The 72,089-nt window shown below is 40.4% G+C and overlaps 3 protein-coding genes across 6 annotated transcripts; 1 reads left to right on the top strand and 2 right to left on the bottom strand.

The window, feature by feature from the left end:
* Positions 1-9,462: 9,462 nt before the first annotated feature.
* On the bottom strand, positions 9,463-34,644 carry kpna3 (karyopherin alpha 3 (importin alpha 4)). Its single transcript, XM_084083638.1, has 17 exons — positions 34,495-34,644; positions 29,313-29,357; positions 25,320-25,409; positions 22,820-22,849; positions 22,648-22,700; positions 22,307-22,402; positions 17,780-17,865; positions 17,106-17,192; positions 16,844-17,013; positions 16,470-16,514; positions 15,781-15,912; positions 15,536-15,664; positions 14,768-14,872; positions 13,741-13,812; positions 12,666-12,828; positions 12,166-12,260; positions 9,463-12,059 (listed from the first exon to the last, which is right to left on the bottom strand). Exons 1-17 carry the CDS (start codon positions 34,561-34,563, stop codon positions 11,961-11,963), a joined length of 1,566 nt encoding a protein of 521 aa, XP_083939764.1. The 5' UTR covers positions 34,564-34,644; the 3' UTR covers positions 9,463-11,960.
* Positions 34,645-35,987: 1,343 nt separating this feature from the next.
* Positions 35,988-43,187, bottom strand: spryd7b (SPRY domain containing 7b). The gene is made up of 5 exons (XM_084083657.1): positions 43,046-43,187; positions 42,228-42,344; positions 41,452-41,618; positions 39,475-39,577; positions 35,988-37,542 (listed from the first exon to the last, which is right to left on the bottom strand). Exons 1-5 carry the CDS (start codon positions 43,149-43,151, stop codon positions 37,445-37,447), a joined length of 591 nt encoding a protein of 196 aa, XP_083939783.1. The 5' UTR covers positions 43,152-43,187; the 3' UTR covers positions 35,988-37,444.
* Positions 43,188-44,038: 851 nt separating this feature from the next.
* Positions 44,039-46,251, top strand: trim13 (tripartite motif containing 13). Of its 4 annotated transcripts, none has more exons than XM_084083644.1 (2): positions 44,039-44,097; positions 44,831-46,251. In XM_084083644.1, the coding sequence occupies exon 2, from the start codon at positions 44,839-44,841 to the stop codon at positions 46,075-46,077; it is 1,239 nt and encodes a 412-aa protein (XP_083939770.1). In that variant the 5' UTR covers positions 44,039-44,097; positions 44,831-44,838; the 3' UTR covers positions 46,078-46,251. The 4 variants fall into 4 exon arrangements, with proteins under 4 accessions (XP_083939770.1, XP_083939772.1, XP_083939773.1 ...); XM_084083646.1 differs by lacking the exon at positions 44,039-44,097 and adding an exon at positions 44,156-44,215; XM_084083647.1 differs by lacking the exon at positions 44,039-44,097 and adding an exon at positions 44,237-44,348.
* The last annotated feature ends 25,838 nt before the right edge of the window (positions 46,252-72,089 follow it).

Consider the following 72,089-nt stretch of genomic DNA (forward strand, 5'->3'; position numbering starts at 1 on the left):
AAAAAATTGTTCCCCCAAAAACCTGTTAGGAGTACGTTTCAGGCAATTTAAAGTTGATTGGTAGTGACTTTTTTTTTGGTCCCTAACATTCATCGAGCTCTGGACTTAGTAATTTTTTTCCCGTTTCGGTAGTGACAGTGGTGTCACTACCGAAACGAAAAAAAAATTGTTCCCCCAAAAACCTGTTAGGAGTACGTTTCAGGCAATTTAAAGTTGATTGGTAGTGACTTTTTTTTTGGTCCCTAACATTCATCGAGCTCTGGACTTAGTAATTTTTTTTTCGTTTCGGTAGTGACACTACCGAAACGAAAAAAAAAAATGTTCCCCCAAAAACCTGTTAGGAGTACGTTTCAGGCAATTTAAAGTTGATTGGTAGTGACTTTTTTTTTGGTCCCTAACATTCATCGAGCTCTGGACTTAGTAATTTTTTTTCCGTTTCGGTAGTGACACAATGGTGTCACTACCGAAACGGAAAAAAAATTGTTCCCCCAAAAACCTGTTAGGAGTACGTTTCAGGCAATTTAAAGTTGATTGGTAGAGACTTTTTTTTTGGTCCCTAACATTCATCGAGCTCTGGACTTAGTAATATTTTTTCCGTTTCGGTTGTGACACAATGGTGTCACTACCGAAAGGAAAACAAAATTGTTCCCCCAAAAACCTGTTAGGAGTACGTTTCAGGCAATTTAAAGTTGATTGGTAGTGACTTTTTTTTTGGTCCCTAACATTCATCGAGCTCTGGACTTAGTAATTTTTTTTCCGTTTCGGTAGTGACACTACCGAAACGAAAAAAAAATTGTTCCCCCAAAAACCTGTTAGGAGTACGTTTCAGGCAATTTAAAGTTGATTGGTAGTGACTTTTTTTTTGGTCCCTAACATTCATCGAGCTCTGGACTTAGTCATTTTTTTTCCGTTTCGGTAGTGACACTACCGAAACGAAAAAAAAAATGTTCCCCCAAAAACCTGTTAGGAGTACATTTCAGGCAATTTAAAGTTGATTGGTAGTGACTTTTTTTTTGGTCCCTAACATTCATCGAGCTCTGGACTTAGTAATTTTTTTTCCGTTTCGGTAGTGACACAATGGTGTCACCACCGAAACGAGAAAAAAAATGGTTCCCCCAAAAACCTGTTAGGAGTACGTTTCAGGCAATTTAAAGTTGATTGGTAGAGACTTTTTTTTTGGTCCCTAACATTCATCGAGCTCTGGACTTAGTTATTTTTTTTCCGTTTCGGTAGTGACACAATGGTGTCACTACCGAAACGAAAAAAAAATTGTTCCCCCAAAAACCTGTTAGGAGTACGTTTCAGGCAATTTAAAGTTGATTGGTAGTGACTTTTTTTTTGGTCCCTAACATTCATCGAGCTCTGGACTTAGTAAATTTAAAAGTACAAACTTTGGCAGGCTATCAGTCTTATATACTTACACCTAGAAACCCCATTCAAACTTTAAAATGTTCATCTTACTGTGAACAATGTTTGCCTGAAAACAAATCTTTGAAATGTTTCATAGGTTTAGAAATGTACTCCTCTAAATGTTTTGGCACCTCAAACAACGTTTTCACCTAGAAACTCCATTCACACTATTTATAATTCATCTTACTGTGGACACAAATGCTTGAACTTTTTACTTTGAAATGTTTTGTAGTTTTTGAGACATTTAACTTTAAGCGTCTAATGCATTGTCAATGGCAATGGATATAGAGCACCGAAGTGTGACGTCACTGCCAATAGAGGGCCAGTAGAGGGCCCAAGACTCAAGACCCAAAAGAGTCTTGAGTCCAACGCATTAGATCCAAGTAGACATCAAATTTTTCTTTTGGGCCTTAAGTCCCAAGACTCAAGGCCCAAAAGAGAAATTTGATGTCTACTTGGATCTAATGCGTTCGACTCAAGAATCTTTTGGGTCTTGAGTCTTGGGACTCATGTTAAGCAAATGATGCGTAAGACATTCGTAAAGAGTATGTAAACCATTTGTGGTGTTAGGGACCAAAAAAGTCACTACAAAGTACTACCAATCAACTCTAAATTGCCTGAAACGTACTCCTAACAGGTTTTTGGGGGGACGATTTTGGCCTCCACACTTAGTGATTATTTCGGATTTAACTTTCGTTTCGGTGGTGACCAACTTTCGTTTCGGTAGTTTGATTACAAAATGTAAGTTGTGTAAAAAATAATCTGACTATACTAAGTTGTTATTTGTTTGTTTAAGTCAGGCTATACTCTACTCAGAGTCATAAGTTTACAAAATGTACTAAAGTACAGTGAACGTCTGTGCGGTTTGTCTTCATCACTGAAAATAACGTACATGTAAACTGATAATACCCATTTGGTTTGACATCCTGACTTGCTGCTGTAGCTGAGGCTTGAACCTGTTACCTGCGGCTCACTAGTCAGTGACTCTATCCATTCACCTACAGCTGTTTCCTTGGAATCTGCGGTTCTGAAACGTTTTGTTGTCAACCCCCCAAATTGACAAGTATTTGGGCAGTGGACCCCAATGTGAAAAGATGTAGTGTCAGGGCCCCCCATGAAAAAGATTTATATTTATGCTGTAACACATTTTTTTTTAAAAGTTATTTATCTTGTTTGTTGTTCAAGTCAAAGCACCAGGAAGGCTGTACTTGTCAGTCATCTGTTTGCTCAATGGGTTGAGACGCAGTATTCATGATCCAGAGGCCATGAGTTCAAATCCCATTGATGTCTTTCCTATGATTCTTTCCTTTGCAGACTGGCTTCCAGAAGATCAACTGAAAACTACCAGGAAGGCTATATTTGTCATCCAACTGTTAGCTCAATGGGTTGAGACGCAGTATACATGATCCAGAGGCCATGAGTTCAAATCCCATTGATGGCTTTCCTATGATTCTTTCCTTTGCAGACTGGCTTCCAGAAGATCAAGTGACTACCAGGAAGGCTGTACTTGTCAGCCATCTGTTAGCTCAATGGTTTGAGACGCAGTATTCATGATCCAGAGGCCATGAGTTCGAATCCCATTGATGTCTTTCCTATGATTCTTTCCTTTGCAGACTGGCTTCCAGAAGATCAACTGAAAACTACCAGGAAGGCTGTACTTGTCAGCCATCTGTTAGCTCAATGGGTTGAGACGCAGTATTCAAGATCCAGAGGCCATGAGTTCAAATCCCATTAATGTCTTTCCTATGATTCTTTCCTTTGCAGACTGGCTTCCAGAAGATCAACTGAAAACTACCAGGAAGGCTGTACTTGTCAGCCATCTGTTAACTCAATGGGTTGAGACGCAGTATACATGATCCAGAGGCCATGAGTTCAAATCCACTGGTGTCTTTACTGTGATGCTTCCCTTTGCAGACTAACTTCTAGAAAAACAAGTTAAAACCATCCGAAAACCTGTAACTCTCAGCCAACAGCATAGCTCAACTGGTAGAGCGTCTGTCCAATAACATGAATTGACTTGACTTGAGTGGGTTCGATTCCCACTCGAGTCAAGTGTCCCCGGTAACTTGGGGCAACGGATAAATTGACTGATATCCTTAGTGATGCTTCCCTTTGCAGACTAACTTCTAGAAAAACAAGTTAAAACCACCAGGAAACCTGTAACTCTCAGTCAACAGCATAGCTCAACTGGTAGAGCGTCTGTCCAATAACATGACTTGACTTGACTTGAGTGGGTTCAATTCCCACTCGAGTCAAGTGTCCCCGGTAACTTGGGGCAACGGATAAATTGACTGATATCCTTAGTGATGCTTCCCTTTGCAGACTAACTTCTAGAAAAACAAGTTAAAACCACCAGGAAACCTGTAACTCTCAGCCTACAGCATAGCTCAACTGGTAGAGCGTCTGTCCAATAACATGACTTGACTTGAGTGGGTTCGATTCCCACTTGAGTCAAGTGTCCCCGGTATCTTGGGGCAACTGATAAATTGACTGATATATCCTTAGTGATGCTTCCCTTTGCAGACTAACTTCTAGAAAACAAGTTAAAACCACCAGGAAACCTGTAACTCTCAGCCAACAGCATAGCTCGACTGGTAGAGCGTCTGTCCAATAACATGACTTGACTTGAGTGGGTTCGATTCCCACTCGAGTCAAGTGTCCCAGGTAACTTGGGGCAACGGATAAATTGACTGATATCCGTAGAATAACTTGTAGGAGTGTGCTGGTTCAAATCCAGTACAACCCAGGACCGAGCGGTCCCAAGTTACCGGGGACACTTGCCTCGAGTGGGAATCGAACCCACTCAAGTCAAGTCAAGTCATGTTATTGGACAGACGCTCTACCAGTTGAGCTAAGCTGTTGACTGAGAGTTACAGGTTTCCTGGTGGTTTTAACTTGTTTTTCTAGAAGTTATTCTGCAAAGGGAAGCATCACGAAGAATATCAGTCAATTTATCCGTTGCCCCAAGTTACCGGGGACACATGACTCGGAGTGGGAATCGAACCCACTCAAGTCAGGTCAAGTCATGTTATTGGACAGACGCTCTACCAGTTGAGCTAAGCTGTTGGCTGAGAGTTACAGGTTTCCTGGTGGTCTTAAATATGTTTTTCTAGAAGTTAGTCTGCAAAGGGAAGCATCACTAAGGATATCAGTCAATTTATCCGTTGCCTCAAGTTACCGGGGACACTTGACACGAGTGGGAATCGAACCCACTCAAGTCAAGTCAAGTCATGTTATTGGACAGACGCTCTACCAGTTGAGCTAAGCTGTTGGCTGAGAGTTACAGGTTTCCTGGTGGTTTTAACTTGTTTTTCTAGAAGTTAGTCTGCAAAGGAAAGCATCACAGTAAAGACACCAGTGGGATTTGAACTCATGGCCTCTTGATCATGTATACTGCGTCTCAACCCATTGAGCTAACAGATGGCTGACAAGTACAGCCTTCCTGGTAGTTTTCACTTGATCTTCTGGAAGCCAGTCTGCAAAGGAAAGAATCATAGGAAAGACATCAATGGGATTTGAACTCATGGCCTCTGGATCATGAATACTGCGTCTCAACCCATTGCGCTAACAGATGGCTGACAAGTACAGCCTTCCTGGTAGTTTTCAGTTGATCTTCTGGAAGCCAGTCTGCAAAGGAAAGAATCATAGGAAAGCCATCAATGGGATTTGAACTCATGGACTCTGGATCATGTATACTGCGTCTCAACCCATTGAGCTAACAGTTGGATGACAAATATAGCCTTCCTGGTAGTTTTCAGTTAATCTTCTGGAAGCCAGTCTGCAAAGGAAAGAATCATAGGAAAGACATCAATGGGATTTGAACTCATGGCCTCTGGATCATGAATACTGCGTCTCAACCCATTGAGCTAACAGATGGCTGACAAGTACAGCCTTCCTGGTGCTTTGACTTGAACAACAAACAAGACAAATAACTTTAAAAAAATGTGTTACAGCATAAATATAAATCTTTTTCATGGGGGGCCCTGACACTACATCTTTTCACATTGGGGTCCACTGCCCAAATACATGTCAATTTGGGGGGTTGACAACAAAACGTTTCAGAACCGCAGATTCCAAGGAAACAGCTGTAGGTGAATGGATAGAGTCACTGACTAGTGAGCTGCAGGTAACAGGTTCAAGCCTCACCTACAGCAGCAAGTCAGGATGTCAAATCAAATAGGTATTATTAGGAGTGAAATGGTTGTGTTTCTTCACCCCAACTGCACATGACATCAGTTTACATGTACGTTATTTTCAGTGATGAAGACAAACCGCACAGACGTTCACTGTACTTTAGTACATTTTGTAAACTTATGACTCTGAGTAGAGTATAGCCTGACTTAAACAAACAAATAACAACTTAGTATAGTCAGATTATTTTTTACACAACTTACATTTTGTAATCAAACTACCGAAACGAAAGTTGGTCACCACCGAAACGAAAGTTAAATCCGAAATAATCACTAAGTGTGGAGGCCAAAATCGTCCCCCCAAAAACCTGTTAGGAGTACGTTTCAGGCAATTTAGAGTTGATTGGTAGTACTTTGTAGTGACTTTTTTGGTCCCTAACACCACAAATGGTTTACATACTCTTTACGAATGTCTTACGCATCATTTGCTTAACATGAATGATAATTCTAGTAATTGTTTGGTGTCTGCATTCATGAAAGCCAGGTAGTTTGCAACAGGTAAGGAGAAAGTCCACGTTAACAGACAGTCATAAATGATGAACTGTCTTCACTTTACTGTAGGGCACATAATAACATGTACAAAGGATTTATAGATATTTTAGGAATGTTTTACAAAGCATGTTAAACATGAACAAACACATTAACAGACAGTTGTAAATGATGAACTGTCTTCACTTTACTATAGGGCACATAATAACATGTACTAAGGATTTATAGATACTTTAGGAATGTTTAACAAAGCATATGTTAAACATGAACAAGCTACCAATAGCTTGTATATATTATGTAACATCAGTTACAAATGATTTAATAATCATTTACAGATGTATTATACATGGCTTATTCATGAATAGTTACTAGTACCTTTATAGATGATTTGTAACCGTAGTTATAAAGGTTTTAGTAATCATTTACGAATGTCAATAAACAGGTTGTTAATGATTTGTTAATAGTCTACAAACTGCTTATAATCGTTTATAAATGCTTTAGAATGGGTCGTTACAAATGATTTAATAATCTTTTACAGATGTATATAAATGGCTTATTCATGAATAGTTCACTACTTACTAATACTTTACAAATGATTTGTAACTGTAGTTATAAAGGTTTTAATAATCATTTACGAATGTCAACAAACAGGTTGTTAATGATTTGTTAATAGTTTACAAACTACTTATAAACGTTTATAAATGCTTTATAACGGGTCATTATTGTAAAGTGCTACCAAGATACTTCCTATAGAGTATAGAGTGAAACAGGGGCCTAGTATAGCGCTCCAGGTTCCCAATCAACTAAATATATAGTGGTTATTGTGTTCAATATTATGCAGCCTTGCATTTGTTACATCTTTCACTAAATGGGAAAGGATAAGATATCGGAACGAAGTCTGAGATATTGCTAAAATAGGGGGGTGTCATTTACCCACTTGGTTTTGGATTGGAATTGCTGTACTTCCTCCCCAATAGCATGGAGATGGGAGTAGTTTCCAGATGGGCACATAAAGAAATGTGCCCAGATGATAAAAAGAAAAAGGCCTACAGTATCTGATAGGCAAAACATATTTGCAAAAATAAATGTCCATTAAAGAGTTTATACTTTGTACTACCTGCTATACTGTAGTTCGGCTAGCTCTACCAGCTTTATTGTAGTTAGGCTAGCTCTACAGTAATTGAATTGTAAGCATGAGGTACGTTTTCAGGCCTCTTATAGCATAATAGGATAGATAATCATTTTGGCAATTCATTACAGGGCCCAGGTCTGACAGTACAAGTGAGGAAGAGCAAGAGGAGAGGATATCATTCCTCACACAGTGGCAGCAGAATGACCAAAGAAGCAGCAGCAGTGAAACTGCTTTTATTAAGACAGTGTCACACCTTGACCTTGGCATGGCTATTGGCTTACAAAAGTAAAGCAAACACACATTGAAAACTTCATGCTGCCCGGTATTTAAATAGCCCGACCTTCAGAGTTGTTTGTATAGCTGGGCTCTAGAATAGAAAAAAAGTATGACCTATCACAAAATAAATGTGTGTTAAATTACATGTTTCAATCCGGATGGCATTCAATATGTCAGACCACCCCTGTGTTTGCTGAAAACACACTTTTTGTAACACTTTTCTCAACAATATGATCCGTTATTAAATTATGTACTGTTATTACATTATGAGCGGCTACATAAGGTTCTCAATGTAAAATATCATTACATTATGCAAAAATCTGTTATTACGTTGTGGGGTCATGGTTTTATTGCATTAGGAGCTTATTACATTATGAGCTTTTATTACATTTAGGTTATTACATTATTAACTGTTATTACATCATGAGCCGTTATTACATTATGAGTTGCTAGACCCCATTCAACACTTACACATCTAGCCAATCTTCCATCATCATCCCAATAAAAAAAACTACACACAATTCAGAAACCACGCCTCATTTGACTGCATGAGTTCATGAAAAAAAGTCTAGGATGAAAAGAAGAAAATATGGACTTGGAATATATTAAACTGCAACTTCACTGGTGCTTCATTTTTTCTAATGGATTTCACGAAGAAAGGTTAGCATGTGAGTGGAGAGTTTATAACTTTAAATATATAGTTGTTAACCTCCTGCCGGGCGATATGCAGTAGGCTATGACCCCAAACACCAACAGAGCAAGGAACAGCTTTATACCATCAGCAAACCGGCTGCTGAATTCAAAACAGATTTAGGCCCACCACACACCAAAGTTTTGACTGGACTGCTTTATTAGTTTTTTATTATGTATTCTATGTGTCAAATGCATGAAGTGTAATGAAACTATTTATATCTCTATAGACAATAAATAAATACATCAGAATCTGCTAAATTAAAGCAATGGATCCACCATCTGTCATAAAAGGTTGTAAGCTGCAGTGGTATGTATAGGTATACTATAATAGGTATGTATAGCACTGTGTGCTAGCTCAACACGTCTGTATACGCCTCTCAGCTCTGTAAGTTGTCCCTGTATCGTGTATACGGTCTCAGTGAGACGGCTCTTCAGAGCAGACCCTTTTGAGGGTATAAGCATCCTCTGTTCATTCAGTAATTCAACAGACGTAAGACTGAGTTTTCTTCCACAGCGCATAGATTCATTTGTCTGTGTCCTGCATGCTCACCTGTAAACAATAGATTTTCAGGTGTGCAAATCACTCAAATCTATCAAAGAATGTAAAGGTTTTTCCTTCCGAAAGACAATTCCGACTATTCAAATTAGCCTTATTTCAGAACAAATAGCCTATATGTTAGTACATTTTCCCTTACCTGTGTTAAGATCACAGAAGTGAGAGGATGCTATGCCGAGGTCCATATCTTCCAGCCAAAAATAAATTCAAGTGCTTAGAAAAATGTCTCTCACTTGCAAAACAATAACCCATGCAAGTTTAAAGCATACCCTTTTCCAAACTCACAATATATGTAGTTACAATTTTAGTACTGTGTGTGAATCACAACACTTAAAGCAGGGAGGATCCAACAGCTAAACAGCAAGTTTATTTTGGTTAGGTTCAGTAACACAGAGATCATGTCCTGAGGGCGAGATGAGATGATCCCCTGATTGAAAGGATATGGCAATGACAGTATGTGGTGTGCGTGAGTAATGGGTGGGATGGATGGTGTGTTACAATGGATTACAATGTTCAGTGAATAATATGGGAGTAAATTACTCTGAACAGCAGAGAGCAGTATTGACCATTCCCAAACTTCAAAGAAAGGGAGACCACACTGTATGCACACCCTCCATTTGTAATATTCACCAATTGCTCAAAGCACTTTAGTGCTTCTGTTAGCATGTCATTTTAAAACTTGTTTTCTGTAGAAATGAAAAACAAAAGGCACAATGAATTTCAACTCATTCTCGTCTTTAATATGCACAAGAGTTGAAAGCATCAATGAGCCACCTTAAAGAGAAGAATTCAATCTAAAATTTATAAAAAGATATAAACAATCAGAGGCCAAAACGCTGTCTGTTGCTTTTCTTCTATTATCTTATTTAAAACAACTTTTCATTAGCAAGTAAAAATCTTGCAACAAACATAAGCTTGTATCAATTTTAGATACAAGGCAAAGAAATTGTAAATCTTTAAAGTGGCTCGGTCTAGTCGGCTAGTTCATGACTGTACACCCTCCTCTATAGTTTTGTTCATCAGTATTAAACAGCTAGTCCCCAAAACAAGCCTGGGCTGCTTAAAACACACCCACCCGCTACGTTTAAACCCCCCAAAAACCGTGACCCGCTGCTCCGACCCCCTCTCAGTAGTTAGCAGCCAAACAAGAGGATCATAAGTCTACAAGTCTACATGGTCAGGGCTAGTTTGGATCAGTGCATTACACCTTGACCCTCAAACCCTTAAGACCAACAGGGACTTGGGGACGGTACGAGTGGACAACCCGTCACCGCAGCTTGGGAAAAAACAAAAGAAAACAAAGCCTTTTCTCCAATTCTTCAGCATGTCATCACAATACATATGCATGTTAAAAAGATAAACAAAAAAAAATATTGCTTGAACAAAAACACCCCCCCTCCCTCCCCAATTCATCTTTGACAGTAAGAAGGTTATTGTTTTGCAGAGTCCAACCAATGACTGTCAGCTGCAGCAGCTTTGTACAGGCTTTATGTAAATATATTCATATATTCATGAGACGGCAAAGAGAGATACACATCACATTTGATTTTGTTGGTTTTTTGTACAACTATTCCGATTGGTGATGAAGTGTGACCTCTTCGTCAAAAAGTAGTAAAGTACTGTAAAGGTCAGTGGACCTCGACTCCTCAGTAAGTGTAGTCTTCAGTGAGTATCGGTCCCTTTCTGCAGGCAGAGAGCACCAATAGACCTCTCAGACGTGTGCATAAGACTGAAGAAAAAACAAAAAAATAAAATAAAATGGAACAAAAACATGGAAGCTTCACAGCCTCAGCAGGAAGAAGCCAAAACTCTTGTTCATAAAAAATATATATATATATTTATATTTTTAAGGGAGAATTTAAATGGGAAAAAAAAAAGAAGAAAAAAAAAGAACTTGAAAATCAAATAAGTAATTCAGGTTGATTTCTAGCTTGACATTTCTTGCGTTAGACCCCATGACGAGTTTCACATTGGTGGGGAACTCCAAGCAGAGTGGTCACTTCCTACAGGATGTGGCCGACCCTGTGCTGCAGAAATGTATGCCCCGTCGAGGGGGAAGGGGGGGGGGGGGGAGGCGGAAAAAAGGCTACAGCTGACATGTTCCGCTTCTTTCAAGTCTCTGTGCCTTCACCCATAGGTTCCTCCCATGACATGTTATCTACATCTGTAAAACAACCTGTTTATTTACTCTATGTTAAAGAGAAAACTGACTGAATACAGTTGTATGTGTAGAAAGAAAAATTGTGGCATTTCTCTTCACATTTTTACACTTTTTAAAAACATTAAAAGTATTAAGCATGATAATTCAATTTAAGTCGCACGCAGAAAAAGTGACGTCGTTGAGTCAGGAGTCCCGTCAGTCAGTCTGCCACGGAAAGCTCTCTTTGCCTTCTAGTGGCCCCGCCACCTGGGTGGGCCGTGGGGCCTCCGTGGTGCTTCATGGCTTAGCTCTGGGATTAACTCTTTAAACTGGGCGAGAGAGGGTTATGGGGTGCCCGGCCATCAGGTATCTATGTGACTAAGTGCATGTGTGTACTGTATGTTTATGTGCGTGTCCGTGCGTGCGTGTGTGTGTGTGTGTGTGGGTGACATAACACCAGAGGTCAATCCAGGGGAGGGAAAGCACAAAAATAAACCACAAAAAAAAAGAAAAACAGCAGTATTTCTTTCCCCGAAAGTGATATGATGGCTTCTAACAGAAGTATGCACACAAATTCTAGGTGTCAAACTATGTAAGTGTGTCTGTGTGTGTGTGTGTATTATATATGTGTTCTGTGTTGAAGAATGTGCTTGTGTTTTGTCTTTGTGAATAGTGACATTTGGCAATCAAAAACAAAAAAAAGAACCTTGCCATGAAGGTTTCTCTTCCTTCTGGTTTTAATTTTGAGTGAAATCTGGACACTGGCAGAGACTACCGGCCATCTTCCCAACGCAGGTTGCCAGATTGTAATGGTGTTTAAACGAATGACCAGGACTCCTGTGTAGGGTTGCCGTGTTTTGTGAAGGATGACCATTTAAGAAGAAAAAAAAACACCCCTAAATGCAGAGGTGGGGTGGGTAAATCCTTCAATAGTGAGTTTCCATGTTGAAGTGAAGCTAGGTAAATCCTTCTGTACCAGGTTGCCAGGTTGGAGGAGAGATGGATGAATGTCTGGGGTGATTACAGAGTACCCGTGCAGCTGGTTGAACCAAGCACATCCTGGCTTTTCTTTTTTTAGAAATTAAACTCCTTGGTTTGCATGTTGGAAGCCGGATCAAAGTTGAAGGTCCCTCCTTGAGTGGCCTCAGGGATTAAACTGGGGTCTTCATCGATCTGAGAGGGAAATGACACATGAGGACATTGTGGCATAATAACAGCTAACAGCTAGCTATTATGGATATTATCTCAAGACTGTACATTTATAGCAGTTGACACTTACATCATCTCCTGAAAAGTACTGGTCAATAATCTCAAAGGCTAGTTTGTAGATGTCCTCATTCTCGTGCTGCTGCAAATTCTCTATCTTCTCCAAACCTGAGCAGTCAGAAAGATGATGGTTCAGACACAACTCTCAAAGAATAACACACTGGACACATGCTCCAAAAAGGTAGGGGGACTGTCAGATATGACTCTCCCCTGTAATTAGTGCGAACTAAGAAATGCAAATACAAAAACTTGATTGGGGTTGGTAAATGACACAATTGATCTAATAACGAATTAAACACAAATTCAACATTGTAAAAGGCATTGGGGAAAAAAAACATACAGAAATGTAACCAATTATTGTAAAAGAAAAATTTGTTTGAAATATTAACAGCAAAAGCTCACACTTGATTTGAGGGAAATCACGTGTAGGGAAAAAAAGCTGTGATGCTATACAGAGTAACTTCATTTGAGGATGGTACACCTATCATCACCCATGTTAAGTAAGACACCAACCTCCACACTCCTCTATAATCTCAGCAATGGTGCTGGCTTCATCTCCAGCCATGATGAGGACATTCTTCAGGCCATCCAGGACCACTTGTACCACCTGCGAGTCCTTCACCGACAGCAGGTTACAGAATGGAGGGATAACATTCTGCTCCACGAGGAACTCAACCTGTGCAAACACGCACACATGCACACTTTATTGACAAGCACCACTAATGCAAAGGAGTTTGCCTTGGTGAAAGACCTCAGTGAAAGACCTTTTTTCCCCACATGCATTGCATCAGAACAATTCCAACAATTTTATGTATTCCAACAATTTTATGTATTATTAGTTACTTGACAGGTTACTTGAAGGTGTTGACATTTTGAGGTCTGAATACGTTAAAGGGATATTTCACTTTCAAATATGTTTGGGTTCCTTTTAACGTCTACTCTGTCTATTGTGAGCACTCCAGACAGTTTTTAATTTGCTTGTTTCAGTTTAGATGTTTGAAATTCATTTTATCAGACACGCCCCCCTTCCTATACAAACCCATTGTAACTTCAAACTCCAGTTTAACCATGATAGATTCATCGAAAACACCTGTCCTTGGTTCTAGTGACAGATATTGTCCTTATAATACGTGAGGGGTAGTGTTTTGTCAAATACTTTTTGTTAGTCATTTTATATTTTTTATTTCACCCAAAAAATATAACAAATGAAAAACTTAACAAAAAAAACACTGCCCCCTCATGCATTAGACGGCCAATATCAGTCACCAGAACCAAGGACGGGTGTTTTCAATATATCTAACACGGTTCAAATGAAGTTTGAAGTTACAATGGGTTTGTATAGGAAGGGGGCATGTCTGATAAAATGAATATCAAATATCTAAATACTGAATACTGAATCAAGCAACTTGAAGCAAAAACTGTCTGGGGTGCTCACAAAAACCAGAGTAGACGTTAAAATGACCCTAAGCATGTATCCCTTTAAGTTATTTAGCAAAATATTTACAAAAACCTAAAATGTCAATCAAAAAAATACAGCAGTAAACCTAGTGAAGAATAAGCTTCACATTGCAGCCACGCCATAGATCACCTGGTCTTTTCTCCCACTGATGGTGAGGTTGCTGATGGCCCACGCTGCCTCCTTCTGAGTGCCAAAGTCACCCTGTAGAGAGACAGGCTGTTATTAATCCATGCATTTATTGCAAGTCTTTTATACACCACGGTTAACATACACTGTAGGCATGCGTTGTTTTTCGTGTCTCCATAAATACCTACATTTTGCTTGTGAACCCAGCAATTTAACCACTTAAAACCCTATACATACTTCGCTCCCCAGGGGTTTACAGTATACTAGCAGGCCCCCTCCTTTTTTCCCTCTGCACCAAACCACTTTGCAGAAAATAGCTTATCTACAAGCTAATGAGCGTGTAGAACAGAAATCTTCACCAAATATTTGTCCCAGATTAGGGACTCTAGGGTTAAGTGGCTAAGAATAAATACTCTACCCAAAATAGTTTTTCTAATGATTTAGCAATTATTATTATACCAAACATTGAAAAAGAAATATTGGAGTAGAGATGTCTGTGCATATAATAATAAGCATCCACATACAATAGTCACAGTTCAGCATATAAAATGTTTCTACAAATCTACAAAAAACATTTACAACAGGGTAAATAGTCATAAAGCTAGAGTGCAAAGAGAACAATGTAGTGCTTCAAAGAAACCAGGATATCAGGTGAACAACAAGCCTAGCATCTGTCTGAACAACATGCTATCTTACGTTTGTGGTGAAGTAAAACAAATCTAAATGACAAAAACATGGGAACAAGTAACCAACATACATCTGCATAGTATAACTAGCATCTAAGTTAAGAGAAGTCCCGCACGCTTCAGCCAGTACAAGGTAGAAGGGCACATCGGTGCTCAACAACAGGGACAACTTGCATCAGAGAAAATAATAATACCTGGGCACTTCAGGAGAGACTACCCACATAAAACATAGAGCCTTCTCTACTTGACCACCAAGCTCGAATAACAGCCGAAAGACAAAAAAAGAGGAAACTCAAGGATTGTGGATAGGTTCAATTACATTGTTGAAGTAAAAAAACACAAACCTTGGCCAGTTGGTGGATTATCATGGGGATGAGTCCAGCATCGATCACAGCTTGGACCTGCTGTTGGTTGCCAGCTGTAATGTTGGACAGGAACCAGACGGCTTCCTACAAACAGGCCAATCAGACACATTCAAAACACAGCACTACAGAAAAAGCACACCAATCAGAGACAAGGTATATGAAAGGCAATTAAGTAAAAACAAGAAAGAAACCCAGACCACCACAGTGGCTGGTAAATTCACTGGCAACTTGAAATAATATCTCCTGCCAACTACATCGAACAGACCTTTTAAAATGATAGTCACACATTACAATTTCTGTAGAATAAACAGACTTACCAGCCACTGCTGAAACTCTACAGCACTTGGCTGGTGGTTAGTTCATTTTAAATGCCTCTAGTTTGAACGTGTTAAAAGTTCCACAAAGGCTTTAACAAAATAACTGTGAGCCTACACCGTGGCAGTTGATGTTTCAGCAATATTCTGCTGACGATGTGCAAGTTTGACTAATGACAGCCACACAAATAATATACAAATATTGACTGGATGATAAAATGCGGAAATAAAATGCAATAAAAGCAGGTTCTTGTAGTGGGATGCCCCTTTTCATTAGGCCCACATTTTTAGCGAAAAGCTGTACAATTTATGCTGGTATGTGTCAAACAAGCGATCAATTACACTTCTGATAAACATCAAAAGTGCCCTCAAACTAGAGGCCTCCATGTAATTCCTTTGTGTACCGAGATCTGATATGGTAGTGTAGTGATACCTTGTTGATCTTCTCCTTAGGGTGTGTGAGCAGGTTGGGGAAGTGTGAAAGGACATCACAGTTGAGCACCACCTGTGTCTGTTCGTCTGTTCCCGTTACAATGTTCCCCACAGCCCTCAGAGCAGCCGTCTGCAGGGCGCATACAGATAACAGAAAACATTAAATTAATACAAGGCTTCATTTGTTCTGTGGATAAGAGTGTGGTTAAAAATAATATAGGATAATTACAAAATAAACAATCTGACCTGAACTTTGACTTCCTGGTGACTGAGGAGAGGCACGAGGAACGGAACGACACCAGAATCGATGACCATCTGGATTTGCTCGTTGCCACCGTCCGTGAGATAGGACAAAGCCCACACAGTGTCTACCAAGATCTAATCAAACACACAGAACCTTTAATATCATGAGCTACTGTGACTGCACAGCTGCACATTTACAGTTGCAATCACTGATACACAGCGGCGTTTCCCCTATATGCATTCAGCAGTGGCTGCAAAAATATAACCGACAATGGATTCAGAATCATTAAAAAAAACTAGTTTGACCCCTCACATGCTACTTAAAGCAGAATTTAATTATTTATTTATTTCCCGCATAAGGTTAAGGGTACCCCAACTTTCAGCAGCTGTCACAAATTCCCTTAGGGAAATTGAATTTCAGTCTTTATGAGATGTGTTACTAGACACCTTTACAAACCTTAAGACATTTCTTAAGGTTTTGACATTATTCTGATAATATTCCCTGACTTTAAGCATTCTTCTTGTTATCTCTCAGTCTGAGCACACAAAAACAAATTCCAAATCAACTTGTAAGTTTGTTTTGGCAATATATATGTTTCAATATTAGGTTAATATTCAGACATGCATACATAAACACAGTCACTTGTAGAAAAGGTTAGCACCGCTTAAAAAAACATTGCTCAGATACTTACATTTATATCAGTGTGGTATATTAACACACAGAGGGCAGGGAGAATCTGTTGAGAGAAAAAGAGAGAAGTAGGTAGTGAGTGGGTGGCGGAATGGAGGTGGAGGCAGAGGAGATGAAGAGAGACAAAAATAAAAGGGGGCGGGAGCACAAAGCTGTCAGAAGCAGACTTCAGACATAGCCTTGACTGCTTTTATAGCCAGACATTTCTTCCAGGGCGATGAGGCTGGGTTTGGCTGAAGAAAATATCCATGACTCAGAGATGTGAGTTAACTGAGCCATCTGGCTGGCAGTGGCAGGGACACACAGGTGGAAGCACACACACACACACACACACACACACACACACACACACACACACACACACAATAGTCCTACCTCTTGTACAGTCTCCATGGGTGGTGGCGGGTCCTTGTTGCGGCAGAGGTTGACGATGACCCAGGTGACGTTACGGAGGAAGGTGATGGGAATGGAGGGGTTGATGAAGGAGAGCAGGGGCTTGACCACGCCCAGTGAGATGACATAATCCCTGCACTGAGGGCCGTCGCCTAGGCAGGAAACAGGGCATAACTTCAGCATGAGCCAAAATATTGTATGCCCATTGCAGCGACATGGACAAGAGGAGGAGGACACCACTCACCTATAATGTTTCCTAAAGCCCATACGGCCTGTTCACAAACGTTCTGGTGGGGGGAGTGGAGCAGCCGCAGGAACAGAGGTACTGCATCTGGGCAAGAGAGACACAGCTGCCATCAACACCAAACATAGATGGAGCAAAACATCTCCACACGCAACAATGACTTGTTGTCATGGAATAAAGCAAAAATAAAATCTCATGACTGAAAATGTAATGATGATGTTTTGGTGTTATCATTCTAAACCTATGTTGCTGCTACACACAGACAGCCAGTTGAAGAAATCACAGATTGAGGATTTAACCTTTGCTTTTATGGCATTTCTGAGAAACCATTCATGTTTATGGACGATGCTCCTAAACATGTATTCTATTGCTAGTTTGACCGCTTCAAATAATATTTGATCTTAAAATAACAAATAACCCAAAATAGCCGAAAAAAAGACATGCTGGCCTCTATGGAATTCAAATGACTGAAATCAGTTGTGGTGACTGAGAACTTTAATCCATGCTAATACTCCCAGGCCATGACATTGCTCACGTGTGACTGTAAAAGCACATTGTAATTGTGCTTTATTGTGGTGAGGACAAATAAACAAGCTGGGTGGACGGCAGACGATACACAACAGACCGCAGGGATAACAGAAGAGAGAGAGTGAGAAAGCACAGGGTCAACTTACTGGATTTAACCACAGCCTGAGTCTGTGCTGATGTCCCAGAGGCAATGTTGGTCAGGGCCCAGGCTGCCTCAAACTGGAGGGACGGACTGGATGAGAATGAAAGGAAAGGAAAAGCAGGAACAGCAAAAATGAGGAGAATAGAAACAATAGAAATATAGCACGTTTTATTTCTTGGAATGGAATTTAGATATATCTAGTCTCGAGGCAACCCTTCCCTTCCTACTGCATCTGCTGCTGTGCTGGGTATTTCTCTGCCGAGTGCGTCAGTTTAATGCCTTCAACATCAGTGACAACCCTGTCCACACAGTTGTGCCACTGGCTATTGGTTGTGAAATTAAGTTGTGAATATGAGTAAAATTATGTATATCCAACACATGACTTTGTCACTTGCAAGCTTTTTTTGGCAACTTTCATAAATGAAACATCTTGCTTTGATAATCTGAAAAACAAGCTTCACCACAGTAGTGAAAACCCTGTTGAAAAACAGGGCCTGTGTGTTTAGACATTGCAGCTGACCCGTCTGCATACCAGAGTGTCTGCAGCTGTGCTTAAGGGGGAACACAGTATAAAGAATACTCGCGTTCCATTCTTGAGGTAATATGACAGATTAGGAACACAATGAAAGTCACACAGACCCATGCACTCAACTCTAGGTGGCAGTATCATCTTACCATTACTTCAAACCGTAGCTGTGGCATATGAGTGACATGAGGAATTGCAACAATTCTAATGTAAATGAAAAGTCCATCAATATGAGTTTTCCTTTGTGTAAACAGCTTACACTTAAAAGCTAGTGATAAAGTATGTTGTCCGAGCACATTCATATTCAGCATTCAGTTCATGCGAGTTTCAAGACGAATACCTTCAGCCTTCCTACCAGCTGATGATCTTGTGTAAGTACGTTTGTGAACATTCCCTAACTGAATACAAATTTTAGTTATAAACAAAGGGCTACTTGCCAATCTCAAGTTTCTAAAGACCATATGCACACACACATATATATATATATACATATATATATATATACATATACATATACATATATATCTAACTATATAAATGCCGAGCAACTTCCGCACCCTCGGTGGTGACACCCCACAGCTCTGTTATCGAATAAACAACGCACCGCCAGACCACATGTCGCCTACTGACTCGCCACGGCCGCCGCGCTGAATTTACGCCTCGCGTAGGGGACATCTCACTGCTCACTACACCGTTTCCACCGCGCAACATAATTAATTCTACTCACCAAATGTCGGACAAAACGGAAGGGGAGCCAGCTTCGTACCGTTTACCGTGCGCACGACCTCATCACCACAACAGCAGCCAGCCGGTGCGGGGGTTTTTTCCTTTTTTTCAAAACTTTTTTTTTGGTCACCATTTTCTCCAGGCACCATTTCTGGTGTAACGTGCGCCAGCATGCGCTGCGTTGCCAGGTTTGCACAGCCAGCGCCAGAAAGAAGCAACCACCTACATCAAACAAACAACACCCATCCCAAGGGCCCCGCCCTCTTCTACGGGGGTCCCAGTGTTGTGTTCTACTTATTTTTTGAAGGTATACTATGATTATTCCCTGCCTCCCACAAAATGTAAAAAAAATTGCGTTCGCGTGGCGTGGGGACCCCTGCCGTGGTCTATGGAAACGAGCCCGAAAGTCCACCCAAATCAGCCCTAAATCGCTTATACAAACAGTCACACCTGGCAACGCAGCCTACGCCAATCATGCGTGAGAGATCTACAAGCTATGGGGCAGAGACGCCACCGTATCTTAGCAACAACTACAGCGCTCACTCTCATTGGTCGTCTCACGCTAACAGCAGTCTCCAGACAATGGCATCGCAGACAGCTTGCTGTTACTGCTGTAGCCATCACACTCCCTCGACGGACAGGGCGCTGTGACAGCTGCCATGTCGCTAACGCTAACGTGGTTGTCATGCCTGCAGAGGCTGTGCAATCACTTTCACAACAATGCACGTTCGTGTGGTGAATGTCAATATTGCTGCTCAGTTAGTCCATTGTACATGGTGTATGTTTGTGTGTGTCTTCTGGAGAACTATGTACCTCCACAGTAACTACAGTAACTAACGTAATGCCAGGACCGCCCCGTGCAACGCATGTTAGACTGCATTATGGTCATGTAGTCATTTCAGATAATTTCGCTCCGACTACAGCAGTGCTTATCAACCCTTTCAGGCCGCCCCCCCAAATAAACGTACTTGATCTGGGGACCCCCCCATTCTGTTTGACTCCGTTCCACAAGTAAATATTGTGAAAATAGCCGATCTACAAGCTCGAAACGCCTCACGTTCAGAGGCTTTGTAAGCTTGCAGATCGGCTATTTTCTACATGCTTGCCTCTTTCTTAGATTCTTACACAATGTGGCCCATGTTTTCATAGTATAGTCTGTTGACTACTTCTGTTGCAGAAATGGTCATTTCATTTACTTTCCTTTTATTATTGTCTCCGCCAGGCCGAAAGGCATGGCGCAAGACTATGTTTCACCCCCTGTCCGTCCGTCTGTGATAGCTAATCTCTCACATCGTTGCCTTCATCGCAGCAAAATAACAGCCCCATGTGGAGAGTCAGTGACAGCTGGATAAACGCGGTAAAATGTGTCAAAAGGAGTCTGTACGGCTGTCGATACATGAACAGATGACGTCGGTGGGACAGCAGATATTGTGTCTTTTGGACTCACAGCAGCGTGGTGCTGATGTTTGTTGTGTGAAGCAGCTTAATGTCAGAGTGTTTGTGTTGGAGCGCCTCAGTGCGGCTGCAGAGTTCATGTGCAACCTCTTCCAGAGAGAGACAGAGACACTAGAAACTCTGCTGGGGAAAAAAAACACTGCTGAGCATTGACTTTCATATGGACATTGATCTACACACTGCAGGTATATCTGCTACACACACAACAGCAAACTACACACTGCAGGTATGATGCAGCGTTTGCATTACAGCCAGCATGCCAGCGTACTTCCCATATGGTTTCAAGGTGGGCTAAACTATATGGACCCCATGTCAGCAATGTCAGCGCAGCGGCATCCACTTCCGTCCCAACTGCCATGCCCATGCAGGCTATAAGTAGCTTCTACCTGGCCCTTAGGTGGGCCCCAACTAGCCATGTTTATGTGCAGCCAAGGCGGGTTCTAACTGGGTTTGCCCATGCAGGCTTTAACTGGGTTCTACCTGGGCCCTAGGTGTACCCTAACCAACCACAGTGCAGTGCCCATCCCTCCAATTGTTGTGACGTCAGGGCTCTCAATACTGCACATTGCTGGAGTAGGAGGGGCCGCAGGGCGACCGCACACATCGCTGAACCAATGGTAGCCCACGGATGTTTCCTCTGGGGATTTACAATCTGCCCCTCTATGCCACATATCATCCGCACAACAGGGTCTTCACTGACCGAGCCACGGCCCCACTAACCCTCATGACGCTACGCCACTTATATGAGTTGCCAAGTGGCCGCGGGCGCTACGTGGGCGTGGCCGCGGGCTACACGCGAGCCCCCGCGTAGCGGGGGCGAGCTTGACGTAGCCTGCAGCAAGCACACAGCCCCGCGCAGCGGCTGGGGTCGAGGGGGGCGAAGCCCCCCGAGACTCTAGTATATATATATATATAGAAACTTTTTTTTCTTCCTAATTTATGAGCATTTCTTCACAAAACATGGCCTGCTTCTGATATTTATGTTTCTGTAAATTAGCGAAAATAGCAGATCTACAAGCTGACAACGTATCACGATGCGACGCGCTGAACTTGTAAATCATCTATTTTCGAGAATTTGACCATTTCTGAAAATACTAAATAAGGCTGAAGTGATTAAACAGGAAAAGACAACACTTATGTCATATCATGATACAGATATCAAAAATCCTACTATGGTCATATTACGATACTGATATACCGATACATTGCCCAGCCCTATTGTAAACTACATTAACTTTCCTGGTCTTGGTTCATAATGTCATCTATATCGTTTACTGCAACCTAGAAAACCATGTAAGCTCTCTATGACAGCATGAGGCTACGGCACATGTGACAGTCCACTGCCTACAACGCTATATTGCGACATGGGCTAGATAATAATAATAATAACTTCCCAAAATTGTCCAGTGCTCTTCTTTAATGTGACACCATCTGTCATGGGTCGCCATAGTAACATCCTTACAACTCCCCAAGTCCTTCCAACCCCGATCGCACCTCCCCCTTCCCGAACACAAGGTCCTGGGAACAGGGGGAACTCCGAGGGACAGGAATGCTGTTTTATTTGGCTTGGCCTGTACAGAGAAGGTCCAGTGACTTCCCTGTGCCCGTTGCCCATGTGTTCGCAGGAGTGGACGCACACTCGTGCAATGAACGTACATACACTCAATGCAGCATCTATAATCTACAGTCTACATCACATAGATTATTGCATCATGGACAATGGCCTATATAAGCGCTCAAGTTGATGTGTCTGTTGATAAATCACAGCTGTTCTCTGGACGAAGTTGATAGAGGGGCAAATTAAATGCTTGGAAGTGGACTTACTTATCGTCCCTCTCCAGACATTTGACTAGAATAGGTAGGATCCCAGACTTTATCAAGTCATCGATAGGGGGGTTTCTGTCGCTGGAGAGCAGTTTTCTGACAAGAGAAATGAAAGAAACAAATGTTGAGTTCATCACGTATACATCGTCAATATGTGTGATTGAGCCAGTGAGTGCGTGCATGAGTGTGAGTGAATGAGTGCGTGGATGGAATGAGAGTGAGCGAGCAAGTGAGTGAGTGAGTGTGTGCATGAGAGTGAGTGAGTGAGTGTGCATGAGTGTGAGTGAGTGAGTGAGTGAGTGTGTGCATGAGAGTGAGTGAGTGAGTGTGTGTGTCCTGACCTGGCAGCCTGTACGGCACTGAGCTGGACAACTGCATTATCACTGGTGGCGTTCTTCAGAAGATGAAATAAAATGACAGTTAGAATATTATAAATCAACATGCAGAAAGGGCTCTGCGTTGTTAGAAGATGTGACCACAGAATCAGATAGTTGTCCTGATATTGAGGCTTACCTGTAAGATGGCATCAAGCGTAACATTTTGCTGGATAGGGAGAAATGGGAATAAATATTAGCATTGTACAAAATAACTATATAATGTTTATTATTATGAAATGTCTGTCACCTCACCTGCTGACTAAAGGCCCTGACTATGAAAGTATGAGAAGGGAATGAGCCAGATAAAAACAGACACTCATGCACATGTTACGTGATTTCCCTCTGAGAGCTGCTGCTGCCCTGTGAGCTTATACAGTCAGAATGCCATGCTAATTAGGGGTGTAACAGTTAATCAAACTAATTGATTTGATCAATTATAGAAAATTATAGATTTTCAAACATAGCGAAAATTGCAGATCTACACGCTCACACGTATTAGACAATATCAGACTACTCAGTTGATTATTTAAAAAAAAAAGATTAGAATAGATTGATAGTTGCAGAGCTAATTTAACATTAAGACACATCATAATGCATTGGCTTATAGCACAGGTCATCCCTCATCATTTCATTAAGCTAGTGAAAGGCCTTTCACTCAGAGATGTCAGGGGGCTTTGAGAGTTAAGTACATCTCCCGGGTTTACTACACCACTGCACTCTGGACACCTCCATCAGTCTGGAAAGCAATGGGGGGGCGGGGGGGGGGTGTTGGGGCGGGCTTCTGGGATACTAGAGGGTACACTCAAATGACCTTCTGCACTTCTGGACAGAGAACGCTTATCGCTTTCTTTAGTGTAGAGGTTCCCAAACGTTTTCAGCTCAAGGCCCAAAAGAAAATTTGGTCTTTTCAAGATCCAAACTACATCATGAATTAATCACTTAAGCCCCATTAGAAAAATGGCAGGATCTAAAAGCTCACGAGTCACCATGCGATGCGTTTTGAGCTTGTAATTGTTTTTACATGTAGTTTATCCATAAATTCCACAAATCGCTGTGTATGCTGTTCTTCGCATATCTTGAGAACTGTCCAACCAGTTGCCTTCATTCATATTTGTCCTGTGTATTGCTGATGCCCCCAAGGGACGTCTCTGAGGCGGTTGGATCAGCAGTTCTCTGGAAATGGCATGCAGCGCAATTACATATGTAATGTAACCGTATGTTAAGTCAATGCAACGGTGGGCATTGCCCACGAATGACGGGCATCATCACAACACTCACTACAACATAGCTACACACCATCAACAAAACCCTATGTTTGATAAACATTGCTTTAGTGTAGAGGTCTTAACATGTATTGGCCACCAAATATATGTAGAGTAGGGGTGTAAACGTGTAAAGCCCTAAATCGAAGAAATTTGAATCAATTGTTTTGTATTTTTTGTATATTTTTATTTGTTCTCATAAGTCTTATTAACCCCTTGAACCCTAGCATCCCTATTCTGGGGAGAACGTTTGCCAAAAATAACAGATCTACAAGCTCATGATGCATTGCGACACGCTGTGAGCTTGTATAGAGAGTTTAAGTGGTTAATGGTTATGGATATGTTTGCTACATTTTACAGCAGGAGATGTAATATGCATAGGCCCAACATGCCATTATTAAGTAATCTATTGCTTGATTATATTACAGTATCTCCCCTCTGTCCTCTTTAACAGTTGCTTATTGTCTAAAAAGCCATGGCCTCGAGAAATGCAAACTATGCCAGATGAAGTAAATCACCAAAAGATTGTGGTTTCTCTCACGTGATGCCTGGCTTGGTCAAGAGGGGGAAAACAATATTTATTTTTAGACATAGCTGCAATATTTCCCCTTGAGTAGAATGCTGGAATGATTGAAATGGCATCTTGTCCCCTGCCAAATTAACGTTGGCTTTCAGATTTCCCTTCATTTTCAATGGCAACACTGATATTTTGAGTGCAATTTAGTTTCTGCCTCTACGTAAATTAAAAATGTTTGTCTGTTTTGTTCACTGACTAGAACTCTTACCTGTTAGAGTAGAGTAGGCCTATAGTTAAAACTGCAATCTGGCACTTATTGCATTTATTTTTTTAATTATTTCTAAATTTAGTTTCAGCAACTTATGCAATTATATTTTTAAAAAAAAAGATCGATCCAACAAAACGAGTATACTCTCTGGAGGATTGCAGGGAGTAATCGATTAGATTAATGCTGAATTCTTGCATCCCTAATGCAGAGTCAGATTTGTTTACCCCGGGCAAGAACCCTCAAGAATGGGGTCATGTTGTCAATTAAATAATCACAATCCAAAAATGCATTGCAGCTCTAAAGACAAAGCAAAATGCAAACATTAAATGCGCATGTGGATACATGCTGAATTCTCTGTTAACTGCTTTTTAGCCACAAAGGGAATTAAAAGATACTGTATAAAACTATTATATAAAACACGCTTTCACTTTACCACACTGTTTTGCTTGTTGTGTCCATTAAGCAAACTGATTTCTGTATTGTATAAACAGAACTCAGCATGATGCAGTACCAGAAACCACAGATAGCACACAAGATTTTCAATTTGTGAAACTCTTTTTCAAGACACATACGAAAAACACACACTTACTCCTTTGAAGTCTGAGTCGACATCAGAGTCCTCCAGACTCTCCTCTTGTGGGACGTTTCGTTTTTTCAATAGATGTTCGTCTCGTTTGTTCTGACAAGAGACACAGACACAGACAACAGAGCAGGAGAGATGAGAAGGTTTATTAATGCATTCATGAATTCTTTCAGAAACAACAGCAGATCTCGAACTGCTTAGAACCAACTTGAACATTTCACAGAATCAAGCTTCCACCTCGAGTACAGCTAAAAATGAATTGTTGCCCAACTTTAAATGTGTTAAGCTGGAGGAATCTAGCTCACGCGTAAACAACACTAACTACTCGGATAGATATCTACATGCTGGCTCACTCCAAAGAAATGAGCACACACACACACACACACAAATCACCACTCAGCAGGAGGAGAAAGACAAAGGGGGAACACGGAAGCACAGTTGAAAAAGGCCTTGAAACACATCTGTATTCACGCACACAAACACACCGGCACCAGTTCACAGGGCAAATGAGTCAGTGGTAGGACGAGGAGGAGGAGATTCCCTTAGCCTACATTCCAGTGCGTCGTGCTGACGTGCGTCACCGATGACTAACCGGGCAGCGCAATGCTTCTCGCTCTGCTCTGTTCAAGCAGAATGGAATGTGCTGGACTGAGGACCAACTCAGCACTAAACAGCACCGACGCTCTACCTCTCTTAATGCCCCTACCCTCCCCGACCACCATCCTGTCCGACTGCACTCAAACCTCTAATGTTGTTGTTCTACATAGTGTACCTCGTACAGATGGAGGACATGACTTCAAAGTGTTATGTCCATACTTGTTTAGCAAATGTGTGAATCATCCCCATGTCTATTATATGTTTTCTAAAATGATTACTCAAAAGGTCACGCAACTTAACAGTGAACATGTTTTATGTCATCAATTACTGAAATTACTCTTCACACAAATTAACCCATTTAGGGCGGGAACCCCTATTCATAACTATACCTTTCAAGACGGGAACCCCTTTTGGGGTTGTTGTTGCTATATACAGTATATAGCAACATACATCTGTTGTAATTTTTTGAATAAATATTCCTTTAGGATTTAGAATCGGCCTCAGGTCAAAATGGGTTAAAGCCGGGCCAATTGGAGATGAAAACAGCTGATTTTGGTGATTTATGACACTGTTCAAAGATATAATACAAAAATAATAGACTAACATTCTCAAATATCTAAATGACCTCCTGGGGTTGCATTCGACCAACATGTAACACAGCAAGAGGTTTGTCTAGGAATTCAACACAAATGGACTAAGAAATCAACACTAAGTCTAATCATATTTACATTTTTGGAGGCTGCCGTGTTCTTCAGTTTCCAAGACAACTTACCCTGTCCTTGACTCAAAAATGGTGGCATCAGAGAGCCACTGAGATCTACACTCCACTTTAATAGGTACACCCGTTCATTAATGCAAACAACCTATTCCTCCCAACAGAGGGTGTTGGGGCTACAACTCAGTGTGTGTGTGTGTGTGTGTGCATATAAATATATATTTTTTTTTAAATAAATAAATAAATAAATAAATATATATATATATATATATATATATATACACATACATACACACACACACACACACACACACACACACACACACACACACACACACACACACACACACACACACACACACACACACACACACACACACACACACACACACACACACACACACACACACACACACACACACACACACACACACACACACACACACTGGATGCAGAAAGGTTCAAGAGGTTCAGTTACAGTTCCACCAACATCAGAATGAGCAGGTGACGTGATCCAAGTGACTTTGAATGTGGTGTGATTGTTAGTGCTAGAAGGGGTGGTTCCAGCATCTCAGAAAGCGCTACCCTCTTGTACAGCACTGGATCTCAACGTGGAGTGTGGACGGTGGGGACCCCCAGGTGTCCTTGAGGGGGTTCCAGGGGTTCCCCAGCTAAATGAATGATAGTTATGAACTAAATTACCCTTACGGGTCTGTAACTCAGAGAGTGTACAAACGGAACCAAATGGACTCGTTAAGGGCTCTGTACAGTCTAGATTGGGGTCCCAAAGATTAATACAAATATATCAAATGGAGGTCTGTGGCATAATGCATGTCCTTGAAATTAAAAAGGTTTATAATCACAGCTGTAAAAAAGGTTTATAATCACAGCTGTACACTACAGTGTGTAGAGTTTACTGAGAATGAATAAACCAACATCCAGTCACCTTCTTAACTCATGGACGGCCATTGACGTACTTTGATGCATGTCAATCCAAACGCACACACTGCCATTGACGTATTATGACGTATGCTGGTGTTTTCAGTGTTTACACTAGAGGGCGCTCTTCGCCAACCTCCTCCTAGAACTCCCAAAGAAGTGTACACCCGGAAATAACGTGATCACCACAAACCCAGCCCCGTCCGATCTAATGTTAAAGGATTTTTGGAAAGAACAAGCTATATTCAACAGCCAATAACTAAAGAACACTTTTTCCCCCCAAGGGAACCAGAGACACTCCTCCGTCTTTTGCGACACTCTGTGTGTCGATCGTCCTGGAGCGAAATATTCTGTTGGTCTTGAAAGGTTAGTAAAAACGCTGGCAAGGGCTGATTTATTTATTTATTTACTCCAGGCAGTCAATGAGTTAATGAGAGAGGTGACTGGATGGTGACACCTGCCTGACACTCAATAGGTGTGTGCCTAATTAGATGGCCACTGAGTGGACAAAACGTTCGACTTGGCAGCAGTGAAAGAGGTACACCTCGACCTGTAACTTATCTCTGGCACGGACTCAAAGTAAGACCCAGGGGTTACCCTCATGTACCACTACACATGCTTACTCTCTCGCTCACTCTACGCTGACACTAATAAAAACCTTCAGAAATGGAGAACAAATGACTGAGAAAAAAGTAAATAGATGTCATGTGGGCACATTTCCCCTGCAGAGAGTGGGGGGGGGGGTCTTTAACATCAGAGAAAGATTTGAAAAAAGGTGTACATGCACAAAGGTGCAAGGCTTTAGATCCTTCTCATCAGAAAATGAAAACTGATGATGGGGTACAGGGACCAACTTCAACGTGGCATGCATTGGTTAGTAATACAGCATGATCTAAAACTAATAAGATCATAGATCGAAAAACTTCTCCCATACACGATTGCAACAAGAAATGCGAATTTGACTATCTGAAGTTATTTGTTTGTGCTTCAACATCCCAGCAAGCTTTATTCTAGAGTTCTAGACACAGCTGTAACTAGACAATGATGTAGACGATGTCAAGGAGCAGTTGGAGGAGTATGTTTTAAAGTCTTGGAGATATTGGCTTCTAGCTTTGGGGAACTAGCTTGTGTATACAAGTATGCAATATGTAATTTGTGTAAACAAATTAAACAATATAGCAATATCAAATGTGAGTTGCATTTTAGGTGGATGTCTATAATACCATAAAAACTGCAACAGACAAACAAGGATCATAAACAAGCTGTGTGGCCAAATAAAGAGTTTCTACTGATTCTGTCGGTTTCATTTCTTACACATTACAGTAAGATAAATTTCAGAAAATATAAAAATCCATCAGCAATGACACTTTTAGGTCCTTTGCTGCAAGAACAACATCTATGTTACTTCCAATCGCTGAAAACATCTTCCCAAAAAAATGCCAAACTGTACCAGTTTAGAAAAGGCACATTATCCTACCAACATTTATCATGCACTTTTGCCCAGATTAATGTGTGTGTGTGTGTGTGTGTGTGTGTGTGTGTGTGTGTGTGTGTGTGTGTGTGTGTGTGTGTGTGTGTGTGTGTGTGTGTCTCTACATGGGATATATATTTTAGTTTGTCATATTTTCTTACTTTACTAATACTGTAAGTAAGTCACATCCATTTGGTACACAAAGCAACTTGAAACACCCCAAGAATGATCTACAAAAATACAATTTGAGTTCCAGAATAATCTGGTTGGTTCTCACCTTTCTCAGCTCAACTGTCACTTCATTTCGATGTCTTCGCATAGTCTGTAACAAAGGAACACACACAAAAAGAGAAACAAATGAAACAGTTGTCTTTTAAGCAAAAATATATAAGAAGAGAGAGTTCTTTACTGTTATTATTGTCATGACAGTGATGCGGTTATGAATAAGGCATTTGCACAAATGCATTAGTGGAATTATCATCACAGCAATGTAAGATTAATAGACAGATAAGCACCTCCCTTACCTTATAAATGTGTCATTTGAGTGACATTTGAAACAAAAATATATGAGGCATATTTCATTTGAGGTGTGCTTAACCCTTTATTTTAGCAATATGGGGCGCGAGTCTATTTTAACCAATGAAAATGCTTGACTGGAACTACCTGATGTATAAAAGCTTGCATAGGAGGAACAAGGACCCCAATTAAAAATGTCTGTATGAACTAGATTATCATAATTAATTTGAGCTAACTTGCATGAGCTCTTGAAAACTCCCTCCCACTGCCCGTCACCTGCCCTAAAACACATAGTTTCTCTCAACTTACTGTGACCCAACTGTGACCTAAAGTTGTATAAGAGCCTACACATTCCAACTATGACATGACTGTCAGAACCCTTGTGTTTTTAAAGTTGTTCTCCCCAAGAACTTGTTCTTGGAAAAATATCACCAAGCAGTGTAAGAATATCTATTACCCAGTACAAATTGACAATATCCAAGTTCACTGCTGATTCCGACCTGGTTTATAAACAATAGTATTAACTATTATGCAGTATCTTACAAAAGATCAACTGGCATAATTCATGTCACAAAAGCAGTCAAGTAGCTCAATTTAGCCTCAAAATCAATGAGTCTGTTACATGGATGGAATAAAAAATAGCACCAGCATGAAAAGGTAAAACTGCTTTGGCTATATGGTGTGTTCATACATTTGTTTACAGTCCATCCAGAACAGTTTGAGATGGTCTCAAGTCAGGTCTTGTGACTGTTTGCCGCGGTTCATATTGCCTTCCTAAATAGCCTCTTACGTAATCTGGGCCAGTCATAACTAACTCAGGAGGCTGAGGAGTGGAGAGGTGTCTCCCCAGCCACCACAGAAGAACACAGTCATGACATCGAACTGAAAACAACAATGACTGACCAAAGGCCCCTTCTCCAAATTCAGATTATAGCATGTCAAACTGGAAATTAGGATAGCAGGGTAGTTTGACTGATGTAAGATGGACCTTGCGCTTGACATTCGTTGCTGTGCCCATGACACAACTGTCCAACGCAACAATTACATCCTGAATCTTGAAAGAACAGACAGGTGACACTTCAATGCCAAATGATTTGTCCAATCTCATTCTTAATGATACATGACTGACATAACATTCAATTACAGAAACAGAATATACAGTATTAATGCAGAATGATTTATCTCTAAGCCTTTGCCAGCTAGACTGAACTAACTAGGCTAAATCCCATTGTGGAAATGTCTGTGCTACTGTCTTCGTTATGATTTCCACTTTGGAAAACTTCATGCATAGGCTCTTGAGAAACCCCAAGCCAGACCCCCAAGTCGCCTGAAATAGCATCAGGAATGCATTTGGCTATGTTTGTCTGTCATAGTAGTAGCCATGTGCTCATCACACTGGTGTGTTTCAAAACAACAAACAGTGGATCAGTTTTTGGCCAGTTGTTGGTGAGACTGACAAAACAGATTTTGACAACATAAAATGTTTTTTATTATCTGTATTGTCACATTCCACTTATATTATAAGAGAAAAGATCCATGTACTGCATCTTTTATAAAGTCTCTTTTCTATCATGCATAACCAAACTTTCTCAGACATTATCAGTACAGCAGAAAAATAGCTGCATAATAATCACTTTTGACTTTTCATGAGGCTATCATCATTTTGTTATTTCAACAAGCTGGAGTCTATGTGGACCAAGGCAGGCTCAGGACGTTTTACCCTCAACCACCTACATTTGAAATGAACGTAACGGACAGATATATAATCTATGCTAAAGGTGTCACTGGGAACGGCAATCCCGTCAATGTACCGATGAGCTGTGCTATTTGCCTAATAACGAGACTCAGGTCAGTGGGTGAAACTGATCTGCCGGTTTGAGTTTTACGACCAAAGCCATTCATGTGACGCCTGTCAACATTTGTCATTATGTTACTTCCAATGTCGCACCATTAGTTGAATAATGCCGTCTATTTCCAACATTTACCAGGCCTGATCACGAGAAGATGGTGAAGGCACCCGCAGTAGTTAACGGTTACTATTATTGCTATTAATACTGCTAGTTATTCTGCAATACACGTTACAGATTTCAACTGCCAAATGTGGTTTCGTGACTGACTGGGATTAGCGGCTCGTTTGATGGACAGCCGTTACATCCGCATACATCGCAACATCATAGCCAGGCCAGGTAGCTACATTGTTTCTATCTTAGCTGACAGTTTGCTTTGCTAATGTAGCGGCTCTGACCTACAGTAAAGATACCAGGGACAGGTCCGTGACGTCACAACCAATCACCAGTGTGTAGGCTCTTTAGTTTCATTTATGTCTTATTAATGTGTACTTCGTCGGACGACAAAAATTACTTTTTCACTTATATTGAAAATGTGTATTTTCTGTGAGTGAAGTCGCTCGACACTCGATAACGGCGCGGTTTTGCGGTTGGGTTTCAAGCGTCCTGAAGCACTTCCGCTAGCCGGTGTTTGGCAGTGTTGCCAGGTCTGCTTATTATAAGCGACTTTGGACTTGTTTTTCTTTAAAGTTGCTTGTAAATATTGGGGCCGGGGTTGTGTTTTTTGGTCTTGTTTCTTAAATGTACTGTTGCTTATTTTGGGGTTGTTTAAAACAGTGGTTCTCGGACATTTTCATGTCAAAGAACCCCAAATTAATATGTATTTGTCAGCGCACCCCCGTCTGAAAATATTTGATTCCAGGGACCCCCATACAACATTTGTGTTAGTAAAATGTTTCAAAAAATATTCCACATTTTTAGCCGAAAATAGCCGACATTTAAAGGACAACTTTGTTTTTTTACAACCAAGGTTTATATTTTAGCTTGTAATTAAAGTAAATAAATGATGAGTGTAATTTTTTTTTCATTTACTGCTTTCTATAGTTTTAGGGGCGGCCATAGCTGAATGGTTAGTGAACCCGCCTAGGGAGCCAGAGGCCCTGGTTGCCCCAGGTTCGATTCCAGACCAGGTCAGCATATGTGTCGATGAAATGAAATTTGTCCCTGAGCAAGACTCTTAACCCCTAATTGCTCACAGGTTCTCATTGGAAACAAGACCGCAAGGACTTTCATGAACGACCTGTTAAAAGGAATTATCCTTATCCTTAGCATTTTTTGCGATATTTTTTTACAGTGGGCGGGGGCATTCTGTCCGGTGGCTAAATATGCCTTTTTTACACAATAAAAAAGGCCCGGCTGTCTGAGATGGCCAGATGTGAGTTATTGGGGGCTAGAAGAGCTACTGTAAATAATAATAAAGAAAACACCGGGTTAATGTGTTAAAAAAATACATATTTAGCCACCGGACAGAATGCCCCCGCCCACTGTGAAAACACTGTAAAAAAGATTGTGAAAATTGCTAAAACTATAGAAAGCAGTAAATTTAAAATTTTTAACACTCATCTTTTATTTACTTTAATTACAATCTAAAACATAGGTTGTAAAAAAAAAACGAAGTTGTCCTTTAAAGTGCTCATGTTGGGCTTGTTTTCATAGACCTGTTGCTTGTTTCTCTCGCAAAACCTGGCAACACTGGTGTTTAGTTGTGACATCACTGTCGGATCCTCCTTGGCATCAGCCAGGCTCCGACTAGCTCATCTGATTTGCTATTGCTAACAAGGAGGGGCTATGTGTGTTAGATCTGAGATATGAACCAAACAGTTAATCGTAATGTAATTCAGTAAAAAGCAATGTTGAATGAACATGACAATCTCACGTTATTGAATAGTGATCGTTAACATTAGCTTAGCCAGCCTGTAAAACATCAAGAGGATAGACCAGGGCCCTGCCTCGCCGCTGTTAATGCGCTAGCTCAGTGTTGCCATGTCCCGCTTATTATAAGAAATCTTGGGTTTGTTTTTCTGTGTAGTTGCTTGTACATATTGGGTTGCGTTTTTTTTTGGCCTTGTTTCTAAAGTGTAGTCGATTATTTGAGCTTCCTTCCTAAATGTTGTTTAAACCAGTGGTTCTCAATTATTTTCGTGTCACGCTCACGGACCCCCACATATATATGCAATGTATTTGTCCCTAACCCCCTTCTGAAAATATTTTGTGCCAGGAGTCCCATACCAGATTTGTTATTAGAATTTATTTCAAGATTTTTTTTGAAAATAGCAGATCTACAAGCTCACAATTTGTAGACAGGCTATTTTCATATAGCTGATGTATACAGTGGGTTTACAGTGCTCATGTGGCCTATAATAGTCGCTTCTTTTGGGCTTGCATTATAAACCTGGTTGCTTGTTTCTCTCGCAAAACTGGCAACACTGCTAGCTCTACCAGCTACAGCTACCTATAGTTAGCAAAGCAGTGACAGGAATATCCCTGTCACTTGATTCCGTCGACAATTCCGTTTTTCGGTGTGAGTTTACGCGTTAAATAACGACCGGCCGATACAATGCCAGCGACTAGGGTGTCGCTAAGTAATGTGCCATTACCACCATGATTAGTATAATATAACAAGTGGTTATAGATAAGGCCAATGGGCGACTTTTGATCACCCGCGATTGCTAGCTAGCATTAGCCAAGAGTTGTGGCTGGTGGTAAGCTGCAGCCGGGGCCAGGTTGAATTTCAAAACACTCGCCCCAAAACACAGTCGCCCCGGGGCAAATCCGGCGGTGTTCACCTGCTATTCTTAAACGTAACATCAGTAAAACAATGTCTAAAACCTAACCTTATTCATAAACGTAACCTCGGTAAGACGATGCCTAGCCCTACATTTGTTTCTAATCTTATCCTCAGTGAAACAAATACAAGAATACAGGAACAGCTGGTCCGCAAAAATGGGGGCGAGCGTGTTTTGGGGCGAGTCTTCTGGTTACCGGCCAGGATGGATCCCCCGGCGAGGCCCAAGACTGAAGCTTTACGATCTAAAAACACAGCATGAATGATCCGTTGGTTTTGCCCACCATCATCATGTTTACATTCCGACTCACCTCGACATCGCGTCCCTTGTTCTTGAAACTCTTGATGCGGTGGTTTTCCGAGCCGGCGTTTTCTGCCATGGCTGTATAGGGTTGTTTAGCTGTTATAGTCCGGCTTTAAGGGATCCGCCGTGAAAGACTGTGCTCTCCTCTGCTGCTCAGCGGCTCCAGGAAGGGGGGCGGAAGACGTAACACATCCAGCGTTGCCAGGTTTTGCGAGAGAAACAAGCACAAAAGAAGCAAATAGGCCACATTAAACCCAGGCCTGCATCGGCTGTTTGAAAATAGCCGATCTACAAGCTCACAACGCGTCGCGATGTAGATCTGCTATTTTCAAAAACTCTTGAAATAAAATGTGGAATATATGGCATGTGTTTTTAACATTCTCACAACACAAATGCTCCTTGGCACAAACATTTTTCATGAAAATATTTGAGAACCACTGGTTTAAATAATAATTAAAACATTTGGAAGCAAGCCTAAATAAGCAAGTACACTTTAGAAACAAGCCCAAAAAAACCGCAACCAGCAACTACCAATATTTACAAGCGAATAAAATTAAGAAGCCTTATAATAAGCCGACATGGCAACTCTGGTAACACATCGCAGAGAGGGATAGGAGGAGCTCTGCATACCTCCGATTGTCCTGATTTCCATGGGATCCTCGACGCATATTCATAATACATGACATTTCATAAGCTAGGTTTAACAGACAGGTGGCTCTTTCATGGATGATGACATAGCTATAACTGCGTAGGCAAGTCTAACTACTCGTTCTCAAAACTTTTTCATGTCAAGGACCCCCAAATTGGTTACGTATTTGGCCGTGGACCCCCATCTGAAAGTATTTGTGTTGTTAAAATATTTCAAAAATATAAACAATCCTTGAAAATAGGAGATGTAAAAGGTTAAAGTGGTTACTTATTTCGCTGGGGACCCTCTGGAACCTCCTCAAGGGCCCCTGGAGGTCTTTGAGAATCACTGGTCTAACTCAGTGGTTCTCAACCTGTGGGTCGGGACCCCCAGGGTGGTCCCCACATGACAGTGAAGTGACACTTTAAGGACTTTTAAGACCTTTAATACCCCAAAAGAAAGAAAAGAAAAATACCAAAATATACTATAAAAAATGGTCAAACATTGGGCAAATTCAACTGTCAAATAATATAAGAGGACGTTTTTTTGAAAATTGCCGATCTACAAGCTCACAACACCAATGTGAGGTGTTGTGAGCTTGAACTGGGGACCCCCCACCCTGACAAGCACTTGGAATTGTAGGACTTGAGGGATTACATTGTGTAAACTCGTACAATTCCAAGTGCTTGTCAGGGTGGGGGGTCTCCAGTTCAAATATGATGATTATTTTGGGGGGTCACAGCCTGAAAAGGTTGAGAACCACTGGTCTAACTCATCACAAAATGTGAAAAACTATCTGCTAAGCAAGACGATGGGGCTATACATTTGAAATACAGCGCTCAAGAAAGACACCAAAACAAGATTGCTTCCAGACACAACATTTTAATAAGTCAACAGTAATATTCTGATTTGCTTATACATCACATTAGTGCAAACAAAAAAAGCATTTTAAATATCAATTATAACTTTCTCACTTCAGTAGTGGAAATGCAAAGCCAATACAATATAATAGATATTTATAGAAACGTATCTCTAGTCACAGAGAAACTAGCTTTGCAAATGTTATTTTATTTGGAATAAATACCCCATACAAAAGACAAAAAAAGAAATTTATGTTGAATCAATTCTAGTAGGCTATATGGTGATTTAGAAAACAATTTAAATATTAGTGTCTAATATTAAAGCAATAATTCACCTTGGTAACATTTCAATTTTCAACTCAATACTCAAAACTCAAAGTCAACCTCTGATCCTAAAATGTGAATTAATCTCTCAGGACTTCTTCTAGCCAACCTTATGAGTAATGGCAAACATGTAAAATAATTTCTTAGACACATACAAGTACAGTATGATGCGCCGATTTAAAGGAAGCAATACAATTGTGAGTGACTGATGGCTGATTTGTCATGAATCCAGACAGGCAATCAACAATTGTAAAAAATAAAATTAAAAAGGAGAAAAAAGAGATACCCAAAAGAAATATAGATTTTAATCCATGAATCAAATACATATAAATAAATATGGGGCTTATGCCAACATGGCATTTACATTCAGACATAACCTTCCAAAATTAAACGCACACCACTATAAATCATGTCAACAAAACATGGCTTCTGGTCCTGATAAATGGGAATATTTTACCATTGCACTCAAACACTTCCTGGCAGAGATAAACATGTACGGTATACACATCTGAAAGCCTAAGCAGAAACCAGAAAGATTTAAATATAACAAGTATGATTACTACTGCAAAACGGTAATAAGCAAACGTGACTGTCTTTCATCAGCCGACACCCTTTGAGCCAATCAGATCTACCCAGGCGTTTGCATTTTATCACGGTTAACCTTAACTTGAACAGAGAGCAGCAGCAAAAAGACTGTAATCAGAGGATAGTAAGACTGAGACAATCAAAGGCAGACATAAAGACTTGATCCAATCAATGTCAAACTGTTCACGGTGTGAAGAGGTTGTGTGTAGTGCAGCGGTTCTCAACCTTTTGTGGATCAGGGCCCACTTGAAAATGTCAAAGTAGGTTGCTGTCGGCTGCTGAGTCAGATGGGTGCATTCTCAGAGCATGTTTATTTAATGATCAATCAATCGATTGTGTTCCGGATTGCATTAATATGCTTTAAAAGTTACAATTCATCCCAATGGAAACACATTTTCAAGGTTTTAAAGAAAACCTACCGTACGAAAATCTTAGTGTTTGGCCAATTATTTGGGGCCCCACATGCAATATCCTCACGGCCCACAGGTTGAGAGTCGCTGGTGTAGTGTATGCGTGTGGGAGAGGAGAAGAAGGGGGAGGGAACTGAGGTGCTGCTTGTATTAGAAGATTTGTTGTTCAAACAGGATCTTCTCAAAGCCTTGAGGAGCTGTGTGATAGAAGTCGCTAAATTGGCAGTCTAAGATGGCACTGTCGTCCACTAGAATGGGAAAAAAGAAAATGATCATAAACAGAATTCAGAAGTTTTTCTGTTTCATTAGTAACAGGTCTCACAATTTATGTAATAAGGAATTAAATGTCACCATATAATTGTTTTCACAGTATATACATACAGTATGTATTCTAGAAAATAAAAAAAAGTGTTGCTCTATATTCTGATAGCAATAATTTCTATAGAGTATTTGTTTAGTGACAGGGGATTGCCTGTCTCTCCAGCTCTTTAGTAAACAGAAAATACAGTTTCAGGTTGGGATACATTTTTTTATCCAATCAGGAGAGAGAACTCATACAGGCTACAGTCCTGCAATGGGGTGGGTACCCGACCGTATTGGACAAGTAAAAAAGGGTGAAAATATGCTTTTATAAAATCACAAAATAACTTTTAAATTGAGTGACTGTGTCTATAGGCAATTTATGTAAACACGGGTAATGGGGCGGGCAACGGGTCCATTATTTGACGGGTGGGTCCGGGTCTTAAAAACATATTTTTAGTTAATTTGAGTTGGAGAGACTGGGATACCCCCTGTTACTGAACAAACACTCTATAGCAGTATATAGAGCTTTGACTTTTTCAAAAAAGACCTTTTATATGAACCAAAAAATATCACTTACCCTACTTTTAATTGCTAAGATTTTACCAGTACTCAAATAGATTTTTGCATAGAAAATCTACATTTTTGTTTGTTGGGAGACTATTGGAAGGATAACAATAAGAGCCATCAGAGAAGTATAACCTCCAATAGAAACATACAGCATAGCCTCCAACACATACTACTACCTTTTATTAGATTTTTGGATAATTACCAGATTATGCTATTTAATTTCCTTTATTCAAACTTACAAGTAATATTAATTTCCCAGCTTAAAGTCCTCTATTTCTCTGGCTGACAATTATGTCAGCATTACAAAGTCATTGATGTTTAAAATTGTTTGTTTCTTCACAAAATTGGCCTAGGGAATATTTCCATTAAACACAATAATGTAACTTGTAACTGTACTAAAATGAATGAAAACAAATGGCTTCCTAGAGGAAGAAAAAACTCCAAAAGAATCATGGTATGCTTTGGACAACTGTAATGTTAATACACATGAGTCATAGTCAATGGGCTTAACATGCCGGACCATGGGTCATCCTAGTGTACAAATACTGCCCTCTAGTGAAACTAAAATACAACAGGATCAATAACTAGGTATAGATCTTTTCACTTCAATTATTTTGGTGGATGGATAGTTTGGCCATTCACACCAAGCACGATAACTATAAATATGTCATTTCAAAAAACTCAAATGGATGGCAGCATCCACACCACAAACTATAACGACAACTATAGCCGTGGACGATATCGTTTGGATCACTCTCTGAGCGGTGTTGTGAACGATAATTACATTGACAGTCATTCAAAATCCAGCAGGACATCTGGGATCCACTCGGTCTCACTCACCAGGCTGGGAAAGTTTTGATGAGGATTAGGAGTAGCTAATGCTAGCAGGCTAGCTGGCATTACCTCAGGACTTAGGCACAACTATCTAGTCTTCTGATCATTAATAATCAATGAGATTATCCATTATATCCTATTCATGCGTCTTTCAGCACCATCTCTCTCGCTCCCCACCCCCCCTCCATGTGGGCTCTGACAGAAAATAGCCGATCTACAAACTCACAACGCGTCACGTTGTGAGCTTGTAGATTGGCTATTGTCAACACGCGACCCATTGTATGCCAAAGTATTAATCCAGCTTCAGGCTCACACACAGTGCAGCTCGTTTGTGCCATTGTTTACAGAACGTATCGTTCATCAGTGTGGACGCTCATATAGTTATCGTTATAGTTATAGTGATCAGTGTGAATGGCCAATAATAACCAACCTGGATCAATTAATAGAAATTGTCATTGAGGTGTAAATATACTTACCATATACTACTGGGAACACAGTGCCTCGGATCCCTGAAGCGGGACAATGCATGTTTTTCCCATTCAAATACAAATTCAGTTCCACATGATCATATGTGATACCCTAAAAAAAAAAAAGGAAAACAAATTGATCACTTGATGCACTCTTAAAACATGATTTTATGGTAACATCACTACCATTAATCTTGCCATCATCAAGGGTTGGCTGTAAATTATTATATGTTTCGAAATTATAATTAATTATATAGCTACATTTACAGTTTATTGGACGTTTAGTGGTAACGTTTGTTCTTTCTGGCCATCTGGATGGACAAATAACACTTGGTCAATGTTTAAAGTACCATATCAGTATATATATATCATTGTTTCGGTCTATAAGACCTTCATCACGTTATCTTTAGGAACCAACCCCCATATGTCGCCAAATGAAGCAACACAATGTAATTGTTCGCCACAGGCTGAAAACCCACCTCTTCAGGAAACACTACCCTGACCCTTCCTCCTAGCCTTGCCTACCTGTTGTCAATTATTTGTACAAGCTCTTGTTTTATTGGATCTTGTTTATTTGTTACACTTATTTGTTTTAGCTCTTGCTCATTTGATTTTGCTATTTGTCTCATCTGTTTAAGAAAGTAGGTAGCTGATATATTTCACTTTTACCTTAGTGCTAGGTATACTCTTAGTTGTTTGTTTTAGAAGAGAATACACTTAAAGACTTCTGGTGATTAGTAGTTTTCTTGCCTACCTATGTTGAATGCACTTATTGTAAGTCTCTTTGGATAAAAGCGTCTGCTAAATGACTGTAATGTAATGTAAAAATTGTTTAAGCATGCTGCCTTCTTGTGCCTGACTGGTGGTCAGACACTTTGGTGGTCACAGGGGATTACAATAGTAATTTAGCTAGTCAGTAGAATGTTTTAAATCCAGGTGATCTACACAGCACCAAGTGTACAATATACAGGTGAATTTAATACCAGTGTGGACACTGTACATATATAAAAAATAAATCCCTAAATGAAGACATGAGTAATCGTATATTCTTTTTAAAAACACGATGTGGATTCGATCCATTCAAACCAATCGATTTTCAAATGTATATTATTTATAACATAAATTATTGTAGGCAGTACAACTTAATTCAAACACAGCAGAAGTCTCTTTCTTTTTCTATATGCACCGGTCGCGGTTGGTGCTGAGAGTGAATAATGTTATTTTATTCATTTGTCATTATTCATTCATTTTAATGAAGCTGTAATGGTTTATATACAAGCCCGAATGCGACAAGGAGGGAGTTTTACCGACAGGGAAAACCCATACATAGTGTTTACATCGCTTTTTCGGTCGATTTGTTGTAAACTGTCCGCCTTCACTACCAAATTTGAATCGCCCGTTTCAGCTTGACTTGTTATCATTTTGAATTAAAGTGACGTTGTGAGATTAAACGTGTGTGCTTTCTAGTACCGAGCGAGTCTGGTTAATGTGTGTGTGTCTGCATTGTGAAGTCTGTGTTTGCAGCGAGGCAGCTGACTGATCCTTCGTCTTATGACGGTGTCCCATGGCAAACACAGCTAATCTATAAGCCCACAACGTGTTGAATCAGCGACACATTGAGGACTTGTAGATCGGCTTACGTTCGTGCACGACACCGTGGTACAATGAAGTAAAGCCTTGAGGGGAGACTTCTGCTTCTCCCTTCTGCCTCTCGGACTGACGGCTCTGTGATCTCTTGACGCAAGCTGCCGCTTAAGGTTACATGCGGCCAGAGTCTCGCGATAACTTGCACTGAAGATTATTTATTCTATTTTAATTTTAACCTTAATTTTTATGGTTGAAAATTATTGTACTTTTTATATTCGAAGGAATATTCGAATATGGAATATTTGTTGGTTGGTGACCACCTGGAACATGCTCTTGAACCCCTGGGGCTCCCCAGACAAATCCGCTGGTCTAGGAAAAACAGTGATATGCTGTACTCACCACGATGTCCCCCTCCTGGGGCAGGCTGTTTGCAGGTAGACGGTTCTTCTCCTCATTATTGTGATAGACTGACCCATCATGCCTCAGAACAAGGCTGTTTGTGTCTCTGCCCATTGGTACTTGATTAAGATTCACTTTCTGAGTGGCCACACCTATTCCCCATACACCTAGACACAGGGCACAAGAGTGCAGATGTTGAATGTGACTGAGAACACAGTCAACCTTCGGTCTGAATTTTAAGAGTGGTCCTTTACAGCCACTGTCAATAGCTAGGGCTGTTACGATCATGACATTTTACTTGATGATTGTCATACAAGTAATTGTGATAATAATTTAATTGTGTTTTTTTTTTAGCATTAAACATTGGAACATCTAAATAATAATTACATTTCTGTTTGACTTTTAGGCCTCGTAAACAAAAATGCAGTTGCCAGAGGGCCACAGGGCAGGTATGACAAATAACTTAAATGAACCGACATATCTTAATAAGATTACACTTTCACAAAAAAATATTTAAAAAATGAAATATCTACAAGTTCAGCTAAGTTGCATTGTGATGCGTTGTGAGCTTGTAGATCTGCCATTTCCACTATTTTATTTTTATGTTTGAAAACAAGAATATTTTTCAAGATATTACCAAGATATATTAGCAAAATATTATCTCAAATAATTGCGATCAGGCGATTACGTGATAGGCCTATCAATAGGCCCATTCAAACCATGAATAAGTGAAATACAGGACAGGGAACAGAAATAGTAGATCAGCTGTAGCTTACCAGTAGACTGGATCTTGAACTCAAAATAACTCTTATTCTGATGTAGTGGAGCATTGGCAAGACACCCCCCAGTGCCGCATATTCGCCGTCCACTTTTGACAATGACAACATCTGTGCCTGTATAGGAGACAATCCAGATAATGTTGCAGTTCATAATCAGAAACATATTTTTAAACTGTCACTCAATAAAGACACATTTCTAGTCTAATCATGTGACATGTAGAAAATATCATTTTAATTTCAAATCTGATCAGACACGTTTTGACTTTACTCAAACTCTCGCCAGTTGACAAGGTCCGTTATCTTTCATTCCACGGTGCTGCTTCCTTGTTAACTTCCTTTCTGTAACTGGAAATGCTATCTAATTGTCGACGCCCACCCACTGTAACCATGAAGAACACAAATGCGTATACGACTTAAATAAAAGCTAAGATGGAAAGGCAAGAAAGGAGAAATAGCTAGTGTATGTGAATTATGGATGACCTGAACCGACTGAACAGACAGTGTTCCGGGGGTTGCCTGGGGGTCCTGGGGCTAAACTACTAGTTAGATTTGCTGACTTTCCTTATTTGATGTTTCTAAAACTTCACTGTTAAGAGAATTAAGGGATACTTTTAGAGTAATATATATTGCAGGGGGTGTTATGACGTTTTATATTTTAAGCCACACATTCAGTAGGTTAGGTTAAGAGTAGGGCATTTTGCGACGTTAACAGGAGCTAGCGTTAGCATGTAGTTACGCCTAGCTACCAAACCACAGACCCATCTAGTAGATATTGGTTGACTGTACACAGTGTGAGATAGAGACAAAATACTTACCCATATGGTGTGTATCTAATTGAACAGTGGGCATTTCTTTGAGGGGTATGTGGCCCGAACCCCCATCTCCGCAGCAGCCTAGACAACACGTAAACATGGCAGCCATTTTTTTTTTCTGAGCTGATGCACAACATCCGGAAACATCTTCCGCGAGCGTAAAAAAAGAATGCGCCACTCAAAAACAGCGACCCCCTGCGGTCAATCTAAACGCTACCTAAACCCATCTACCCAACGCACCCAATCACATTGCTTGCTAAGATAGGCAGTTGCTCCTGATGGCATGGAAACAAGGGAAGAAAATCAAGGTCAACATTTCTACACGTGACTAAGTAACTATTGGTTATCGACCCGTAATGTTACATAATCCCCTGCAAGCTGGGGTGGGGGCGAGTTTTGGAAAGCGTTTAATAATGTTTACCAAGGGCACACAGCATCCCTATGTGGATCACGAGGCACATTCACAACGAACATCCTCCTCAATGAGTTGTTTTTGACTGGTTGAAAGGTAGCTACATCAAGGTTGTGGCTGCGGGTCAGCAATAATCTGAAACTGTCTTGGATTTACTCTTCACTTGCATCTTTTATTGTGTTTACCTTTTGCGAGTGAGTATCCATGACCATGAGTATCCAAAAGTCATGTAAGCGGGACGGGAAAGGCTTGTGTGTAAATGTGTGATGCCAAACTGGGAGCCTGCCTGGGACTACCTAGTTGAGTCTCTTTGACGCTGTAATGCTTTGCATAGCAACAGCCCCTCCCCCATCCAACTTCCAGGGATCCTCTGCTTTTGAGGGTACTGGAATTAAAACGTCAAACATCAAATGGTAAATAATAAACCAATAATAAAAGTCAGAAAATCCAAAACACACAGACCACTCGTATTGGCATGCACTGTTGTCTCGTAATGTTTAAACCTGCCCGGGAAATTAAGATGTAAATTTCATCCCAAGCCTGCCATGCAGCACTGAAATGGTTAATTTTTCCCCGGAAAGGGCGAAGTCTGCACAGCAACAAGCGCCATGATTGCGTTGCACTGTGTGCGTCTCAGCAGCTGGTGAGTGATTTTTTTGGTCCAGTAGTTGCATGTTACTATGCGCTTGCAAAATCTGTCACAGCCTTCCTCACACCTTGCCAACAACTAGGACCAACTGTAACGCGAACTCAATTTGTCGGTAATTTGTCACATAGGTTTCTTTAATGCGGTGACACACCGTGTCGCTGGCGAGCCTGCGTTTTTTCCCCCCTTCTTCCATAGCAATGCATAGCAAGAGACGATGAGTGTAAAGTCCAATCCAAACGCAATCTGTAAGTTTTTAACAGTGAGAAATAGGCATATAAACAGTCTAGTTCTTTGACGTGGTTTATAACGTACTACAACGCTTGATCGTGGTCTTTAGATAGGCTAGTTTGCACTTGCAGTCAGTGGATGTCAGAAAGTAGGAGAGTATGATGCTAGTCAGATCATGGAAAAAGGGAGCCGTTGCGGAGCTGACAACACATTTTCACCATGTATCCTTTTTCGCGGGTATGGCGATGAATGTCATTTAGGTTTTGAAGAGGGCTGTACAGACCCAATGGATCATCTGTATCCTTTGGGCTGCCTGCTACATGATCATGCGTAATCTACCGTTCTTTTATTGCCCTTTACCAAACGAGGTAACATCTCTCTAGGGTGGGTACGTATCGAGTGAGGGTTTGTTGTTTTATGCCGAGGCGGTGGCAGCCAAACCTTAGTTTGATCTTTTGCTATTCTAGACTAACGTTTCGCGCATCGATGTGTTTTACAGAATACGACATGGAGCTTCTGGAAGAGGACCTGACATGCCCGATCTGCTGCTGTCTCTTCGATGACCCACGAGTTCTCCTGTGTTCACATAGTTTCTGTAAGAAATGCTTGGAAGGGATTTTGGAAGGGAGCCGAAGTCCAGCTTGGAGAACACCTTTCAAATGTCCCACCTGCCGCAAAGAGACGCCTCACAATGGCGCGAATAGCCTGCAGATTAATTATTCTCTTCGTGGAATAGTGGAGAAGTACAACAAAATCAGAGTTTTGCCGAGGATGTCATTTTGTAAACAGCACAGTGGTCAGCCACTTAATATATTTTGTGCTACAGACTTAAAACTCATCTGTGGGTTTTGTGCTACAACAGGTGACCATAAAGGACACAAGTTCTGTGCTCTGGAAGATGCGTATGAACAAGAGAAAGCTGCATTTGAGGAGCTCTTCCAAGGGGTGGAGAGCTGGCATAACGCAGATATACTGTCCTGCCTGGAGACACTGGAAGCCAGTAAGAAAAGGGCGCTTCAGCTGGTCTCTAGGGATGCAGGAAAAGTAACAGATTACTTTGATAAACTGACCAGCACCCTTGAACACAAAAAGAACGAGATTCTCTCCGACTTCGAGACGTTGAAACTGGTCGTTTTGCAAGCCTACGATCCGGAGATCAATAAGCTGAGCGCTGCGCTGGAGGAGCAGAGCCGGGCGCTCAGCATCGCGGAGTCCTTCAGGAATGTGTCCGACCCGCTCTGCTTTCTGGAGCGGATGCAGGAGTTCAGGGACAAGTTGCGGGTCGTCAGGGAAACGCCGCTGCCCTCTCGGACGGACATGGACGTCGGCCCTCTGGTGCGCAACTTCGACGTAAAAAAATGGGATTCGCTCACACTCCGAGAGGTGGACAAGATCTCCGTTCCTCACGAGAGCGGCTCCTACGGCGCAGCGACGACCCCGCGGCTCGGAGTTCTCATGACCATCACCGTATTCGTGAGCCTGTTACTGCCGTCCCTGCTCCTCTTGCAGCCGGGCAACTTGACCGCAGTGTCGGGCTGCGTGTCCTCGCTGGCCGAAGCCTGCCTTGCGGCCCTCTCCTCGCACCTTGCTGACGTTGGCTTTTATTGGCGAGAAGTGGTTGGCGCCAGCACATATTTGATGGGCGCGTGTCAAGATTGTATCCTGAACCTAATATACACCACTGTCGATTTTATGGGCAGTTGTAAGTTGTTTAACTCCATCTATAACGCCATAGAATTACACTGACGTTTTTAGGCTCTCTCTCCTTTTCATCTGTAGATGTGACCTGCATTCCATAGAACGTTTCCACATAATCCTAGCGTGGTATAGCGTAATTTATGTTCACTTTCATTTATTAACACTATGTAGATTTAATCCCTGTTTAATGTTGTTTAATAAAACTTGTGAAATGTAGCCACATTTTATGTCACTGTCTTTTATTCCAGCATGGTAGACTTACAGTAACAGGATAGGCCTAAATATTCACAAATAGGCCTATATGCGCATCTCACATGAAGCTGACGAAGTAAATATTCCATGCTGTACATTAGGGGTCTTCAACAGGGGGTCCGGGATCCCTAGGGGGTCCGCCAAATCGTTGTGTGATGGAACATTAGCCGAAAATAGCAGATCTACAAGCGCGAGGTGTTGTGAGCATGTAGAGCGGCTATTTTCGGAGTTTGTGTAAAGGGAAAAAAGAGCAATATAGCCAATGGTCAAGTTGACTAAATATTGAGGGTTTAAAATGTTAACTATCTGAACATAAACATAAGCATGAATCCAACTATCTATGCAATCTATGAAAAAAAGTGTAATCTGCAACACAGTTTTATACAGTATGTAGTGGCGGTCCCTGCTTCATCTCTCTCAGCTATAGGGGGTCCTTGGGCTGAATAACGTTGAAGACCCCTGCTGTAAATGTTGATGCGTCGCTTTCCTTTAGCGCGTCATCACTGGAGTGATGCTGCAACCTCTCCAAGGTTACCACCGTTGCATAATGGCCCGAGAGTTGTTTAGCAGGCAGCAGATACACAACATATGTGTAATAATAGCAGCTGACTTATTAGTTGCATGGCTGGGACAGATTACATCCCCCCATTACATTTGATGACTTATTGAATCCACGGGCGTAGAAACGGCAGATAGGATTGCCCTTTTCCTGAACATTGCTCCACTTGGTTTAAAGCCAATTAGGGTTGTACAAATTAAAATAGACCAAAACAAAGATTGTTAATTGCTTATTGATGATATCCTGATTTTAAAGACACCAGCAATCCCAAAGAAGAGACCACAAAGTCTATGATTTTAAGCAATGACCACAATTCAGGACGCACGTCACGACACGTGTGTAGCCTATTTATATATCCGACTGTTGCCGGGCAAATGATGAAAATAGAAGTATCACATTTTTTTTTAAATTGCTACAGATTAAACATGACCTTTTGGGTGTAGACACCACAATTCAATTCAAGTGAGTCTAAAATATGAAGTGTTACATAACCCAATAAGAGTTTTGTAAGCAGTGGCAGGTCAATATAAACACAGGTTGGAACAGTTACCAAATTGATGGTTAATAGAAATGTTAAAAGATAAAAATCTATTTAATCACGCATCATGGGCACATTTTGAATATAGGACAGTTTAATTTGCTCAGTGGCCTATTCCACGCACCAACTGTGCGCCAGATTTCGCACCTTTTCAACCACAATTTGAATGAAGTCTGTATGACACTGGAAGCGAAGGATTTTATTTATCATGTGGTTTGAATTGGAATTCTGAATAGGACCTTTGTAGGCTAGGCTAATTTGCCCTTGACCTCAGTATATCATAACATACAACATAAATGGCATACCCTTCAAATAAGAAAATATTAGCAGACCTAACAGAATATCAAATAGATTGCACAGGCCTATACTGCTATAGGTTAATGCTCTATCATGTTTTAATTTACAATGTATTCTACGGATGCAATTATTTCAAAATCCAAGTGTGTGTGTGTGTGTGTGTGTGTGTGTGTGTGTGTGTGTGTGTGTGTGTGTGTGTGTGTGTGTGTGAGTGTGAGTGAGAGTGAGTGAGAGAGAGCAAGCAACTAAGCAAATTGGCCTATTTCGAGGATGAGTTTAACATTTACAAATGATTTACTATGAATTGCATTTAAGCCTTCATTTCACAAAACCATGAAAAAAAACAAGTCATAATGTCTCGTTTAACTCAATGTACAGGCCTACACATTGCGTGGCTTGCGGTAGCCTAATGATGTTAAAAGGAGATGATTCTAAAGGATTTGACAGCCTATTTTAGCGAAATTGCAACACCCAAAATGTTAGATTTTAGAAAAAGGTCTAAATAACCATTGATTTGCATATTAAGATTTAAACACGTGGCGGATTACATTTTTTCATTTTGTTTTTCTTTTGCTTACCTCAAATATTAAAATGTCCACATTTATGATTTAGGCTAGGCAATGTATATTTTGGGAGCTTGTTTCCCTCATTTAAATTGTGAAAGGCCTCAAATTTGTCATAATTGGCATGGGCCCAATATATAGGAAATTAACAATTAACATACAATCGACTTATATGTATCTAATGAAAAAAAGAAAATCAAAATCTTCGTGCATTTATTTGGCAGGAATTATACATTAAAGGCCTGTAGAGATGGACCTACCCAACAGCAAGTTCTAAAAAATACCGTTCTTATATTTGACACTATACTGAGGGTTTCCAATTATGCATTTTTAGAAGATAACAGGTCAACATATTATTACTCTTATTGGACAAATTGGTTATTTTAAAGCATTTAATGGCCTACCTTCCCAGTAAGCTCTATAATAAAACTATAAATATGGTAGGCTCGATTATTTTATACATTTTTCCAGACATAGCTGGATCTAAAGGCCGCAAACCAATCGGGCTATTTTATTTGGCAGGCCTGATTAGGTTTTATTGTTGCTGGATTTATGCCAGATTTGCTTAGGCTACGTGACTTACCAGTTTAACACTGCTTTAACAGAGGATTTAATTTGGCAATAGAGCACTAGCCTACTTTTTTTTTAAAAAGTTTTAAAAGTAGGCCTATTAAAATAAGGGACTGACAGGGTGATGTTGCGGAAGCACAAATAGGTCAGACAACCACACGGAATGTTTCGCAAATTTGCCATCTATTTTGAATTTACCGTTTTTAAAGGTAACTTAAACTTTCAGGCAATCGCCTTTTTGAAATATATATATATAGCTTATTTTATTATAAACCAGTTGCAAATATTAGGCAACATTAGACAAGCTAGTAATTAAATAGTCAAAGGCTACTGTCACAACTCACAACTACACCTAGCGCCTATTAAGCTTCCCATTATCAAATAAGCATTCAAGCTTTAGGCCCACGGATGACTAGGGATTATAAAACCTTTTCTTTTCATTGTCACCACCCCCCCCCAACCTTGATACAGTAGCCCAGTGGTTCTCAAACTTTTTCATGTCAAGCACCCCCAAAATGATATGTATTTGGCTGCAGAACCCCCCCCACCCCCTCAAAAATATTTTGTGCCAGGGATTTTTCAAAAATAGCAGATCTACAAGCTCATACCAGGACTTGAAGGTGTCACGCTATGAGCTGTTCGCTATTTTTCAATATCCAAAGTGTAAAATATGGATAAAGGGGTTAAAATGATTGTGACGCTTTATTAACCAATTTAGTTGGGGACCCCTTGGTATCCCCCCCAAGGACCCCTGGGGGTCCCCAGATCCCACTTTGAGAACCAATGCTCTACATGGTGCAGGTACCTGTCAATAAATAAAATGGTAGCCTTAATGCAGTGATTATGTATTAATAATAAGCCTACATAATCACAAGCTTTATCTTAAACTCCTCCTCACTGAGTTAGTCTTGAAAAACGTATATATTCTGTTGTGAAAAAGCCTCATAAACCTTTGGCTCTACAATAACAAAACATGGACAGACAATAAAAGCCAGTATATCATTTTATTTTTGAAAATACACAAACCTCACAAGATGTCATTCAAATAATTAACAGTGACATTAAGTAAAATATTGTAGCCTGCTCACACAATGCTCAACAGTCAGTAAAAATAAAAGATAAAATCAGTTTAATAGTAATGGAATGTTGGTCACTGGCACATGGGTTATCAGAGTGGTTTCCCACCAACTATGGTGCTGACATGTGGTCAGCCTTGCTTCAGCAGCACGATCAATACTGGAGGCTTCAGCAATAGTCTTAACTCCAATATTTACGTGCTGCTACAGCATGGCAGCTGTACAGGTGAATGCACTTTACTGTAGATGAGGCACAAAAAACATCTTGCTATTTTCACTAGTTTAAGTATTAACCACTTAAACGCTATACATGTTGTTGACCAGAGTCCCCCAGGGGCCTATTAGCCCTCCTTCTTTCCCCCCCTGTACACCGGATATTTGAAAAATAGCAAAAAAAAATAGCCAATCTACAAGCTCACAAAACAACGTGTTTTGAGCTTGTAGACCTGCAATTTTTGCACAATGCTTTCCTATTATGACATGCCCAGAATAGGGATGATAGGGTTCAAGTGGCTAATACAAACAGGGCCACAGACAACTGGACTAGGACGAATCATCATCATTTGGATTGACAGAATGAATAAACTTCAATCATCTCTGGAAAAGGGGCAATAGTTTCAAAGCGTGTCTAAGTTATAGCATGGTTGTATGTTCAGGCTTTGCTGCTGCAGCACAGTATGGCCTGTATCTCAGTGTAACCCACAAACCATTCTGTGCTGCTACAGCATCACCTGAGATATTGTCAATGTTCCTTGTTGCTTTTGATTCCTTTCATTTTCTGAGTCCTCCTCTTCATTTTTCAAGTACTGTTACACATACATAATACAATCCTCAGTGTTAATTTAACTCAAGTGCACAAATGGTTCCATTTGTACACACAAGGGAGGATTTCATTGTGCATGCATATATTACACACACTCCTATTGAACATATTCACACAGCTCTTACCCTCATACCCAGGGGGTGAGTCTCCCATCCCCCATGTGACGTAAGAGCAAAAGGCCAGTGTGAATATGTTCAATTACTTATCTGTCCCAAAGACAATCAGATAATTGCCAGTATCTTCTGCCAGTGCAGGTCTTCCAGAAGATAAGTTTCCATCTGAAACACACAAAAGAGGGAAATTAAAAAGTGAATTCTGACAAAATACATCCCCAAAAATGGAACACCGCCCTAAGCAGTGTACTTAAGACGGGATTAGAATATAAAGATACACAACTGTTTAGTTAATGACAAACGATTGAGACATAGTTTATTCCTACTCTGTGGAAAAAACTGCCCTAGCTGATTTGACATGGTTCACAACTGTTTTGGCAAACAATACTGATAATCTCTGTCAAACCTCAACAAATGATTATGTGAAACCAACTGGGAAAAGAACTATTAAGACTAATTTGTATAATTTGAATCAGTTCCTCTTGGCCAGACAGTATGTCTAAATAAGTATAACCGTCAGGAGAACCACACAGTAAGTCAGCACTTTTCACAAGTCACATTAATGAATGGCATTAACTTAATGAGTCATATTAAATTGTTTTAAAACTGATCATGTCTCTTCTCTTTATAGCCAAGAATAGTTTTGTTTGTAAAAGACTTATTGGCAAATGTTCTATAACTCATGTGTAAAGCAGGCATTTCTGGCTGAGGTGGCTGCTTGTTGGAGGCAGAGCTGTATCTCATTCACTGGTTGAGCACTCTTAGGTTACAAAGATAATGCCTACTCCATTGTATTCAGTCAAGTGTTCACAGAACAGAAAGTCTACCAGTGTACTTAGCGAGGACAGAATGTAAGGGGCACATGCATGCGTGTGTGCACGCAAGCACATGCACACAGCATTAGGATCTTATAAGTTTTCTTGTTTTACAGGATATAGAAATACATTTTAGGGTTCTTGTTGTTATGCCCAGATACCTTGCTTTGGATTAGAACTCACACTACTCTCTCATAGACAGAAACAAAGAGCTTGTGCTGCCACCCTTACCGTTTATGTCACACATACGCTAAGTGAATGAATTGGAAAACTTGCCAAATAATATGCAGTGCCTATTCAGGATGATTTCTTTGAATCAAGCTGCGTTTTCTAGTTGTGAATAGTTTGCAATATTTAATTATATAAATACATCTCCAGCATTTTTTCCCCATGATAGTACGGAGACGGCTCAATGCTGCAAAACATTATGTTAGAAATTATTAGTCCCAATTCTGTAATTTGTCGGCCTAAGCAGTAAGCACATGATAATCTTTACAATAAGTTAGATTCTTCTTCTTTAAAGACCATGACAACAGCAGGTATACAGTATGTTGATGGCTGAAAACCATAACCAAATGACTTCAATAAACCCAAAGAGAAATGGCTACCATAACAGTATTGCCACTAGAGGTCTCAATGGGCTTGAAAATTTGACCCTGGTCCGAATTGGCTAGGCTGAGCTTAAGACCCATTCCTGACCTTATTCAATTGTAATATTCTGCTACATCCTAGAAGCTCAGTTTCCAGAGGCAATCATTGCTCTAGTGGAGCAAAGAACGATGCAGTCTCTGACAGCAACCTCTATGATGGAAGAATGCTCATTTATCAGAAAAGGCTAAAATGTACATAACAATCAACAATAATATGTGTGAGACTGTGACACATGTAATTATATTACTTAAAACTGTTGTCAACTCATCTTTGTCAATTGCCTAATTTATTACATAAATACCAATTCCATTTTACTACAGGGTTCTACAAATTTGACACCACTGAGATGCAATATACTTTATAACAGTTATAAAGTTCAGTTTTTCTTTTTAGGTCGTTTTTTTCCAATCAGTGCACATACCCCCAGTCACTTTTAGCCATCACTGAACCAGGCAGCTTTCTAATCAACAATAAAACAATGGACTGAAGTTTACACAGCTTTAGCTGTCTGTTAATTTAACATGTAAACAAGTGTAAAATGTATATCATTTTTTACCCGTATGGGTCCATTTTAACACTGTTAAATTGAGGATTTTACTGTGCAACGATGGAGATGTTGTTCCTTTGCAAATGCACATTCATTGAAGATGTACGAGAAAATAACATTTCCCGTCTGTATACATGTGGGAAACATCTCCATCCTTGTTAAGCTGAATTCTCCAGTCAGTGTTCTGTGCATGCAGGGCAAGAGCTATAAAATGCGCATTGGCTTTTGTCAACCTTGTGAAGAATAAGAGTTTGCAATTTCCCCCAATTAGTCCTACCCATCTATTTATTTCTTATTGCATAACAGGGGTTCTAGTCCTCATAACTTGCATACAGTGATGGCCTGCATTCCCTAAGCCTGCTGCCCAAAAAAGTAAACCAATAAGTTAGAGAAAACAGTGCTGCAGCGCAGTCCAGTCACACGTGACTTACAGTTCATGCTGATGGAGACAGATTAGTGAGCAGCAGTGGGTGGGGTGTTCCACCTTTTTTTTTTTAATTGCAGCAATGAGCACAGTGGACAAATGCCTCAGCCAAAGCAAAGATTTTTGTTCAGCAATGCACAGTGACGTGTAAGCATGGGAATATGGAGATGTGCTACACCAACTAGTGAACACAAGCTAACTGGATTCTTCTTTGCAATCCAACCTAACAACCAACCAGTCATTCAAATGACGAAGGCATTACAATTCTGGCCAACTGTGAATCTAAAAACTAAAACTTCCATAGAAACATTTATCAAGCTATTCCTCTGCAATTCCTTCACAAAATTCACCATTCAGAAGTTCTGGCACTGCTCAACAATGAGGTCATTTTGGGCCCGAGTAAAAATTGTAAACTGTTTTGCCACCAATTTTAACACAATGCCCAATTGAGCAAAAACCTGATTAAATACAAATCATCTCAATACTTCTTGTATAAGAGTACCAACGACTGAAAATAATCCCATTTACCACTCCATATTGTTGTCGCAGCAGATGCTGCAATCTAAAATACAGTAGGCTACACTCACTGGCAGCTCAATAAGATGTACACCATTGATGGCATTGTTGCTTAATTATAGCCACATTTATTTGCACAGGCCTTCATTATCTGAGGCTATCCAGTAAATAGTAATAATTCCCAAGCTCTCTCTAGTAATAATATTTTTTATGTCCTGGCAATGTCTCTTGTGAAGGGAAAACCTCACTTTTTGATTCATAAATTAACTAAAATATACAGGTTACATCCTCCTTCCAAATATAGTTCTTGTTCATTCCACTGTATGAGTTTTGATATGAAATGTTTAAAAACTGCATCATTACATTTTCAGGGGATCGTTTCCCACTGGCAGTGAATTCATTCTGCTTTTTAAGTCATTTGACGCATCAGCCACAAGACATGTTAGAACATGTTTTATCTGCAGCTTCCTACATAAAGGACAACGGTCAAATGGTGCACAGTGAAGTCCTCAGTGTTAATTTATCCTGTTGTAACTCAGAAAATGTATAATCCTTTTGTAACTCTGCAAATGTATAAGTATATGGGTTACATTTGTAGTTGTACACTCCCAGAGTTAAAATAATTCTAATACATTTACTGTGTAGGCACGTTAAATCAACCTGAACACACTTCAGTCAAATGTTATCCCATACACACATTTCACAGATATTGAGGCAGGGAGGGGTGGTCCTCAGCTATGAGCCCCCCACATCATCTAGTCCTATGTAAAGAGTTCTTATATACCCTGTAAATTTGATTAAAAAAAAATATATATTAAAAGGGGGGTTATATTAGAAATCACAATCAGACAGAGTAAGCTTGGTTGACTCATTTCACTATGCAAAAAAATTATAATGGGGGAGACAAATACCTACGATAATACATGCATTATATTACGTGAAAAGAAAATTAAAAATTAAACTTGGATGCATGACCAGAAAACTTGTCTATTAGGCGACATCTCATTTGCCTGAGCTGGTCATAGATCATCGGATTTAAGACACATTTCTAACACTGAATTTAATCAACATGGAATACATGCTTAATTAATGATATTTTGAATAAATTCCCATTCATTATAACCACCAAAGTAAAGAAAACATTGCACACTCACGTCAACTTCAGTCCCTGATTAGCTTTGTGGTAATTATAGAAAATATATTTTGGCTTTAAGTTGGTTCCTACACACACACACACACACACACACTGATGAGCTGATTATTTCTACACAAGTCCAGGTGGAATTGCTCACACGTCAATATGGCAGTAACCTCTCCCTGTTTCTCTTTCTCTACCTCTCAAGGAAGCATGTCGAGACATGTCGCCTACCCCACTCAGCCGTTAACCCATTCCTACGACACTTGCACCCAAAACAATTGCCTCAAAGAGTCACCTAACCCTAAGGGCAAAGGTCAAGTAACCCCCCATCCCACCCAACCCCATCGGGCAAGGGGCATGGACATGACAACACACCATCTCCTCAGATCAAGTGGTGTGTCTTGCCACTACAGGCCTGCTCTGTTATCAAGAGTGCAAGCACAAAATAAATCCCCACAGAAAATTCACAATGACCTTCCAAGTAGTGGTAAAAAAGTGAATAATATCACATCCACCCACATTAAAAGATCCTATAGCTTATTTTAAGCTATGTTTGCTTTGAACATCAACCCTTGAGGGAATAGAGGGAAGTTGCCCAATAGATAGTTATTTGACCTATTACAACATTATGTCAAATAAAACAATTTCTAGTGAGTAGATAAAAATGCTAAAAACATATGGGCTCACAAAAGATTTCCAGCCAAGCAATACATTAACACACAAACACATTTAAGCACATATTGTCAAAAATCAAGGTTGTGCCAGATGAAAATGTAGTAAGTAACCTAGTCTACCTTAGAATTTCCATTTTATACTATAAGTGCAAACAGGCCCATTTACAAACACATGCATGCTCCAAAAATGTAATACATCCTCCCACAAATAAAAGCAAGACACACACCAAGGATTAAAGGCATGTCATCAGTTTCCCTGGCTTTGTTGGCTGATGTTTAGCAACTGTGTTCAAATACACATTTATACTAATCACTTCCTACAACCTTAGTTGAAAATAAAATATGTTCTATATTAACAGCATGATGAACCCAGCGAGACATCACCACCATTATATGTGAAAATTAAATGGAACAAAAAGACCCATTCAAAAGTATAATTCAATATGCAATAATGCAATATGAATTTGAATTCTTGGACAGGGGTGTGTAGACAGTCAGGAGGGTGGCGGATGATATTATTTTATTGCTCATTGTCATTTACACCAGGCCTGTTATCTATAAATAGGGACATCTTCTATGCCATTGAAACACCAGCATTTCAATAGTAGGTGTTAATCCTGCACAAAACCTGTCCTATTCCCACACACCCTGCAGCAGCATGTCCAGCACAGCACAGGCAGGCTGACAGGGAAGTCCCTACACAGTACACACTTGAAGCTACATCATACCACATAAATTAAAGAGCATTTCTAAAATACATGTCAAAATATCAATGCAAGAAATAAATAAAAGCCTGTTTAATAGGGTTCCACTGGCAGAGAGGTATGAATGACCTCTGAGTCATCCTACTCTCTCCAGGTTTAAACCACCCTCTCAGCTTAGTGTGCAATACCTCCATTTACTGTCAGGTGTGAGGGCCACGGTATGACTCTTCACATTTCAGCCACACAATATCTATGGCCATGAAAACCGCAATTTCTGAAGTACTGGCTTTAAAAAACATATATATTATTAAGTTTATTTTTTTGTACATAAAATGTACATAAAAACACCATATAATGTATGACTCAAACAGTTGTTTGAATATTGAGTAATCGTGTAAGACCGGGAATTTCACTGTGTGGCAATACGCTAAGAACTTAAAGGAATTTCAGTTCCCAGTGAACCTCTATATTTAAACAGGATAGTGCTCGTCTTCAAAGTAAACAGTAAACAGAGAGTTTAGGTAAGAAAATTCACTCTTCTGAATACACATACAATATGACCCTCACAAGAGAAGAATTGAGGCCAAGTGTATATTAACCAAAAACTTAAGTCTCTCACCACAGTGGCACCTGACTGCCAAAAGAGGAAATTATGAGTTAGCCATGTTTACCAATAGAACGGACAATACAAAAATACTAAAATCCAAGCAGAGTTGTCTGTGGCTTACTTCTTCATTGGCACTGCAATCTCAAGGACTAGACACACACACACACACACACACACACACACACACACACACACACACACACACACACACACACACACACATATATATATAGATAAGACTGCACCAACAGTTACAGCATGTTGCAGACAGTATTCCCAATGAGTAACCACAGAGACTGAAAAACCATCAGAAATGTCAGATTAGGATCCAAGTTTATGTGTTTGTACGCATGTGTAAAAAGCAAAAGAGGAAATGATAGCTGTGTGAGAGTTGAGTGACACACCCGTATACTAGTGCACCCATAACACAAACAAACTTGTGCATTTTTTTTGCATACTCAGAATCAAGTGCCTAGGCTGCCACTTTCTCACACACACACACACACACACACACACACACTCACACACACACACACACAATTTCAAATTCAAATACAACATCTTAAGAGGGTCTGAGCTACTCTGCATCACATTGTTTAACGGTGTGTATGTGACACACAGCTAAACTGATCCATTTATTAAAATGTACCAGCATTTCATACAGTGCAAGTACTTGTGAGTTTCATTATTGACCTGACTGAGTTAACACATCAAAAGAGGGGAGAAGGAAAAAAGAAAGAAAGAAAATAAGTTAGGGTTAGACGTTGATGTTTAAATCTTTATGAAAAGGGAAATACTGTTTTGTTTTTTTACTACCACAGCTACAGCATGTACCAACATATTTGAACTACCTACTCGCTACAGTAGAAGGGGTAAATACACCATAATAAATCATTAAAGACAGTAGTAAAGCACAATTTAGTATTTAAGGAAAGTTTGATTATACTGAGGGGGTCTTAACTGACTGGTGTTGTGGCTGATGTGTTAACTGCTCGCAAAGTTTGAGCGATTAAAAATATTAATAATTGTATATACAATATATAGATATATTGAATATAAAATATAGATATATTGTACGTACAATATTATCTCAGTTGGAGGAGGCGTGATCCCGCCAAACTAAGATTACTTGTAGATCAAATGCAGTCGAAAAACTGAGCACAAGAAGCTTAAATACACCACATGTCACTTTTAGACCTGCGGTCTAAAAAAAAGATTTATCATAATTTAGCCACAATTGATGTATGCCAAATTCACACCCTGAATATAATACCCACAACATTAAGTAGACCTCAAAGGTCCTGCTAATTAAACTGTTAAAGACATAATAATAAAAAAAAAACATATACATATATATATTTTTTTAAATATATATTTATATATACACACACACCCCCAGCTTTTGATCCCTTACTGGGATTCACTGGTACAACAGCAAAACCCTGAATGTTCATTTATATTAATTACACCAGGTGTGTACAAAATGTAACCAAATGTACCCAATGGTCCATTTGGTTACATTTGTCAAATTAACAATGAGGATTTTAATGTGTAGAGAAAAGTATTAAATTATGGTAAACTCTTCCACACTTAACACACCATTTTAGTGAACAGCACATGTGTATTATTCTATTCACAAATGTGATGCCCTGGCACACACTGTCCTATGCAAAAAGCGAAGCCAATGCAAAATATACGCTTGCAGGAAGCATGCAGAGACCTATCATCTTAATACGCTTCAGTGCTACCAATAATAAGCACATTATGTCATTAGGACAATGACTGAAGGCATCCTGCAAAACCCACCAACAGTTCTGCCCACTAAGGATCACAAACCTATGATACATTTTGCTAAATTAAATGCACTACGAATTCAATTCAGTCAATTGCTTTTGTGAGACAACTTGGTGTTATTCACAATACCATGATAACAGTTTTCATGTCCTGCTGCTACAACAACCTATAACGGCAACCTAGAACTCCAGATCAGCTTCTGGAAAATAACCAACACAACCTGTAAAAACCTGTTCACATGACGATGAATTTGAATACTACAAAGTTTGTGCTGAGTGCTGCAGAAACAAGGAAGAGGGGTGGGGGGCTCTCGACAGCCTGGCTACCACACGTGTGAGCAACTACAAGAGGAGAGGCACAACTTCACCAGGAAATGGGGGTGGGAGCCCATTTTGCCGGAGGGGTCTGAGAATGCAGAATGATGAGTCACAGAATGTCATACTAACATTCGAGAACTGCACAAACACTGCTGTGCTACATGGGTGAAAAAAACAGATACCACAGGACAGATACACCGATACACCTATAGAATTTTATGACAAAACGAGGGCAGCTTATATACTTTACCAAACTTCAATAAAATGTATTAAGAGTGTCTCTCTAACAATTGCTTGAGAGCAGTGCCAGAGGAGACAAATTATCAATACTTAGTTTTGGTGTGATATCTACACCCATACAACTGATGAAAGTATGGTATTTGATGTGTACATGACATGAAATTACACTACGAGACAACAACATTTCACTTTGAGTAAAAGCTCCAACCTCACTTCTAGAGATTAGATCTGACTCACACTCTTTGCTTAAAACATGCACCTCAATAGCAGTTACAAAACTTTGAAGCCTGCATGAGCCCATGCACCATTTCATACATTTTTAATAGGTTAGAATGATGGTACTGATTAGAATTTAATTTGCGCCATGTAGAGAAGACACAAGATTTCCTCCATGAATATAATGTTGACTGAAATATTATTTAGTGATGCTGAGCTTTTCTAAATTTCACCATGGCCATTTACTAGTAACAGAAACGTTCTTTTTCCTATTAGCTTTTTATGTTCTATTCAATCTATTGTATAAAATGCAAATCAAGTTATCTTTATTTTCAGTTTTGACTACAGTTATGAATATTCACGCCAAGAAGACCGATTGATTTGACTTGTTGACTGAAATGGCTCAAATTATACCACAGTGTCATATGGATGACCTAAGGTTCCACACCTGTATTTTCAAAGAGACTAATGACAATATCTCACATTTAAATTAGGTTACCATCAATTACAGCAAAACTATAGATTGGTTTTGCGAGAAAATCATTTCTAGCTTAAATTCCTGTAAAATGTTTGTGATATTTCACTTATGACAGTCAGAATATATATATTATTATTTTTTAAATTCTATAATCAAATGTTTTTAAGTTATTTTGTTCATTTGGGCTGACAATCATTGCTGTTGGTAAACAGAGGCATGTCATCTTGGGAGGATGAATGCTAACCAACTTAAGTATCACAGAGTAAAAGTATAGATTTTTTTTTAAAATAATTTATATTTCTCACCAAAAAATACATGATTAACATTTAGCTCTATTTGCCAGGGCAAGATTAAAGTCAAATGCTCATCATGCAATTTTATTCATAAATGCAAGGTTGTTTCCCATAGTGAGCATAGCATACACTTACGAAATAGAGAAAGTCTGACTATAGCACACCAAGGTACAATTCCTGCCATATCAAACCAAATTGATTTCTTATTGTACAATCTCATCTTCTACCATAATATAAGGGAACATAATCATAAGTATTGGAACAGCGCATCACACCTCTATCTTCTTGCTCTGACATGTGGTTTTCAGAAGGGATTTTTCCCTACACATTAGGTAGGTAAGCCAACGTCATAATCTAATGTCATCTGAAAAATATATCTGCATGAAAAGAGTGGTGCTCCACACTTAAGGTGCCCTTTTACATGTCTAACAGTTGTTATAATTAGTTCTTAACAGTGTTTAAATTCCTACTTATTAAAATGTTTCAGTAGTAGGCAGCCATATGACAGCCAGTAATCCATTTCAATATAACACTTTAATTTTTTCCTGCCCTGTTGTTCCTATTATAACGTCTTGCTGTGTCGTTTTAGTATATCTGTCCACAAAAGTACCTCCTGCAACTTTAGTTGTCTCAGAATAAAAAAAATATTTAAAAAAAGGTAAAGACTGACAGCTAAAATACCATATATTGACCATCTAGGTGACAGGTCCCATTAAGATGATTGACTAATCTAGCCATTTTCTAACATCACATTGATCTCGTACTATTTACTGTAATACTATAACTTATTACTGGTTTACTATAAATCCTAGCATCTATTCATCCTAAAACAGGATATAGAAAGGTTCCTACCAACTTCACACTGCATAAACTACATGCACAAACCCAGATTTAAGCTGAGAACTTAAACACAATATGGGTACTATAATATACAGTACTTTACATTAAGTTTAACACAAACAGATCTCTTCTTTCAAAAAAAAAGGAAGTAGAAGGGGCGGGTTTAGGCGCACTCAGAACTACCCTTTTTTCCTCGTTGGGCATATTGGTCAAAAAAGACTCATGTTCATTCAAGATCAGTTTTAAATTTAAATAAATAACTCTTCCAACGACACCGGGGAAATAACGTCGTAGATACCCTCACTTACATAACAAATCTGAACAAGCTAGAATTTTTGCTGCAACATTATTGCATTTCTAGTAGGCGCCAAGCCAAAGTGGTATCAAGCTAGGAAAAGCGATAAAAAAAAGTACGGTCAGGCTATGATTCAAGAATCTCCTGCATCAAGCCATGGTGAATCCGTTACCCCCTTATTTCTCGAATCAAAAGGTCCGCTGTGGCTCACAAATCAACCCAACGTTAGCCCTCCATTCTGTAAAGACACTCCTCAGCCATCAACACAAGTAGGCTAATTATTATTAACTGCAGTCAGTGTGATCCTGCTCATTTGCCTACAACTGTTTAAGTTTGAAGTCAGAAGAAGTTTCAACCCACAATTGCATTCGCTTGGTTGACAGAATCAATATCCACGATCAATATCAAATAGTTAACGTTGCCACTGAAATCGATTCATACATTAGTCAAGTAGGCTACATACACCTGGCCGATACATTTTTCGAAACGTTACCCGCGAAATGTACATGAAACTACGTTACTGCCCCAGTAATGTAGCCTACAAATTGAAATTGAAAACATGACGATGTTGTGTAAAGAATTAAAAGCGACAAAAAATAAAAAATAACATTATGTGCTACAACAGGGAAAACACTGACTGAACAGTGAACTTACCGGGTGTTTTTTTGTCAATAACAATCCAGACCGCCTGTAATAGAAAAAAAACAGTTGAATTTAACTGCCCCCAACTGAATGAATCACTCCCAATTGAGAAAATGTGACCAGTTCGTCACCAAATAAAGGCTTATAACGTCAATTTATACACCGTCGCGCGATCGTGTCGCTAGTCAAAAAAAATGACGTACTTTCAACTGAAAAAGTGTCGACACAGTATGTTGAAAATAGTTTTTTTTTCTCTCTCTGAGCGACACGGTCGTCCGAAGAAGTAGAAATGATTCAGCCTTATAAAGGCTGATTTATACTTAGTGGAACGTTGACACCGTAAACAGCAGATCTACAAGCTCACAGCGCGTCACATTCGTGACGCCTTGCGAGCTTGTAGATCTGCTATTTACTGAGCATGACGCCGGCACACAACTAAGTATAAATCAGGCTTAACGGTGTTGAGTCCGGTGTGTTCCCTTCCCTCCAGCCTGGGGGTGAGTGCAGGGTGCATTTGTTGACACTGCTGCCAGGCAGGCAACACAGATCCGAGAGGCTTCGACTCAACTCAGACAGGCTGCTGCTGCTTTTTTTGCACCTCCCGCTCAAAACCAGGCTTTTTAAAAAAAAGGAAATGGGGGAAGAAAAAAAAAATCCAAAATAGTCCCAACTTCATTAATCATCACCGACATGAGAGTTCCACCGTCAGATCATAAAATTAATTTCTGTATCTATTTTTTTCTTCCATATTTCCCCCCCTGTGATTGCACGTTAAAAAAAACGGATCACTTTACGAGCCACACCGACGAGGAATTCAATTCTAGAACCGCAGCCAAGTCAGAAAATCCTTTTCTTCAATGCTAGCATGTTAGCTAGCATGCTACCAGTAATACAAGCTGGCCAACTGGCTAACGTCTCCTCCGCGCTGCAGTCGGTCTCTCTCTCTGCTCTCTTCTCTTCGCCTCCCCTCTAAACGTTATTCCTCCGTTCGAAGCGTCGATGTTTTCCCGTACAGCGAAACGCGTCCCGAGTTTCACGTTCCAAACTACAGCGTTGACTTGGAAATAAACGTCATTTTACTTCTTCAAAAATGTATAAGTAGTTACATCTAAAAGAGCGCTTGGTTGTTTGTCCCCCCCCCTCCTTCCCCGCCCGTAGCGACACTAGGCTCTCTATTCACAGCAGCATCCTCTCTCCGCAGCTGCTGCTCCAGCAATCGCTGTTCACTCGAAAATGGCGCCGAAAGATACACTCCTCATTCAAATTCGTTAGAGCCACCCATTCCGCTCATTGGCTGGATCCGGACCGAGCTCCGCGCCGCTGATTGGACGAGGAAAATGCACTCTCGAATGATCTTGCAGCCCACGCAGAGCGTTCAGTAGAGAGAGAGGGACAAGTTAACCCTTCAGCTACAGCAGTGGCTCAAACGTTTTAATTTCCAGGACCCCCATACGCCCTGAGAATGTACAAATGGAACCAAATGGACCCATACGGGTCCATTTGGTTCCATTTGTACATTCTCAGAGTTACAGACTTGTAAGGGTCCAGTTGGAACCCCCTCAAGGAACCCTGAAGGTCCCTGGACCCCACTTTGAGAACCACTGAGCTACAGGATAAAGTAGCACAGCTCAGCAGCTTATAAAATACATTTGACTATTGTTGGAAATAGAAGCTTAACATAGCTTTTTTTTTGTATAGGCCTAACGTTCAGATGTTCAAAGAAGATCTAGTCTGTATGACATTAGTAGACATTAAGTACTGTAGCCTTCAAGTCCACTAAGCATTATTTCTGTTTTTTCGAAATGAATCTAATAAAAGTGACATGCCAAACCTACCGTTTGTTATGCCGTTTCTCTATGGGCTTTGCATTCCGCAACTTTTTTTGTGATGTTTCATTAAACTTTAGCAATTGTTTAATTTCAGGCTAAATTGTAATATAAATGACATAACAGGCTTAAGAGTTTTGAGAGGTTGTGTCTCCATCTCAAATGATTTGCATGATAGATGGCCTCATGCCCATGCCCATCAAGCTCATTCAAAGGTTCCCTCCTAAATTATCCAGAAGATAGTAGACCAGGTTAATGCAACTTGTTTAACTCTATTACACTAAACTATAAGCTGGGATTCAAGTGGCAAATAATGATGTGACTGTTGTTCATGCAGAAATTACCCCTGTATATACAGTAATGCATCCATCTTTCCACAGAGCATATCTAAGAGTGAGATGTACAGTACGTATGTAGGACCCTAGTTACAAGTCGTAGTCAACAGTGCTGGCAGGAGCATTGGTTTTCCGGTGTTAAGTTTGTTTGTTTGACTTGCGTTGGAGTGTTGGCTCGCTGAAAGAAAACTACAAGCAAATTGCAAGGGTGCCAAGTGGGGTCAACGCACAGCATTTCTGTCCTAATGGTTGGTGTGGGGTCAAGGTTCACCAATGTTGAATCCGGCGCTTCACACACGCCAGACTTCACACGCTTCAACGCCTACAACACGCCGAAACGTGCCGCAACTGAATGCTCCGCCCCTTTTCTTCCATGTCATTGAAATGAACGGAGAAGCTCCCAGGCCTTTAGGGCACAGCCATACATATGCGTCAGAAACATCAGCGTCCGGATCACTTCCATTCTATGGGAGCGAAGGGGTGGAGCTTCCCGTTGTGGCGCACTGAAGAGTCACGTTTAAAGGGTGGAGTTCAACATGGGAAAAGTTTGACTGCACGGGCATCAATCAATGGGAAAGAAGCACGAGGTTGACTCCACTTAGCAGGCTTTTCGCTTAGTTTTCTTTCAGTGAGCCAACAACTCTAACATATTGGTAAAACAAACTGCACACTAGCAAATCATTACTGCCCACAATCTGCAAGACAACATGGGTTATAGATGTGTTTGACGCCTTGGCATGCGTTGGCTACTCCCCTTCAGATGCGTATGTATGACTGTGCCCCTATACAGACTTGCATAAAAATGGCTCTCACATACAATATATGAATTATACAGTAACATGGATTTTATTTATGGGGACACCATCTATTAATGTTACACAATACACAACTGAAACAGGTTAAATAAAGAGATGTATCCTTGTTCATCATAGTTTTCAGTTCTTAGAGCATATAGCAATAACATTTACACATGATAATTGCATACAAATAAAATACATCCATCCATGCTCTGTATGTGTATGTTACACAGCCTGTGTTAGTGAAGACTTTTACACATAAAAGTTTGGGAAAGAATCTAGGCCACATCAAGACACGTGTGTGTGTGTGTGTGTGTGTGTGTGTGTGTGTGTGTGTGTGTGTGTGTGTGTGTGTGTGTGTGTGTGTGTGTGTGTGTGTGTGTGTGTGTGTGTGTGTGTGTGTGTGTGTGTGTGTGTGTGTGTGTGTGTGTGTGTGTGTGTGTGTGTGTGTATATGCTATATATATGCTTTATGCTTTATGTATGTACACAAATGTATATTTATTTATTTATGGTTTGGTGTGATAATAACAGTCAGGGGACCATTAGAATTCATAACATGAGCCATAAAGATGGCAGGAGATTAGCATACAGCCTACATGTCTCATCAACAAGCAACGTTATGTTTTCTCATAATTTCTGGAACACACAGACCCAGTTCCTAATTGTATGCATATTTTTTATGTAGTCCATGCTCCATGTTACAATACTAAGATTCAATCATGAAGCATGCTGTGGAATATGCAAACAAGCCCAAACTTTTAGCTCTACAGTACTGTACCTCAGTGGGGTAACAGGATTTCTCTGCTATGGAGGCTCAATCAGCAACTATATACACTGAGTATCTCATTCCTTCCAAACTTTTATCTCTACAGTACTGTACCTCAGTGGGGTAACAGGATTTCTCTGCTATGGAGGCTCAATCAGCAGCTATATACACTGAGTATCTCATTCCTCCCTTCGTGGAACCATAATATGTGGCTGGGTTTGAAAGCCACTTTCTTCTCTGTTGCTTTAGCTCGCATGAAGAACTTGTTTTCTTATCTCAATGCCAATGCCAATCATATTGCTTCCTCCAATTTTAATTAAGTTTTGTTTTCACTCATTTCCTTTATTTCGGTTTCTGTTGTGACTTATCACCTCTAAAAAATTGCAAGGCCACACCACACAAACCCACACACCACTGTAAAGGCCAAGGCAGGGATGGGTTGGGCTGAGCTGAGCAACTCTGCCACAATAACCTCGCTGTTATCACATCTAGCATAGTGTACCTCGGGCAAGATAAACAGAGACAGCCATTTCATCCCAATGTACACATAATAATACATTACACACACCTGTTATGTCAGCAGTAGGCTTCACCAGAGCATTTTGGCATCTTCTGTAAAGCCAGACTGTACTTGACCTGCCATAAGCGTTTAGAGTGGTTAAGTCTTTAAAATAGACAATGCTACACATTCATAATACAGGTACCATCCTTTTTGTTTCTGAATGGCAGTTAATACAAAACCGTATGATTTCAAACTTTTACTCATGACATTTATGTAAAATTGTCATATTATTTATGTGTATGTTTGAAAGCATACAATTCTTCACACCATACAAAACTTGTTTTCTTGGTGTGGTTATGACTGGTAGTCAAAACAAGTGTGATTTTTTTTTTTTACCCATGGAGTACAAAAGCAGACTATGAGAGAGAGGGCGTCCATTGTATATGCCTTCTGGTGTAGTGTGGACAATGGGGCGGAGAGGAAAAAAACACACTTGTTTACAGATAAACTGGTTTGGACAGGAAGCCAGTAAGGAGGAGCTCAGTGTTGTTAAACAGGCATGTGGAGAGGCAGGGATGAGCCAGCAAAAACACCACCATAGGGAAAAACTATGATGCAGTATACAAAGACATCACACGCGTACTTGCACGCGCATGCCCACACAAACACATGCACATACATATGCACGCATACAGTTGCACTCAGAATTGCTTATCGGCAACAGGCATGGGCACACATTTGAAAAATGCCGGTTTTCTTGGAGTTGAAAAAGAAGGCCACACTGTGGCCAAAAGTCTTGAGTGACTCGTATAGAAAATGTAGTTCGTTCGGACACAAATTAACAAGATAAAAAGGGCCTCATGGGTCTCTATTAGGAATGGCACACAGTAGCTGAGCTCAGTGCTGCCTGAATACTATACAGTTCATCCTGCATTGTGTCACTGTCACATGAGCACACACTGCCTTCCATTAAGGAGGAGATCCTTATGACTCACGAAAACACAAGTCACATGTCACTACACAAATGAACCATGCTACTCACACTGCTCTGTTATCCACTGGCTTTTTTTTTTTTGCAGGCCCAAATGAAATCACATTATAATGCATCTCTTCATTAGGAGGGTTGGGACAGAGTGGGTCTCTGCCTTGTCCTTTGGTTGACGAAAGGAACAAGAGCCACAGTGTCACATATCGTAGTGTTTGGCCACAGCAGGGACAACCCCACTGAAAAGTTGCCACGCTGGGGCAGATTTAGCCTGATGTAATTTGATTTCATGTTAGATGACTTGCGTGCATGGCTGGCTGTTACACTCAGCTGCTTCTCATTCAAGGAGGAGTTTTTATGGGTTTTTTTTCCTCTCTCTCTCCCTCTCTCTCCTCTCATGTGACTCAAAAGATGGTCCTTCACACCACCACCAAACATGGGACTACATCACATAACATCATATAACAGCTAAATGGGTGTTAGCGATAGTTCACAGCATGCAAGACGCATACAAAATGTTCTCTCGTTGTATCCCTCAATGTCATTCATACCTATTTCAACCTAAGTGAACAGTGCTCATTTGAAAATGTTTGAAAATGACACATATAAGAAAAGTCAAAAAGGTGTAACAATGCACTGGATGAAGAGGTAGGGAAGTTTGCGCTCTAAACCCAAGGCTTGATAGGGCTGAAGACAGGTGCGAGAGGCCAGCATGAAAGTCCATAAACAACAAAAAGGCTTGCACACTGAAAAATTAACATTGAGGAGTCTCTTACTTAAGTGCAAAAAGTGACACAGGGAAATTAAAGTGACACAGAGAGTGGATGTTTTGGTCCTCAGATCATCAACACTCAATGCACTGGTATGGATAATATAACCACAGATTCAGAACTGACAAAGTTTAGAGAACATTCTCTCTGGAAAGAGAAAATGCCTAAACGCCAAACACTATTCTCATTCCAACAACAAACTCTGCACCACAGACATTTCAAATTAAGCTTAGCTACAACCATTCTACCACATCACTAAATCAGTCTCAATCTCATCTTTGTGACAAGGGAAACGCCAAGTCATGCCCATATCACAACAGTCATGAAAATACACAGTAAAATACCAGTGTTAATGTAACTCCCAAGAGTGTACAAATGAAACCAAATGTACGCTTACAGGTACATTAGATTTAATGTGTACATTTCGGAGTAACATTAACATTAATTTGACTGTGTTTTATAATTTTCAATTTACAACTTCAAGTCAAATAGTAATATTTAAAATTGGTGCAAAGTGCAAACACAGACAAAGTGATATTTGGTCTCAGGGGACCTACACCAAAAGAGGAATCATTCAGGACCAAAAAGGAGCAAATCTCTGACTAAATATAGAGAAGAGCAAGCGTGAGAGACTATAGGCTGACTACATTAACATGGCCTATTCCCTCGTCTTGGTCTTTAGAGAACACAATGAGCCTCACTGAAAACTCTATACTAGAGAGTCTCTCCATTGATGTCTCCTTAGTTCCCCTCCCCCCTCCCTCTAAGAGACATCTGTAGCAGCTGCCCCCTTGTGCTCCTGTCAGCAGGGCAGAGTGTTTGGTTGTGTGCGTGTGTGTGTGTGTGTGTGTGTGTGTGTGTGTGTGTGTGTGTGTGTGTGTGTGTGTGTGTGTGTGTGTGTGTGTGTGTGTGTGTGTGTGTGTGTGTGTGTGTGTGTGTGTGTGCGTGCACGCGTGTGTGTGGATGAAGGGGGGTGAGGGGTTAGAGTGGGGCGTGTTATGACACCTCCCCCTTTGGAGTGGGCCAACCCGCACACTTGTGGGACATCACATTCATCAATGGCTAATAGTCGCTAGCAGGTCACCCTGAAAACACTACAGAGACCTCTGACCTCTTTTTAGCACAAAGACTGTGAGCTGGTCATATTAGCCACTGGCCTGCAAGGGCCCTATAAAACACACGCACAAACTTGCACACACGCACATGTGCATATGTCCTTTAATTTGTACTTTTTTTTTTATCGTAGTAAAACACGGCCCTTACTTAGCATTAGTAAAACTTTGCCTTGATCTACCCAGTGACAAATGTGTTAATCACAGGAACTTTTATAGACAGTTTGCTAAACACTATCACATGCTTGGCCACAAGTACCCCATTTCCCTCAGCGTGTGTGTGTGTGTGAGAGAGAGAGAGAGAGAGAGAGAGAGAGAGAGAGAGAGAGAGAGAGAGAGAGAGAGAGAGAGAGAGAGAGAGAGAGAGAGAGAGAGAGAGAGAGAGAATATCACACTTAAATCTCTGATCACATAAATTGTATGACTGGTGGTGAGCACCTGAATGTGTATAATTAACTCATTTGCCTGCAATATTACATTACTGAGCAGTAAGCTCACAACAAAAAACATTAACTAGAGGCGGAAGCAAAAGAAGAACTGGATATAGGAGGGACAGGGAAGGAAGGTGAGTGCTAAGTAACAGGAAATGAAGGCAAGCTGGACTTGAGACTTGTCCCCTATTAATTGTGAAAGTATATTCCCTTTAAAATAACAACTACAACACCAATCAGTTTTGACCTAACTGGGTCTTCCTCAGGGTGGGGTTAAAAAGACCCAGTAAGGTCAAAACCACAGTTTTTCTCTCTCCACAGTAACCTTTTCTTTAATCAAGAGCCTACTGGGTCTCACTGTGTCCGATCATTCAAGCACTTGGCAAATCAGTCCTTTTCCAATCAATTAGAAAGATGGGGAAGGACATGCAGCAAAGAGCCTCAGGTCAGATTCAAACCTGGGCAGAGCATAAGGACTGAGCCATATGTGCTCTACCAGGTGATCCACCGGGGCGCCCTAGTCTTTTTCCAATCTTCACTGTATGTCTGAATTTGAGTAAAATCAAACACAGTTTTGTTGTTGTTTGTTTATTTATTTAATAGGGGCCATGTTGGGCTATAGTTAGCTTTATACCTCATTTGCATCTGTGACCTTTTTAGAGTTGGCCAACAGGGCTCTTGAATTGTGCGCAACCCATACTTGTCCTATACTTGTGTCGCTCTTTGTCAATCTTTGGAGGTGACTTGCTGCAAAACCCAGGATGGAAAAACAAATGTAATACCAAAATGTAATTTATGTTTTAATTTCATTTTATGCACTACAGCAGTGGCAAAGCACCTGAATGTTGTCCATCAGCTGAAAAAAACATGCACTACCTTTGATTGTCTGCGGGTCAGAACATCATCTCCTTCTACTTCAAATATGTATGGCACATGCAGCCCAACTTTATAGGAAGTTCCTTGACAAAATAAAATCGCCCCACGATTCCTTCCAAATTGCTCGATGACACTAATCTATCTATAACAATTCACAAAACCTGTGTGTATGTGTATCCCAGGCATAATGTGGGTGTCGTCCGACCGAATGGCCTCAAATTCGTTGTGTGTGTGTCCCGGGCATACTGCTGGTGTTGTCTGACTGAATGGCCTCAAACTTGTCATGTGTTTCCCATATGATGTGTAGTGCTGATTGGCATTTGATTAGACCATGATTTTAGAGAACCGAAAAACCACAAATGTCTGTATTTGTCTGTCTCCAGGACTACGGAGAACGCTTCTGCGGAGGACACACCGAATCACAGTGTGGGCATTGGCTTCGATGATTAGCCAACCCAGCCCGTCGGCTTCACAAATTGGTGAAGCTTTGAGTCCGTTTGTGCCGCTTAGCCAATATAAGTGGCAGCGTGCACAATCAAAATGACTTCAGGAGTTTTGATCAGTCGTATGTTAGTGGGCACCGCACTGTGTACTCTGAGAACAGGTACAATGGAAACTCTGACAATGAGTACAACAAGTACAGTGGGTATTGCATAAACGGGTTGGGCGTGCATTCCCAACTTGCATCATTCCCGACTGTATTATTTATAACTGCAAAGTGCAGTTTGTGCTACTACTAAGCTAAACAGCGTAACTAAAAGGCTAAATATAATCGAGCAGCCAGCTACATAGACAAACCAAACAAGAACTTTTTTCGGTATTGGAAGGGCTTGTCGAACCAAAGAACGTTGGAGAGGACAAAAGTGTTTTATTCTGCCTCAGAACTAAGTTCTGAGTTCTGAATGCCAGACCCCACCTGCTCAATAATCTGCCCATATAGCTCAATGAATCTGCCTAACAACACCGCAGCTTGCTCTGTCGCTCGAGCCACTGAAGCAGTGTACAGCCAGCGCTGGAACCAACCTGGATCTCCCTCCGACGTGCTGTGGGAAATTTGTCACGGAGGTAAGGAAGTTTAGCCATTTCTTGCGACAGGTTGTGTTTAAGCATGGGCACTCAGGGATTCTAGAGGTGTTCGTAACTCCTGGAGGTTGGCTCACCAGACAAGGACCATTGGTTTGTTCTAGTTTTTTCAGAGGGATACGATAATCGTTCCCTGCACGACATGCGCGTGGTCGTGGAGATACGCTAGCGCGTTTTCAATGGATGAAATGGTTAGTTGAGGGCTACGCTTGGCTACGAAAATGTTCTGCAGGTCACACTACGTATATAGCGTAACACGGTAGAACACACCACGACCTAATTTAATCCGCCAAAGTCTCTTCAAAACTATCGCTGCTTTTACAGCTGCCAGAATGAAGTCTTGGGCAGCAAAATAAATCATGCCGACCGTGAACATCTGATCAATCACACACAATGTTCTGTCCGAACTTTCTTCGGCTAGTAAAACATCAGGTGAAAAAACTTCCAAACTTTGCCAAAGTTCTGAATTACATAATTTTGTAGTAATTGCCTGCCTCGTTTGTTCAGACATCAGTTGGACTTTGTAGCCGCCATCAGTGCCGACTTCATCAATCTGTGACCTCTTCTTAAGCCTCATTTATGCTCTAACTTTT

This window comes from Gymnoscopelus microlampas (genome assembly GCF_963454915.1).
Source record: "Gymnoscopelus microlampas genome assembly, chromosome: 17".
Classification (NCBI taxonomy): domain Eukaryota; kingdom Metazoa; phylum Chordata; class Actinopteri; order Myctophiformes; family Myctophidae; genus Gymnoscopelus; species Gymnoscopelus microlampas.

What these genes read in the sequence shown, in the direction of transcription:
- trim13 (XM_084083644.1), top strand. Translation starts at nt 44,839, where the DNA reads ATGGAGCTTCTGGAAGAGGACCTGACATGCCCGATCTGCTGCTGTCTC.
- spryd7b (XM_084083657.1), bottom strand. Translation starts at nt 43,151, where the DNA reads ATGGCTGCCATGTTTACGTGTTGTCTAGGCTGCTGCGGAGATGGGGGT. An exon ending in ATTAGATACACACCATATGG is followed by an intron (nt 42,345 to 43,045) that starts GTAAGTATTTTG and finishes TCTCCTATACAG; the next exon opens with GCACAGATGTTGTCATTGTC. An exon ending in CCCAGGAGGGGGACATCGTG is followed by an intron (nt 39,578 to 41,451) that starts GTGAGTACAGCA and finishes TTTTTTTTTTAG; the next exon opens with GGTATCACATATGATCATGT.
- kpna3 (XM_084083638.1), bottom strand. Translation starts at nt 34,563, where the DNA reads ATGGCAGAAAACGCCGGCTCGGAAAACCACCGCATCAAGAGTTTCAAG. An exon ending in ACCAGGAAGTCAAAGTTCAG is followed by an intron (nt 15,665 to 15,780) that starts GTCAGATTGTTT and finishes TGCGCCCTGCAG; the next exon opens with ACGGCTGCTCTGAGGGCTGT. An exon ending in GATTATAGAGGAGTGTGGAG is followed by an intron (nt 12,261 to 12,665) that starts GTTGGTGTCTTA and finishes CTGACTGCTCAG; the next exon opens with GTTTGGAGAAGATAGAGAAT.